Source organism: Coregonus lavaretus, assembly GCF_964263955.1.
Source record: "Coregonus lavaretus genome assembly, contig: HAP1_SCAFFOLD_2103, whole genome shotgun sequence".
Lineage (NCBI taxonomy): Eukaryota > Metazoa > Chordata > Actinopteri > Salmoniformes > Salmonidae > Coregonus > Coregonus lavaretus.
Genome location: NW_028161181.1, coordinates 1 through 72,089, shown reverse-complemented (window position 1 = coordinate 72,089; position 72,089 = coordinate 1). Strand labels below are relative to the sequence as shown.

General features: G+C 43.0%; 1 protein-coding gene across 1 annotated transcript; it reads right to left on the bottom strand.

The window, feature by feature from the left end:
* Positions 1-37,020: 37,020 nt before the first annotated feature.
* Positions 37,021-70,488, bottom strand: LOC311121044 (endoribonuclease Dicer-like; the record flags this gene model as incomplete). The annotated part of the gene is made up of 25 exons (XM_084195583.1): positions 37,021-37,910; positions 40,719-40,794; positions 40,999-41,161; positions 42,663-42,931; positions 43,139-43,391; positions 47,628-47,883; positions 48,152-48,420; positions 48,926-49,075; positions 50,212-50,364; positions 50,821-50,973; positions 51,325-52,429; positions 61,452-61,627; positions 61,836-61,941; positions 62,225-62,407; positions 62,742-62,895; positions 64,153-64,366; positions 64,599-64,778; positions 65,016-65,155; positions 65,413-65,488; positions 68,215-68,347; positions 68,550-68,704; positions 69,027-69,147; positions 69,345-69,466; positions 69,830-69,962; positions 70,175-70,488. Coding segments are annotated over 25 exons (5,220 nt in total), but the record flags the coding sequence as incomplete, so codon positions are not given.
* Positions 70,489-72,089: the final 1,601 nt, after the last annotated feature.

The following is a 72,089-nucleotide window of genomic DNA, read 5'->3' as shown; positions in this document are numbered from 1 at the left end:
CCTTCCGTCTTCAAGAGAGCGAGAGTTGCACCCCTTCTCAAAAAACCAACACTCGATCCCTCTGATGTCAACAACTACAGACCAGTATCCCTTCTTTCTTTTCTCTCCAAAACTCTTGAGCGTGCCGTCTTTAGCCAACTCTCTTGCTATCTCTCTCAGAATGACCTTCTTGATCCAAACCAGTCAGGTTTCAAGACTGGTCATTCAACTAAGACTGCTCTTCTCTGTGTCACGGAGGCTCTCCGCACTGCTAAAGCTAACTCTCTCTCCTCTGCTCTTGTCCTTCTAGACTTGTCTGCTGCCTTTGATACTGTGAACCATCAGATCCTCCTCTCCACCCTCTCCGAGTTGGGCATCTCCGGCACGGCTCACTCTTGGATTGCGTCCTATCTGACCGGTCGCTCTTACCAAGTGGCGTGGCGAGAATCTGTCTCCGCACCACGTGCTCTCACCACTGGTGTCCCCCAGGGCTCAGTTCTAGGCCCTCTCCTATTCTCGCTATACACCAAGTCACTTGGCTCTGTCATATCCTCACATGGCCTCTCCTATCATTGCTACGCAGGTGACACACAACTCATTTTCTCCTTTCCCCCTTCTGATAACCAGGTGGTGAATCGCATCTCTGCATGTCTGGCAGACATATCAGTGTGGATGACGGATCACCACCTCAAGCTGAACCTCGGCAAGATGGAGCTGCTCTTCCTCCCGGGGAAGGACTGCCCGTTCCATGATCTTGCCATCACGGTTGACAACTCCGTTGTATCCTCCTCCCAGAGTGCGAAGAGCCTTGGCGTGACCCTGGACAACACCCTGTCGTTCTCCGCTAACATCAAGGCGGTGACCCGATCCTGTAGGTTCATGCTCTACAACCTTCGGAGAGTACGACCCTGCCTTACACAGGAAGCGGCACAGGTCCTAATCCAGGCACTTGTCATCTCCTGTCTGGATTACTGCAACTCACTGTTGGCTGGGCTCCCTGCCTGTGCCATTAAACCCCTACAACTCATCCAGAATGCCGCAGCCCGTCTGGTGTTCAACCTTCCCAAGTTCTCTCACGTCACCCCGCTCCTCCGCACACTCCACTGGCTTCCAGTTGAAGCTCGCATCTGCTACAAGACCATGGTGCTTGCCTACGGAGCTGTGAGGGGAACGGCACCTCCGTACCTTCAGGCTCTGATCAGTCCCTACACCCAAACGAGGGCATTGCGTTCATCCACCTCTGGCCTGCTGGCCCCCCTACCTCTGCGGAAGGACAGTTCCCGCTCAGCCCAGTCAAAACTGTTCGCTGCTCTGGCACCCCAATGGTGGAACAAGCTCCCTCACAACGCCAGGACAGCAGAGTCACTCACCACCTTCCGGAGACACTTGAAACACCACCTCTTTAAGGAATACCTGGGATAGGATAAAGTAATCCTTCTACCCCCCCTTACCCCACCCCAAAGGAAAAAGAAAAGAAAAAAAAAAACATATTGTAAAGTGGTTATCCCACTGGCTATAAGGTGAATGCACCAATTTGTAAGTCACTCTGGATAAGAGCGTCTGCTAAATTACGTAAATATAAATGTAAATGTGTTTTCCATGAATTGCAATATGGAAGGAACATTCGCACGTAGCTTACTGCCTTGTGTGCATTGATGCGCTTTGTGAGGGAAAATTATGTGTTTACCTGCTTTATTAAATATATCTGTATGAATATTGATAGTTAGCTACTATGTGCTTGGCAGTAGTAAGAGATCTCTGCTCGGGGGGAATTAATAACAATAATAATGGTACTTGTTCTAAACTCAGTGGATTCCTGGGCCATGTGTTCCCAAACTAAAATTTTACTAGCACTTCCTCTTTCTCATATAGTAACTATAAGCACTAAAATGCAGCACTAAAATGTAATGTAACTATTCGGCGAGTAGGCTTGCCTGGATGAATATTCTGTGTTCATAGAACATACACTACAGGGAGTTTTGACGTAGGAAACAGTACCTGTGATCATACAGGTACTGCAGGGATATGTAACCTAACAGCAGCTAAACTTGCCAATCACTCACTGACGGGTACATTTCTAAATGATCATCACCCCATAGGGACACACTGGGTGTGTGGTAAAAGGGCGTAACCTTGATTGCCACGGGAAATGTTATCTGGGAATAGTAAACACCCAGCATCTCTGTCCACTCGACCGTGGGGAGTGTAGGAAGGCCGATCCCAGGCACCCACATTCGCAGAAGGCGAGATACGGCGAATAAGATAGTGGTATCACCATTTGACAAATATGCGAGAGGTCTTTTCCCTTGGTATGGAGCAGTAGCAAATGCACATGATGCTGATGAATTATTTGCACTTATGGGTAATTTATCAGCATTGACCTTTGAAGGCTTCGCCGCACTCACCAAAGTACAGCAAGAGTTATAGAATTTGGCCCTGCAGAACAGAGCAGCACTAGACTACTTGCTAGATTCACAAGGAGGTACAGTACATGTGTGGTGTTGGGAACGGAAAGTTGCACATTTGTGCCTTCCGATTTTGGTAATATGACAGAGGTCCTGGAGGGACTGTCTACCCTAACTGCACACATTGAGGTCAAATTCATGCCTGAGGCCTCCACATGGGACCCCTTCTCTGGACTCAAAGCTTTGTTTGGTGAGTGGGGAGCTACTGTTTTCCACTGGATGATTTACGGCATAGCGATTCTCCTTGCTGTCCTCGTTGTAACCTGTGTTAATTTTGCAAAGCTGTTGACACTGTTTTGACCATGCCCCTACTTCCCGCTGAGGGTGAACCCTCCAAACCCTACTCCCCTGATTTGTTTCCCATGTCTGAGTATATGCTAGATGACAAGGATGCTGATGATTGTCATAAGGACATCTGTCTCATGGCACATAGAGTACATAAGAGATGCCCACAGATAGGATTCTACAAGTGGTGTTCTAAAAATGGTAATGGAAGGAATGGGCATTATCACCATGCTGATCCTTTCAATTGTGCCCAAATGCCAAAGGGATGATTGTCCTCTGTGCGGAGATGAAGTGTGTACTCCCGTGTGAAACCATATACATTTTTCCTTTGTATGTTGATAAGAATATTATCAAAAGGGTGGAATGTGAGGGGAAATTATGTGTTTACCTGCTTTATTGAATATATCTTTATGAATATTGATAGTTAGCTACTATGTGCTTGGCAGTAGTAAGAGATCTTTGCTCGGGGGGATTATCCATGGTAACAGGATTTCATAACTACCAATGCTGCGCTGCTGCAAAAGGATGATTACCTTTTAGCTCCCCGTAGCTGGTCTGGGCATATAGCCAAATAATAATAATAATATGCCATTTAGCAGACGCTTTTATCCAAAGCGACTTACAGTCATGCGTGCATACATTTTTTTGTGTATGGGTGGTCCCGGGGATCGAACCCACTACCTTGGCGTTACAAGCGCCGTGCTCTACCAGCTGAGCTACAGAGGACCACAAAGACATGGTGCGACCCGAGATAGAGATAGATCAAGGAACAGAACAAACTTCTTATTGTTACAAATCACCTTTACTTCTGAAGAACTAAGCCAGGGGGGATAAACAACACCCTGTACACATAACCATAAGATGAACACAAAGTATCTTATGAAGCCCTGATCTGCCAGGGAGGGGGTAGAACCAGCAATGACTAAGTATTTTTAGGTCTGCTACATAAGACCTCTGTATTTTCTGTATTGTTGAGCTCTCAGCCTTCCACTTTAGAGTGTATGTTTGGCCAGCTTCATTATTGCAAATCTTAAATAAAATATTTTGATATTTTGAAGAAATAACCATGTCTCTCCCAATTGGTTAGAATTTCCATGACAGCTTATAATGTGAAGAAATTTACATTTACATTTTCGTCATTTAGCAGACGCTCTTATCCAGAGCGACTTACAAATTGGTGCATTCACCTTATGATAGCCAGTGGGACAACCACTTTACTTTTTTTTTTGTGGGGGGTGGGGTAAGGGGGGGTAGAAGGATTACTTTATCCTATCCCAGGTATTCCTTAAAGAGCTGGAAATAATAGTTTATCAACAATTAAACTAAACGTTCTGATCTGTTGCATCAGACTCATTGCTTTTTAACCTTTTACTGCAGTGAACTAAATTAGGGTCACAGTGTTTCTTGGTAGTCTTTAACAAATCTACTTTGAAACCAAAGTATACACCTCACACACATGGTTATGGGCTTAAATTGTTTTAACACCTGTACCATGTCAGATATAGAGTTGAAATGTATTACATTTTGAGTTTTCATCCCAATATTACACTTCATATACAGAAGACTGAAATATAACAAAACCGTTTGACATAGAAACACCAGATTCTCGGCAGTAAAAAAAATTAAATTGTTTATGAAATTATGAAAAATATTAACATTCCACCCATGAGGCCACTAGTCATTTGACTGCAGGAAAGGGCTACAGTTTTTTATGTAGCCTAGGCCTACTGGTTGTATGAATTCGGGATCTATCGTCCCACAACTGTCCCAGAGTCAGTTTGGAAAAGGCTATTTCTTTTTCGACAAGTTGACCGATAAAATAGGTCAACATTTCAACAATGGGGTATATTGACATACTGTAGGCTAGTGGTTTTGCTGTTCGTTACTCGTCTTGTTGGCTGAGGAAAAGTAAATGTGGACAGTTATTCTAACATCTTCAAAGTGCGCATTGGGATTTGATAAGAAGGACCACACATCGTTGCATCATCGACTTGCATGTTCTGTTAAAAAAAAAAATATTTCACATTTATTTAACCAGGTAAACCAGTTGAGAACAAGTTCTCATTTACAACTGCGACCTGGCCAAGATAAAGCAAAGCAGTGCGATAAAAAACAACAACACAGAGTTACATATGGGGTAAACAAAACATAAAGTCAAAACTACAACAGAAAATATATGTATGTAGCAAGTTATGGAGGTAAGGCAATAAATAGGCCATAGTGCAAAATAATTACAATTTAGTATTAACACTGGAATGATAGATGTGCAAGAGATTATGTGCAAATAGAGATACTGGGGTGCAAATGAGCAAAATAAATAACTATGGGGATGAGGTAGTTGGGTGGGCTAATTTCAGATGGGCTGTGTACAGGTGCAGTGATCGATAAGGTGCTCTGACAACTGATGCTTAAAGTTAGTGAGGGAGATAAGTGTCTCCAGCTTCAGAGATTTTTGCAGTTCGTTCCAGTCATTGGCAGCAGAGACCTGGAAGGAATGGCGGCCAAAGGAGGTGTTGGCTTTGGGGATGACCAGTGAGATATACCTGCTGGTGCGCATACTACGGGTGGGTGTTGCTATGGTGACCAATGAGCTAAGATAAGGCAGGGATTTATAGATGACCTGGAGCCAGTGGGTTTGGCGACGAATATGTAGTGAGGACCAGCCAACAAGAGCGTACAGGTCACAGTGGTGGGTAGTATATGGGGCTTTGGTGACAAAACGGATGGCACTGTGATAGACTACATCCAATTTGCTGAGTAGAGTGTTGGAGGCTATTTTGTAAATGACATCACCGAAGTCAAGGATCGGTAGGATAGTCAGTTTTACGAGGGCATGTTTGGCAGCATGAGTGAAGGAGGCTTTGTTGCGAAATAAGAAGCCAATTCTAGATTTAACTTTGGATTGGAGATGCTTAATGTGAGTCTGGAAGAAGAATTTACAGTCTAACCAGACACCTAGGTATTTGTAGTTGTCCACATACTCTAGGTCAGACCCGCCGAGAGTAGTGATTCTAGTCGGGTGGGCGGGTGCCAGCAGCGTTTGATTGAAGAGCATGCATTTAGTTTTACTAGTGTTTAAGATCAGTTGGAGGCTACGGAAGGTGTGTTGTATGGCATTGAAGCTCGTTTGGAGGTTTGTTAACACAGTGTCCAATGAAGGGCCAGATGTATACAAAATGGTGTCATCTGCGTAGAGGTGGATCTGAGAGTCACCAGCAGCAAGAGCAACATCATTGATATACACAGAGAAAAGAGTCGGCCCGAGAATTGAACCCTGTGGCACCCCCATAGAGACTGCTATCGTATATGAAGATTATGTCTTTGTTAAATGTTTTTCATGAAGAAATGGAATGTTGTTTATGTTAGTATATGTTTTAGTGTAACGTCACATACCACAGACCGGAAGTGTGTTGTAGACAGGGGAAAAGGGCCAGAAGAGGGAGCATTATTGTTATAAATAGGGGGGGAAACGAAGAAGAAAGTCAGAACGAGCAGCCATTCTGAGGCGTCACTCTCCGGGTGTCATGTCACCTGTAACTTATGCTGTAACCTCGTGATTTTAATAAAAGCCTCTAACACGATGCAGCATAAACGGACTCTTTGTTGACAGCAATAACTGGCCACCACTCATCCGATACGACACTGCCATAGGTCCAGACAACAGGCCCTCCGATTTGACACATTTAACTCTATCTGAGAAGTAGTTGGTGAACCAGGCAAGGCATTCATTTGAGAAACCAAGGCTATTTAGTCTGCCAATAAGAATGCGGTGGTTGACAGAGTCGAAAGCCTTGGCCAGGTTGATGAAGACGGCTGCACAGTACTGTCTATTATCGATCGCGGTTATAATATCGTTAATATGAATTACCATAATCGAAATGGGATTTCTGTCATTCTGAGCACCGTTGGTGGACGCCCTAATCAGGTTACGCACCCAATGCATATGGGTAAATTTCTCAAATGTCAGGTAAATTAAAATGCTGCCAGTCAAATGTCCAGCTTCACATTTTCCTAACGGAAACCCTGCTAGCTAGCTATGTTGTGCTAGCTAGTGAATATGCTAACATTAGCTAGCTAGCTAAACATTTGGCTATGGGCTGGCACTGGCAATATGGAATTATGGAGAGTGAATTAAATTGTTTCTTTATCATCTTGCTAGGTAGTCATCTGGCTAGTATCAACAAGGGCTTTCAAAAAAATAGCAACATTAGCGCAGCTAGCTAACATTGGAATCTAGACCCCAAGCAACACACAAGGACATGCATTGTCAAACAACACTAGTGCCACCTTCTGGTTTGGAGAATTTTAACAAGGCTGAGTAGCTGACGACTTTAAGGTCTTTGCCGACTGTTCAGAGGTTCTAAGTAGTGTCGACAGGCAAAGGTTTGGCAATCCTACCGGTGTGTAGGAGCATACAATATAGCTCAGTTTTTTTATTATCTATTTTTGCTCATCTTTATCAAGGGTGTCAATAATTTCAGCCAACTGTTTGCCTTCCAAGTTGTGACCTCAGACAGGGAGTTTTAGTGACTACATCAAAAGGACCCACATTTGTTATGAAATTGATATGACTGAAGAAAAATAAGAACTCACATTTGTTATGAAATTGATACGACTGAAGAAAAGTAGGCTACTTTTGAGGCGTTGTGAGGTGAGATTCCTCTCTTCTGAATTTTAAAGCCAGAATCATCAGTTTCGCCATGTATTGATTATGGGCGGCAGGTAGCTTAGTGGTTAAGAGCGTAGTGCCAGTAACCGAAAGGTCGCTGGTTCTAATCCCCGAGCCGACTAGGTGAAAAATCTGTCGATGTGCCCTTGAGCAAGGCACTTAACCCTAATTGCTCCTGTAAGTCGCTCTGGATAAGAGCGTCTGCTAAATGACTAAAATGTAAAATGTAAATGTAATTCCATTACCCATTTCTAAACACACAAATAAATAGACTGAACATATTCAGAAGGAAAGTACATCTCTGGGAAAAGACGTGAGGTAAACGGTTCAAGGGATTATGAGAAACGTAGCTGTTCAAGGTTTTAACTCTGCTGTCATCCATGACCAATACAAGGGCAAATGGTGGTCCCATTTTCTGCATCCAAAATTATTTACATTGACATTTTTTGCCATTTAGCAGACGCTCTTATCCAGAGCGACTTACAGGAGCAATTAGGGTTAAGCTAGCTAGCCGTTCTTCAAACAGAGTTGACACAGTGGCCATTGCTAGCTACCCAACATGACCATTTGGCTGTACTGAAGTAGCTAACCACAATTTACTTGTCCTAGCTAGCCAACGTCTAATCATTGCTGCGTCATGTAAGGAACTTGACACAGACACGAATGATCTGTTTAGTGTGTTATCACAATATTGGTGGTTTGTTGTGACCAAGTGTTGGCGCTAAACGGTGTGTTATTGTTATTGGATGCTAGTCTGCTAGTTGGCTATGGAGTCATAGTTGGCTAGCTGAACAAAGTGGGTTGAGTCTACTCCTTTAAACATTGAACCGCTGTGGTTCACAACAATTCTGATTTCCAAAGGCGGAAGTTGGGAGAGTTTTTTCTTCGGGTGGTTCAGTGAAACAATTTTAGTTTCCGAGGTAGAAGTTTTGGTGAGGGAGGCCCTGCTCTCTCCACTCCCAGATGCTTAGCCCATTTCATTCCGATCTCCTCTGCATTTTCGTAGCCATTTGCTACAGCCTGTCAACTATGCCTCTGCCTATCCCTGTTCTCTCCTCTCTGCACAGGCTACACAAACGCACCACACCGCGTGGCTGCTGCCTCTCCAATCTGGTGGTCCCTGCACGCACCACCCACGTGGAGTTCCAGGTCGCAGGCAGCCTCTGGAACTGCCGTTCTGCTGCCAACAAAGCTGACTTCATCCCAGCCTATGCCAACCTCCAGTCCCTCGACTTCCTGGCGCTGACGGAAACATGGATCACCACTGAAAACACCGCTACTCCTACTGCTCTCTCCTCGTCTGACCATGTGTTCTCGCATACCCCGAGAGCATCTGGTCAGAGGGGTGGTGGTACAGGAATCCTCATCTCTCCCAAGTGGACATTCTCAATTTTTCCCCTAACCCATCTGTCTATCTCCTCATTTGAATTCCATGCTGTCACAGTCACTAGCCCATTTAAGCTTAATATCCTTGTCATCTATCGCCCTCCAGGTTCCCTTGGAGAGTTCATCAATGAGCTTGACGCCTTGATAAGTTCCTTCCCTGAGGATGGCTCACCCCTCACAGTTTTGGGGGATTTCAACCTCCCTATGTCCACATTTGACTCATTTCTCTCTGCCTCCTTCTTTCCACTCCTCTCCTCTTTTGACCTCACCCTCTCACCGTCCCCCCCTACTCACAAGGCAGGCAATACGCTTGACCTCATCTTCACTAGATGCTGCTCCTCTACTAATCTCACTGCAACTCCCCTCCAAGTCTCCGACCACTACTTTGTTTCCTTTTCTCTCTCACTCTCCTCCCACACTACTCACTCTGCCCCTACACAGATGGTAATGCGCCGCCGCAACCTTCGCTCTCTCTCTCCCACTACTCTCTCCTCTTCCATCCTATCATCTCTTCCCTCTGCTCAATCCTTCTCCCTCCAATCTCCTGATTCTGCCTCCTCAACCCTCCTCTCCTCCCTTTCTGCATCCTTTGACTCTCTGTGTCCCCTATCCTCCCGGCCGGCTCGGTCCTCCCCTCCAGCTCCGTGGCTTGATGACTCATTGCGAGCTCACAGAACAGAGCTCCGGGCAGCGGAGCGGAAATGGAAGAAAACTAAATTCCCTGCCGACCTGGCATCTTTTCACTCCCTCCTCTCTACATTTTCTTCATCTGTTTCTGCTGCTAAGGCCACCTTCTACCACTCTAAATTCCAAGCATCTGCCTCTAACCCTAGGAAGCTCTTTGCCACATTTTCCTCCCTCCTGAATCCTCCCTCCCCCCCCCCCCCCCTCCTCTCTCTCTGTGGATGACTTCGTCAACCACTTTGAAAAGAAGGTTGACGACATCCGATCCTTGTTTGTTAAGTCTAATGACACTGCTGGTCCTGCTCACACTGCCCTACCCTATGCTTTGACTTCTTTCTCCCCTCTCTCTCCAGATAAGATCCTGCGACTTGTGACTGCAGGCCGCCCAACAACCTGCCCGCTTGACCCCATCCCCTCCTCCCTTCTCCAGACCATCTCCGGTGACCTTCTCCCCTACCTCACCTCGCTGATCAACTCATCCTTGACCGCTGGCCATGTCCCTTCCGTCTTCAAGAGAGCGAGAGTTACTCCCCTTCTCAAAAAACCAACACTCGACCCCACTGATGTCAACAACTACAGACCAGTATCCCTTCTTTCTTTTCTTTCCAAAACTATTGAGCGTGCCGTCTTTAGCCAACTCTCTTGCTATCTCTCTCAGAATGACCTTCTTGATCCAAACCAATCAGGTTTCAGGACTGGTCATTCAACTGAGACTGCTCTTCTCTGTGTCACAGAGACTCTCCGCACTGCTAAAGCTAACTCTCTCTCCTCTGCTCTTGTCCTTCTAGACCTGTCTGCTGCCTTTGATACTGTGAACCATCAGATCCTCCTCTCCACCCTCTCCGAAATGGGCATCTCCGGCGCGGCTCACTCCTGGATTGCGTCCTACCTGACCGGTCGCTCCTACCAAGTGGCGTGGCGGGAAGCTGTCTCCGCACCACGTGCTCTCACCACTGGTGTCCCCCAGGGATCGGTTTTGGGCCCTCTCCTTTTCTCCCTATACACCAAGTCACTTGGCTCTGTCATATCCTCACATGGCCTTTCCTATCATTGCTACGCTGACGATACACAACTAATCTTCTCCTTTCCCCCTTCTGATAACCAGGTGGCGAATCGCATCTCTGCATGTCTGGCAGACATATCAGTATGGATGACGGATCACCACCTCAAGCTGAACCCTGGCAAGACGGAGCTGCTCTTCCTCCCGGGGAAGGACTGCCCGTTCCATGATCTCGCCATCACGGTAGACAATTCCGCTGTGTCCTCCTCCCAGAGTGCGAAGAGCCTAGGCGTGACCCTGGACAACACCCTGTCGTTCTCCGCCAACATCAAGGCGGTGACCCGCTCCTGCAGGTTCATGCTCTACAACATTCGGAGAGTGCGACCCTGCCTTACACAGGAAGCGGCGCAGGTCCTGGTCCAGGCACTTGTCATCTCCCGTCTGGACTACTGCAACTCGCTGTTGGCTGGGCTCCCTGCCTGTGCCATTAAACCCCTACAACTCATCCAGAATGCCGCAGCCCGTCTGGTGTTCAACCTTCCCAAGTTCTCTCACGTCACCCCCCTCCTCCGCACACTCCACTGGCTTCCAATTGAAGCTCGCATCCGCTACAATACCATGGTGCTTGCCTTTGGAGCAGTGAGGGGAACGGCACCCCTGTACCTTCAGGCTCTGATCAGTCCCTACACCCAAACGAGGACATTGCGTTCATCCACCTCTGGCCTGCTGGCTCCCCTTCCTCTGCGGAAGCACAGCTCCCGCTCAGCCCAGTCAAAACTGTTCGCTGCTCTGGCACCCCAATGGTGGAACAAGCTCCCTCACGACGCCAGGACAGCGGAGTCACTCACCACCTTCCGGAGACATTTGAAACCCCACCTCTTTAAGGAATACCTGGGATAGGCTAAAGTATTCCTTCTAACCCCCCCCCCCCCCCCCAAATTGTAAAGTGGTTGTCCCACTGGCTATAGGGTGAACGCACCAATTTGTGACTCGCTCTGGCTAAGAGCGTCTGCTAAATGACGTTAATGTGCCCTTGAGCAAGGCACTTAACCCTAATTGCTCCTGTAAGTCGCTCTGGTTAAGAGCGTCTGCTAAATGACTAAAATGTAAAATGTAAATGTAAGTGCCTCAACAGATTTTTCATCTAGTCGGCTCGGGGATTCGAGCCAGCGACCTTTCAGTTACTGGGCCCAGGAATAGGGTACCTTTGGCTCTTTGTTGAACTGTTCTCTGTGTGTTTTCTTTCACCTCACCAGTCATACCCACAATTCTAGGTGATGTTATTTCTATTGGAAAGCAGTTCAAAAGGTGGCTCAGTCAAGTACAAAGCTATGAGGGGATCCTACATAACGGTAACCATGGTGGCAAGGGCCAAATGTGTAGCAGATTTCCACTTATTTATGTTACGTTACTTTGTGACTTTAAACAGTGTCAGCCCAATTACAAGCCCAGTGCACGTTCTCCCGTATGGAACGGCTCGGTGCTGCGCCTGAACGCCGCCCGCTCGGATCTCTCTCTATCTCCTGGACTGACGGTGTACTGTAAATTAGTTTTCTCTGGTTGAGGTAGAGCTGTTTTTGTAACCACGCTTGTTGACACATCAGCGTGCTGCTATGCGGAGGACCTGATTGGGACCATGAGTGTTCCATCGACGGCGGTCGTTTCAGAGGCCTGGGAGACTTCAGGGAAGATGTTCTGAATTAGATTCGAATTACAACCACTAAATGCCCCTGTCACAGCTCGTTATGGTTGACACTGCCCATGTGCATTTAGCTGACTCAGGTCTTATAGGAAGGCCCACAGCTTAAACAAATTCATACTCCAAAGGCATAGCCCCTGAAATTGTCACTGTGTAAAAGGGTAATAGAGAGGTATTCCTCCGCTCACAATCCTAATCTTCACACAGCCTTAGCTGGGCAAATATGAGCTACAATCCTGGGTGGAACATTTTCAGAGACTTTAAAAAAAAGATAAAAGCAAATGGAATTAGTTTGATTTTGACAAAAAAATATATGTTTTGATTTTGAGGCCTAAGTGTAAAAGAAGAACAGCATTTTGGAATGTATTTTTTAGTTTTTACATATGAATGTTATTTGCCATTGAATACGAGACGGGTACTTTTCTTTTGATCTTAGTACACAGAAGAGGGGAATAACATGTCTTTAGTATAATCAAAAACATGCTAGTCGATTGAATGAAAACTGCACACACGAAAACAACACAAATGGCCTTCATTTGACCGATATCAACAAAGTTGGACAATTATTTTAAAAAGCATAGATTAAATAATAAATCATAACAAAACTCTGAACCCTCATGTGGCCAGACTGCGACAACTTGTCCCCTTTATCGTGCTGTCCTGACATGACGAGAGACTACCTCGCTCCGTGACACAGAGCAATACACACACCACACACACACACACACAGAGCGACACACACACACACACACACACACACACACACAGAGCGACACACACACACCACACACACACACAGAGCGACACACACACCACAAACACACACACACACCACACACACACACACACACACAGAGCGACACACACACCACACACACACACACACACACACACACACACACACACACAGAGCGACATACACACCACACACACACAGAGCGACACACACACACAACTCTCTCAAAGCGAAGATATTTCAAGATGGAGCTAAATCACTCTGCCTGGGCTCTACTCAGCGTCTAGCTACAGATGTTTAAACTCCAGCTCTCTGACAACGTAATTGGCCCAGGGGTATACACTAGGGGGGAAGAAGCAGGTATCCTTAAACAGTCAAAGTCTCCCAGAAAAATGAAAGGACAAAGAAATACATTTAAATTCTAGCGTGAAATGGTGGAAATAAACAGTGTGCCTGAGCAGGCATCAACAATCCACAGAGCGGACTCTGCAGAGTATCAGGCCCCTGGACTCGCAACAGAGACACAGTATAGACCCAGTTCTCTCACCCTCACCCTCACCCTCCTCTCTCTCTCTCCTCCCTCTCATACTCTCTCCCTCTCATGTTCCCTCCATCGCTAGTGACAGCCCAGGTGTTAAAGGTTCACCTTTGGCAAGAAGTCTTCTGCTCTCTCCCCCACCTCCTCCCCACATCTCCCCCCACTCCCTCTTAAAGTAACTGTCCAGTGTTTCCAGATTTCTATGAAATATGACCTATATTAATTACAATGTATTATGTTAAAAAGCAGCTTTTCTGTGTTGGAATGATGTGGGCGTACCCCACCAACAGAATGGTGTGGGGGTATACCAGTCATTAAAAATATAAACCGCTGATTGGCCAGCTCATCCTCTTCAGGAGGATGACATCATGAGGAAAAGGAAGCATTTTGTCAACGTCTGTTTGAGAGTTTGAGGTGGGGTTTTTGAAGTGTTTTTTTTCCCCTCCAATTTATGCTTTGGCCACAAATAAGATTATAGGATGAGTCAACAACATTATTTGGGTATGAGTTAACAGAATGCACAAGATGCTTGTGAATGGGTTTTGGAATATTGTTGCAGTTGGGATACAAGTGCGCTCTGACTGTCTCAATTCCAATTTTGTTTAAAAAAAGTGGCAGACTCTAGTGATTGACACCATCAAGCACACCAGTATGTTGTCACTCCATAAAGAGCTTAGGGCCAAGGCATAGCCGTGGGAAGTAGGGGTGCTGTAGCACCCCCTAATAAAATTGAATAAATAGTAATAAATAATGACATAAAGAAAAAATTATGGAAAAGTAGTGCACTGGGCCTTAACTACTCCTGTATTGGCGGGCCGATACAGCAATTTGCAAAATATTCGCAACACCCTCAAACATCTTCCCGCAGCAATGGGCCAAGGGTTATTCAACATAACACTGGCGACGTGTTGTCATATGTAAACTAGTCTGAGGCGCTGTGTAATGGGCAGGTCTGTCTCACTGTCTGAAGGTTCTGGATGCTATGATTGGATAGAGCACGCACAGCTGATAGAGCGCTGCTGCTTCTCTCGTGTTAGTGGGCACTGGGCAAGATCGTAATCCATACCCAACCCTCCAGTAAGTCGTGACGGACTCACTTACAAAACTCTGTTTTGGAGGAGACTGACTTTATGACCAAAATTATCCTATTTACACTTTGTAGTACATTTTCACCGAATGTTTCTATCGATGCCACGTAGGCCGTTTATAACCGGAGAAGTTGGTTCTAAGGAGCAGTTGACCTTTAAAGCATCTGGCCACCAGCTCAGAAACAGAGGAGTTCTATACACACTAAAGGAGAGCAGAGGTTACTGTAGCCGAAATACCAGTTGAGAATCAGAAGAAAAACTGCAATAACAACTTTATTATGTGCTTTGCTTGTTTAATTGGCATTGCATGGCAAGAATACAACTAAAATGTCACTTATCATTGCCAATGGGACATTAAAAGGGGGTATGAAACTACAGTAAATATGAAGTTTCATAAGGCTTTATAGGAGTTATTGTGTTCCCCTAATACATCGGTTTGGAGACCAATTTGGTTTATTTGTGTTTATAATAGCTCTCAAGAGCTCTGATGTAATTCAACTATAAAAAACGGTTCCAGCAACACCTCATTACTACCTCAGGTAACCCTCCCTTTATCCCTAACACTACTCCTGCCTCCTATCCCTCTGCCCCCCCACTACCCTATCCCTCTGCCCCCCCACCCTAACCCCCTGCCCCCTAACCTTAACCTCCTCTAACCCTAACCTCCCCTAACCCTGCCCGCTAACCCTAACCTCCACTAACCCTAAACTCCTCTAACCCTAACCTCATCTAACCAAACACTAACCTCCCCCTGCCCCCAAACCCTAACCTCCTCTAACCATAACCATAACCTCATCTAACCCTAACCCTATCCCCCTGCCCCCTTACCCTAACCTCCTCTAACCCTAACCTCATCTAACCAAACACTAACCTCCCCCTGCCCCCAAACCCTAACCTCCTCTAACCATAACCATAACCTCATCTAACCCTAACCCTATCCCCCTGCCCCCTTACCCTAACCTCCTCTAACCCTAACCTTCCCTAACCCAGCCACCTAACACTAACCTCCTCTAACCCTAACCTCCTCTAACCCAAACCTCATCTAACACTAACCCTAACCCCCTGCCCCCTAACCCTAACCTCCTCTAACCCTAACCTCCTCCAACCCTAACCTCATCTAACACTAACCCTAACCCCCTGCCCCCTAACCCTAACCTCCTCTAACCCTAACCTCCTCCAACCCTAACCTCATCTAACCATAACCCTAACCCCCCCTGCCACCTAACCCTATCCCCCTGCCCCCTAACCTCTTCTAACCCTAACCTCCTCTAATCCTAACCTCCTCTATCACTAACCCTAACCTCCTGTAACCCTAACTTCCTGCCCCCAACCCTAACCTCTTACCCTAACCTCATCTAACCGTAACCTCCTCTAACCCTAACCTCCAACCCTATCCCCCTGCCCCCTAACCCTAACCTCCTCTAAACCTAACCTCCTTTAACCCTGCCCCTAACCTCCTCTAACCCTAACCCTAACCCTAACCTCCTCTAAACCTAACCTCATCTAACCCTAACCTCATCTAACCCTAACCTCCCCCTCCCCACTAACCCTAACCTCCTCTAACCCTAACCACATCTAACCCTAACAATAACCCTATCCCTCTGCCCAATAACCCTAACCTCCTCTAACCCTATCCCTAACCTCCTCTAACCCTATCCCCCTGGCCCCTAACCCTATCCCCCTGCCCCTAACCTCCTATAACCCTAACCTCCTCTAACCCTAACCTCATCTAACTCTAACCCTAACCCTAACCTCCTCTAACCCTAACCTCCCCTAACCCCAACCCTTCCCCTAACCTCCTCTAACCCTAACATAATCTAACCCTAACTTCCCCCTGCCTCCTAACCCTATCCCCCTAACCTCTTCTAATCCTAACCTCTAACCCTAACTCTAAACCCTAACCCTAACATCCTCTAACCCTAACCTCCTCTAACCCTAACCTAACCCTATCCCACTGCCCCCTAACCCCATGCCCCCTAACCTCCTCTAACCCTAATCTCCTCTAACCCTAAACTCCAACCCTATCCCCCTGCCCACTAACCCTCCCCTAACCTCCTCTAAAGCTAACCTCTTCTAACCCTAAATCTAACCCCCTAACCCTAACCTCCTCTAACCCTAACCTCCTCTAACTCTAACTTCCTGCCCCCCTAACCCTAACCTCATTTAACCCTAACCTCCTTTAACCCTAACCCTAACCTCCTCTAACCCTAACCTCATCCAATCCTAACCTTAACCCTATCCCCTGCCCCTAACCGTAACCTCCTCTAACCCTAACTTCCTGCCCCCCTAATCCTAACCTCATTTAACCCTAACCTCCTTTAACCCTAACCCTAACCTCCTCTAACCCTAACCTCATCCAATCCTAACCCTAACCCTATCCCCCGCCCCTAACCCTAACCTCTTCTAACCCTAAAGGGCCTGAATGGAAAATATTAAACTTACCTTGGTTTATTTACCTGATGGGAGGTGTCCTCTCCGGTGCAGTGACATGGGGGAAGGAGGGGTGGTGGGGGGCCGTGGGAGAGCCGCTCATGATAAGTGTTCGTTTATTTAATTATTTATTTATTTATGGATTTATTCTGATATATATGTTTTTTAAGCACTTACCATGAATATGATGGCACTTATTTTTTTCTTCCTTAGTATGGCGTGGTTTAACCTTATTTATTTTTTGTATGCTTTTATAGCACTTATCTTGAGTTGAAAGCACTTACTTTTACACTTAGTGTGGTATGTTGATTCGTCCATTGTGGATTTGTCCTTGTTTGATAGCATTTATGATTGTCCTTATTACGTACTTTTTATTTGTTTATTTATTGGGCGGTTCTCCTTTTTGGCCCTCACCTTTTCCCTTATTTTTATTTCCTTTGATCCTTAACCTAAACCCCTAGTTCCTAATTCCTAATCCTAGTCCCTATACCTAAACTTAACCCCTAGACCCTAATACCTAACCCTAACCCCTAGTTCCTAAATCCTAATCCTAATCCCCCATCCCATCCCAACCCTAACCCCTAGACCCCCATACCTAACCCTAAACCCTAGTTCCTAAATCCTAACCCCCCACCATAACACCTAGACCCCATATCTAACCCTAACCCCTGGACCACCTATACCTAACTCTAACCCCTAAACCCTCATACCTAACCCTAACCTCTAGACCCCCATACCTAATCCTAATTTAACCCTAATTCCTCACCCTAACCCCTAGACCCCTAGACCCCCATACCTAACCCTTACCCCTAAACCCTCATACCTGACCCTAACCTCTAGACGATCATTCTGACCTTGGCCCCTGGTCTCTAATTCTCAGTATTGAATCCCTGGTTCTTACCCCAAGCTTTATTTTAAATTCTGATTCTGGTCCTCTTTTATTTTATTTTTTAGTCATTAAAGTATTTTTATACACAAGTCTTACCATTTATTTTAAAGGTTTTGCCAGTGCCAGTGCACATCAGATTTGTCTGTTATTTATTAAACCTCCCCCTGCCCCATAACCCTAACCCTATCCCCTTGCCCCCTAACCCTATCCCCCTGCCACCTAACCTCTTCTAACCCTAACCTCCTCTAATCCTAACCTCCTCTAACCCTAACTCTACCCCCTAACCCTAACCTCCTCTAACCCTAACCTCCTCTAACCCTAACCTCCTCTATCCCTAACCGCCTCTAACCCTAACTTCCTGCCCCCATCCCAAACTCTTACCCTAACCTCCTCTAACCCTAACCTCCAACCCTATCCCCCTGCCCATAACCCTAACCTCCTCTAACCCTAACCTCATTTAACCCTAACCCTATCCCCCTGCCCCCTAACCCTAACCTCCTCTAACCCTAACCTCCAACCCTATCCCCCTGCCCCCTAACCTCCTCTAACCCTAACCTCCCCTAACCCTAACCCAGCCCCCTAACCCTAACTTCCTCTAACCCTAACCTCCTCTAACACTAACTTAATGTAACCCAAAACCCTAACCCTATCCCCCTACCCCCTAACCTCCTCTAACCCTAACTTAACCTCCCCTAGCCCTAACCCTGCCCCATAACCCTATCCTCCTCTAACCCTAACCTCCTCTAACACTAACCTCATCCAACCCTATCCCTAACCCTAACCTAACCCTAACCCTATCCCCCTGACCCCTAACTTCCTCTAACCCTCACCCTAACCCCCTAACCCTAACCTCCTCTAATCCATAACCCAAACATCCTCTAACCCTAACCTCCTCTATCCCTAACCCCAACCTCCTCTATCCCTAACCCCAACCTCCTCTATCCCTAACCCCAACCTCCTCTATCCCTAACCCTAACCTCCTCTATCCCTAACCCCAACCTCCTCTATCCCTAACCCTAACCTCCTCTATCCCTAACCTCCTCTAACCCCAACCTCCTCTATCCCTAACCCTAACCCTAACCTCCTCTATCCCTAACCCCAACCTCCTCTATCCCTAACCCCAACCTCCTCTATCCCTAACCCCAACCTCCTCTATCCCTAACCCTAACCTCCTCTATCCCTAACCCCAACCTCCTCTATCCCTAACCCTAACCTCCTCTATCCCTAACCCCAACCTCCTCTATCCCTAACCCCAACCTCCTCTATCCCTAACCCTAACCTCCTCTATCCCTAACCCTAACCTCCTCTATCCCTAACCCTAACCTCCTCTATCCCTAACCCCAACCTCCTCTATCCCTAACCCTAACTTCCTCTAACCCTAACCTCCTCTAACACTAACTTAATGTAACCCAAAACCCTAACCCTATCCCCCTACCCTCCTCTATCCCTAACCCTAACCTCCTCTATCCCTAACCCTAACCTCCTCTATCCCTAACCCCAACCTCCTCTATCCCTAACCCCAACCTCCTCTATCCCTAACCCCAACCTCCTCTATCCCTAACCCTAACCTCCTCTATCCCTAACCCTAACCTCCTCTATCCCTAACCCCAACCTCCTCTATCCCTAACCCTAACCTCCTCTATCCCTAACCCCAACCTCTATCCCTAACCCTAACCTCCTCTATCCCTAACCCTAACCCTAACCTCCTCTATCCCTAACCTCCTCTTTCCCTAACCCTAACCTCCTCTTTCCCTAACCCTAACCTCCTCTAACCCTAACCCTGAGACAGCTACCTCCCTCCTCTCCCTCCATTTATAAGTGTACATTACATACAGCATGTGCAAATGAGATTACTCAGTAATATACACAGTGCGATGGCTTTGTGGGTTCCTCGCCAGCTCTGGTGAAACATGTTTAACAAAACAGTTACTGAGTTTAACGCACAGCAGAATTATCAGGGGTAGCATTAGCCTGGGGTTGGGCCAGCCATAAATATAGCACAGCTTCATTAAACACCACAGAGGACAACACACAGCAAAATGGATAAGACGGTCCAAGTCACAGAGCTTAGTTAATGCTCTTATTCTGTACTTGGTGAGCAGTATGGTGTAGCGAGCCATGAGCTTGTCCCAAAAAGCAGCCTATTTCCTATGTATTAATCTACGGGCCCTGGTCAAAAGTAGTGCACTATAAAAAAAATAATAGGGTGCCATTTGGAGTGCAGGGGGGGTAGTAGGGGTGTTCAGTATGGGTGTTGTAGGGGAATCATGGAGTTTCAGGGCTGCAAAGCCATTCCATCTGAAAACACTTCATTAAGGCCTCCCTGAGCCATGTCAGCCCTGCATCCCCCATTCACCCCTTGGCCGCTCCAAACAGGCATTAAACGGTTGAATTCATGAGACGAGCCGAGAGGCCCCAGAGCCTAGAGCGGAGTGAGGTGAGTGAATTTGCTGAAAGTGGGTCTGATTTGGCTTGTTTGTGTCTGATCATCAACTAGTGCAGTCTCAGCTTACATTGTTGTTGGTGAGCTGCGGTCGGCTAAATGAGCTTTGATACAGTTTAGGAGTATTGTATCAACAACCAATTAGGAGTTTAGAGGGATTAAATGAAAAGGCCAAACGAGGCCTGCTGTTTTGAAAGCTCAAACTTGGTTTGAGCTCTGAGGATTGAAGCACCATATTATATTTGGCAAAATTTTAGTTTCATGCATTACATTTGTATTATGTTTTTGTTGATGGTACAGTGTACAATATCCTTTTTAAATTAATGTTTGTAAAAATGTATTTGTAACTCTGAATAGTATCTTCTTTCATATTCAAATCCCTGCCACTCCAGGCACTTTTCAATCCCCAAAAAGCTCTATAATTATGATTATTGTGCTAAACATTTCTCTGTACTCATTCTAAGTTCTAGTAATTCTGAACTCCACCTTGATTAATCAAATTAGCAGAAATAATGGAACAAATTCCTACTCTGAGTGATGATCTAACCTGTACAGCAACAGTCAGAGACCTCACGCAACTGCTGCACCCACCCACAGCAAATCAATCCAATATTTCAGTGTGTACGGGCCAACATGGAACACTCTACAGTAGGGAAAATGTAACTCTAATAATACTGTAATTTTATACATGGAATGATTTTTCTTTCAAATAATGCATGTGTGGTGTTACTTGAATGTGTATCTGTGTCTGGCTGGCAAACAGACACTCCTAAATCTATCCCAGGTTGGGTCTCTACTCTCTCCCACGAAAATGCATGGTTGTTAAAGAGAAAAATACATAGACGAGCGGCTTGGATATCAGATTAACATCAAGTAGCACCAGAGCCCCCGGTATTTTGTTATTATTGAGATTTTGGTATTAAATCACCGCTTCAAAGTAGCTAATTACGCTAAGTCCTGATTTCATGGTCACAGCTGTGTTGCATTACCAATCACAACAACTATACATAGACAACTGTGGTTTTCTCCCTCTGCTTGCCAGGGAGGAGATGTTGTGGCTTATCACTGTGGTATCCATGTCACTGAAGCCCCACCTCCATCCCAAATGGCACCCTATTCCATACATAGTGTACTACTTTTTCAAAAGTAGTGCCATATGTAGAGAATAGGGTGTCATTTGGGATACAGTCCAGAAACCCTGGGCAGAACCATCCAGACTGACTGATCACCCTCCCAAATGATGGACTGCCAGCTCCAGTCAAAGTCAAATAACACAGACAAGGCAGGGCCACGTTGTTTCGTTCCATCCCTGCATGGATTGGCTTCAGAACAGGAGGATGAAATTTGAAAACTGCCTTCTGGTAATTGCTTTCTATACCTCTCGAGATATCCTTTATATTGTAGAGTTCCCAGGAGCTGGTGGTTGAGAATACCACCCCTGACCTTCCCTTCACACCCAAGTACCCCCTCCCCGCCTCCCAGATCCAACCACAATGACATGGGCTGTATACCAAACTGCACCCTATGCACTGCTTTTGACCAGAGCGCTATGTAAGGAACAGGATGCCATTTGGGATGCATCCAAGATGTGTTGTGAACCACTCTTAACCACCGAGACATGATGTTAGGCATTAGATGCTGATCCATTCCAGTGACAGTCAAGGACATAGGGAGAGGTTGGTAGTTCTGTGTGTATGTGTGTGTGTGAGTGTATTCTCTCAGCACTGGACACTATGAGAGAGAAGGGATGTAAGTTCACATGGAGGACATGGAAGGAGACACTAGGAAAGATCTTCAAGGAAAACCTCGCTTTCCATTCATTTTTCATCTCAATGGGACTTCCTGGTTTAAACGGGCTCCCGAGTGGTGCAGCGGTCTAAGGCACTGCATCTCAGTGCAAGAGGCGTCACTACAGTCCCTGGTTCGATTCCAGGCTGTATCACATCCGGCCGTGATTGGGAGTCCCACAGGGCGGCGCGCAATTGGCCCAGCATCGTCCGGGGTAGGCTGTCATTGTAAATAAGAATTTGTTTTTAACTGACTTGCCTAGTTGAATAAAAATAAAGGTTATATTATTCAGCTCTGTTCATTCTGTTGCATCTCTCTATAGACAATCTAAGCCTTCTGTGCAGTCAGTTAGATTTTCTGGCATTGGATTCAAACTGTTCATATCTCCTACACACACAAACACCTTACAAACTATTCATGTACCCAAGCATTAGGTGTAGCCTTGTCCTTAGATTTTCACAACTGAGCATACATAGTTAAGATATTAGGTCTGAAGGGAATGCACGGTTCAACACACACACACACCAGTGAATATGCATGCAAATCTCCATCTCCATCAGCCAAACCAATTTCATAATTTTACACCACTGTGTTATTCACTAGCCAGCTCTATATCAGCTTGGCTCATATCGTATTGAAACCCTACATGATTGAGTTCCCCAGTCCGGTGACACATTCTTTATTATATTCAAATGAGAGAGACATGTCTGCGTACCTAAACACCCGTCATTACAGACCAGTCATCGGGGGGACGAACGGTCGGGGCAATTTATGATCCACTCGACTCAGGCCGACTAAAAACACTCATTGCAAATTGAAATAAGGCAACCAGGGGCAAAATGTGTTTTATTTATTATTTTGTACCTCGTTCTCCTTCTCCACTTGATCCTCCTGTCTTTCTGTTCAAAAAGCCCCTTGTGTCAAAACCTAATTACAATATTTCTCAGATTGCATTTGTGCTTCATCAGAGATGGAACGAGAGAGATGATGTCGAAGGGGGGGAGGAAGAGGGGAGCGAGGAGGGGGGAAGGAAGAGGGGAGCGAGGAGGAGGGGAAGGAAAGAGGGGAGCGAGGGGGGGAGGAAGAGGGGAGCGAGTAGGGAGGGAGAAAGAGGGGAGCGAGTAGGGGGGAGGAAGAGGGGAGCAAGGAGGAGGGAAGGAAAGAGGAGAGCGAGGAGGGGGGAAGGAAAGAGGGGAGCGAGGAGGAAGGGGAGAGATATGTAAGGGGTATTGTTTGTCTTCAAACAAACCAACTGTGATACTAAACAAATCATCAGCAGCCGAGACCTCACTAACAGACGGTCTACATGATATTGATGATCTCCTAAACACAGTCAGCAACCTCATTCTCTCATTTACTAGCTAGTCAGCAACCTCATCTCATTTACTAGCAACAGTAACAACCTAATTTTCTCATTTACTGGCCATAGTAACAACCTCATTGTCATTTACTAGTTACAGTAACAATCTCATTCTCTCATTTACTAGTTACATTAACAATCTCATTCTCTCATTTACTGGCCATAGTAACAACCTCATTCTGTTATTTACTAGCTAGTCAGCAACCTCATTCTCTCATTTACTAGTTACAGTAACAGTAACCTCATTCTCTCATTGAATAGCCAGTAACAACCTCATTCTGTCATTTACTAGCTAGTCAGCAATCTCATTCTGTAATTTACTAGCCACAGTAACAACCTCATTGTTATTTACTAGTTACAGTAACAACCTAATTTTCTCATTTACTAGCTAGTCAGCAACCTCATTCTCTCATTTACTAATTACAGTAATGTCACGAGTGTCAGTGTAATGTGGTGGGTCGAAGTCAGGCGCAGGACACAGACTCGAAGAAATGTACTTTACTGAGAAATGAGTAAAGAATACAATACAGAAATCTCTCCACACAGGGAGGAACTAACCCGCTCACAAACGACACACGAAACGAAAAAAACCATGCACAAAACACATTGGGAGCCACCGGGTTAAATAGGGAAGGCGTGATTACAATAATGGGCAACAGGTGTGTGACAATAGACAACAGGTGCAACATAGAACATAGAACATAGATCGGCAGCAGCTAGTATTACGGTGACGACGAACGCTGAAGCCTGCCCGAGCAAGGAGGAGGGGCAGCCTCGGCAGAATCCGTGACAAGTAACAACCTCATTCTCTCATTTACTGGCCATAGTAACAACCTCATTCTGTTATTTACTAGTTACAGTAACAACCTCATTCTCTCATTTACTAGTTACAGTAACAGTAACCTCATTCTCTCATTTAATAGCCAGTAACAACCTCATTCTAATAATAATAATAATATAATATAATATGCCATTTAGCAGACGCTTTTATCCAAAAAGACTTAGTCATGCGTGCATACATAATTTTTTTTGTGTATGGGTGGTCCCGGGGATCGAACCCACTACCTTGGCGTTATAAGCGCCGTGCTCTACCAGCTGAGCTACAGAGGAACACCATTCTCTCATTTACTAGCCACAGTAACAACCTTATTCTCTCATTTACTAACTACATAAACAACCTCATTCTCATTTACTAGCTACAGTAACACTAATTAAGGCTTCTTTTATATTGTATATTCTCATACATAAAAAAAAAAAAACTTTATATCAGAGTTGTGCCTGTTGTCATAGAGTCAACTGGGTGGGGATTTGAATGAGTTTGGAGCAAACAGCCAATGAAGAAGACAATTAATTACTTTAAAATGGCACTGCCCATGCTGTCACAGATACAAAGATGAGTCCTTTATCTACAGTGGCTTGCAAAAGTATTCACCCCCCTTGGCATTTTTCCGATTTTGTTGCCTTACAACCTGGAATTAAAATGGATTTTTGGTGGGTTTGTATCATTTGATTTACACAACATGCCTACCACTTTGAAATTGCAAAATATTTGTTAATTGTTATACAAGAAATAAGACAAAAAAAAACAGAAAACTTGAGCGTGCATAACTATTCAGCCCCCCAAAATCAATACTTTGTAGAGCCACCTTTTGCAGCAATTACAGCTGCAAGTCTCTTGGGGTATCTCTCTAAAAGCTTGGCATATCTAGCCACTGGGATTTTTGCCCATTCTTCAAGGCAAAACTGCTCCAGCTCCTTCAAGTTGGATGGGTTCCGCTGGTGTATAGTTTCCCAGTCCCTGCCGATGAAAAACATCCCCACAGCATAATGCTGCTACCACCATGCTTCACTGTGGGGATGGTGTTCTTGGGGTGATGAGAGGTGTTGGGTTTGCGCCAGACAGCGTTTTCCTTGATGGCCAGAAAGCTCAATTTTTGTCTCATCTGACCAGAGTACCTTCTTCCATATGTTTGGGGAGTCTCCCACATGCCTTTTGGCAAACACCAAACGTGTTTGCTTATTTTTTTCTTTAGCAATGGCTTTTTTCTGGCCACTCTTCCGTAAAGCCCAGCTCTATGGATTGTTGGCTTAAAGTGGTCCTATGGACAGATACTCCAATCTCCGCTGTGGAGCTTAGCAGCTCCTTCAGGGTTATCTTTGGTCTCTTTGTTGCCTCTCTGATTAATCCCCTCCTTGCCTGGTCCGTGAGTTTTGGTGGGTGGCCCTCTCTTGGCAGGTTTGTTGTGGTGCCATATTCTTTCAATGTTTTAATAATGGATTGAATGGTGCTCTGTGGGATGTTCAAAGTTTCAGATATTTTTTTATAACCCAACCCTGATCTGTACTTCTCCACAACTTTGTTCCTGACCTGTTTGGAGAGTTCCTTGGTCTTCATGGTGCTGCTTGCTTAGTGGTGTTGCAGACTCTGGGCCTTTCAGAACAGGTGTATATATACAGAGATCATGTGACAGATCATGTGACACTTAGATTGCACACAGATGGAATTTATTTAACTTCTGAAGGTAATTGGTTGCACCAGATCTTATTTAGGGGCTTCATAGCAAAGGGGGTGTATACATATGCACGCACCACTTTTCCGTTATTTATTTTTTAGAATTTTTTTAAACAAGTTATTTTTTTCATTTCACTTCACCAATTTGGACTATTTGGTGTATGTCCATTACATGAAATCTAAATAAAAATCCATTTAAATGACAGGTTGTAATGCAACAAAACAGGAAAAACGCCAAGGGGGATGAATACTTTTGCAAGGCACTGAGGCTGTTCTGAGGGCAAAAGGAGAACCCTTTTTTTCTAAGAGTGTAGACGTCCCTCCCTTTCCAGTCACATTCATCTAAAGCCACAATGACACCCAATCTTCAAACACATTGGCTATGTCCCAAATGGCACGCTAGTGCACTATAAAATAGGGTGCCATTTGGAACACAGTAATTGAAATGAAGACGATTCTATTTGCTGGCTTCAAGATTTGTAACTCTCCCCCCAAACACAGTACACACAGCTGCCCCTGCCCCCTGAACTGAATGGCCCACTAATGACATCTCATGGGTATCTTTTTCATTTAGGTTATAACCAGTTATAAGGTCACAGTATGAAGCTGCTAAACATTCTCAGTCCTCCAATCCCATGTATATCTTTATGTGTAACTCAACATGAGGTTGTCTAATGATAGATCATGCTGTTATTATAGGACAACAAACAGTGTATGTGTTGTTGATTGATAGGCTGATTGGTTTAGTTTATTACTGATCCAATCACAGAGCAGATGGTGGGATGACAGTACTGTTGAGAGGCTGATCTCTGCCTGCCCCTGGACTGTGTACACAGCGTGCATGCCCACCCACGCAAACACACACCCACGCAAACACACACCAACCCACGCAACCACACACACACACACACCCACGCACACAAACACATACACACCCACAGAGAGAGAGAGAAACACACAGGTCTGGATGTGGTTAGCAGTGAGGAAGGCCAGACTCACTATAACTGAAGGGCCATCAGTAAGCCTAAGCATTAATAACCCATTGCTCGGCTGTGCATTGTATTTGTCAGACTGCGATTTACTGTATTCCTCCAAAGAGAGAGACACAAAGACAGATTAAATGAGCAAGGCTGTCCTGTCTGTGTTTATTTCTATATATTTAATGTATATGTGTACAGTGTGTGTGTGTGTCGGAGGGGTTCTTGCATGCAGAATGCCTGCTACGCTCAACTTGGGTTGTCGCAGCACAACCCCAGCCTTTGACGAGGAGAGAAAAACAAGATGCCGGGGTCGGGAGGGCAAGTTGTGCAAGCGCGTGTTTGCTGAGTGACAGACAGTTTAGCACTAGCAAGGGACCCGCATTGCAGAGGTCAGAGCAAGGTTTTGGCAAAGGAGCGAGGGGAGAAACAATGCAGCCCTCCTCCCCCTCTGCATATTTATTAGTAATCTCTATGTTTTTACAGCGTGCAGTATAAATGGCTCAGATGACACGGCGCGAGCCTGCACATTGTCAACACAGGTAATAAGTCACTATAACCCTCTCATTCCCACACTCTACCCCTTCAACAAATCACATTGCCCTCGGATAAGACTACAGAGTAGACTGCAGCATAGAGCCGTAGCATTTGCATTGTGCTCGAGTCCTGAATGGCACCCATAGGGCTCTGGTCAAAAGTAGGGAACTATATAGGGAATAGAGTGCAATTTGGGACGCAGCCTGACACAAAAAACAAACTACATAAACACTCCAAAAGGACAAGTATGGACGTTTTATCCACGGCAGTATTTCATAGTCGTTTAAAAAGCTGTGCTCCGATTCCCCTTCCAACGAACCAGGACTCCCAAAAGTATCTGATGAGTCTCCTCACGCACTCCATCAACAGAGGAATATTATTCATTCTTCCCTCTGCCTGATACCTCGTTCTGCAGTACACACCCTTCAGACTTACGCAGAAATCAGTGAGTGTCCCAAATGGCACCCTATTCCCTATATAGTGCACTACTTTTGACCAAAGCCCTATGGGCCCTGGTTAAAAGTAGTTGACTATATAGGGAATAGGGTGCCTTTTGAGACTCATTCAGTACCTTGTTGCCTCTGCCTTCCCCCTCTGCTCCAAGGTTTAAGTCTGTAGTAAATAGTGTCAGCAGGCACCTCAGGTAGGCCTCACGGTCCAGGGAGGGTAGACGGTACAATATACAGGGTGCTAGTGACGAGCCTCAGGCTGGGTGAGAGAGTGACATCAGCACATCAAGCAGGCCGTCTGTCATCGAGTCAGACGGAGGTATGGAGAGGGAAAGGCAGAGGAAGGCGGACAGGATAAAGAGGGCCCTTTAAAAAGAGGCAATCTGGGATTGGTACATTAATTTTTAGCGGTTAGAATGCTTTGTTTGAATCCCAGATTGTCCCTTTAATCTGCTGTAAACGCAGAGCATCAAGGTTATGTGAATGAGGTCTGGATTCTGTCCTACATTATTGCATCATGCCTCAAACAGAAAACCCTCAATGGGGATAGACACAGGAAACGGTGGGCTTAGAAACGTATCTAAAGTGCCTTCAGCAAGTATTCATACCCCTTTACTTATTCCACATTGTGTTACAGCCTGAATTCAAAATAAGTTAAATAAAACAAAATCTCACCCATCTACACACAATACCCCATAATGACAAAGTGAAAAAAATGTTTTAGACATTTTTGCAAATGTATTGAAAATGAAATACAGAAATATCTCATTTACATAAGTATTCACACCCGAGTCAATACTTTGTGGCTGCGATTAAAGTGTGAGTTGATTTAGGTAAGTTGATTAGGGTAAGTCTCTCGAAGTGCTTTCCACACTTGGATTGTACACAATATTTGCACATTATTATTTTTTAAATTCTTCAAGCTCTATCAAGTTGATTGTTGATCATTGCTAGACTTGCCATAGATTTTAAAGCCGATTTAAGTCAAAACTGTAGGCCACTCAGGAACATTCAATGTCGTCTTGGTAAGCAACTCGTGTAGATTTGGCCTTGTGTTTTAGGATATTGTCCTGCTGAAAGCTGAATTTGTCTCCCAGTGTCTGTTGGAGAGCAGACAACCAGATTTTTCTATAGCATTCTGCCTGTGCTTATAGCTGTATTCCGTTTCTTTTTAAAACACCCTAGTCATTGCCGATGACTAGCATACCCATAACATGATGCAGCCACCAACATTTTTACTCCTGAACTTATTTAGGCTTGCCATAACAAAAGGGTTTAATACTTATTGACTCCAAGACATTTCAGCTTTTAATTTATTTTTAATTTCTGATATGTTGTACAAACAAAATTCCACTTTGACATTATGGAGTATTGTGTGTAGATTAGTGACATCAAAACCTCAATTGAAACCATTTTAAATTCAGGCTGTAACACAACATAATGTGGAAAAAGTTTAAGGGTGTGAATATTTTCTGAATGCACTGTACTGCCTTAGAAATGGGAGATCTGGCTCTTCACGAGCCGTTCTTAAGACAACCCTTAAACTTTTGATCTGATGTGAAGTTAAGCAAAAAGTGCATAGTTGTGGAGCGAGAGAAAGGAAATCCAAAGCTATAACCGCTCAGTTAAAAATAATAGAAAGACAATTCTGAGAGTAAATGTAAGATGTGTATCTTGGACTAATACTGTACTGTGGTGGTGCAATAAAATGTTTTTATCAAAATGCCTGGTGAGCTGTATGTACAGCTGAGTGTAGATGAGGTCCTTTCCCTCCTTAACAAGCAGGAAATCCACTATTTCTTCCCGAGCTTGGCTAGCAGGACCACGTTGTAAGCACAAAAACTGAACACACAACCCCATAAAGAGGCCAGAGAGAGTGTAAAAGTACACAGACAAAACAGACTCACCAGTCAGTTTATTAGGTACACCACCCCATTCACACGAAAAAAGGATCGCTCCTATAGACAGTGAGTCATGTGGCGGTGGCTTGCTATAAAAAGCAGGCAGAGGCGTTCGATTGAACGTTAGAATGGGCAAAACAGGGCCTCTCGAGTGGCGCAGCGGTCTAATGCACTGCATCGCAGTGCTTGAGGAGTCACTACAGACCCGGGATCGATCCCAGGCTGTGTCACAGCCGGCCGTGACACCCATGAGGCGGCGCACAATTGGCCCAGCGTCGTCCGGGTTAGGGGAGTTGACTTCGGTCGCCAGTTGTACGCCGTTTCCTCCAACACATTGGTGCGGATGCACATTAAGCTAGCAGTGTGTCAAGAAGCAGTGCAGCTTGGCAGGGTCGTGTTTCGGAGGAAGCATGGCTCTTCGGCTCTCCCGAGTCCATACTGGAGTTGCAGCGATGGGACAAGACTGTAACTACCAATTGGATATCACGAAATGGGGGGTAAAAGTACCACAAAAAATTAATAAATATTATATATACAGTGGGGAGAACAAGTATTTGATACACTGCCGATTTTGAAGGTTTTCCTACTTACAAAGCATGTAGAGGTCTGTAATTTTTTATCATAGGTACACTTCAACTGTGAGAGACAGAATCTAAAACAAAAATCCAGAAATTCACATTGTATGATTTTTAAGTAATTAATTGGCATTTTATTGCAAGTATTTGATCACCTACCAACCAGTAAGAATTCCGGCTCTCACAGACCTGTTAGTTTTTCTTTAAGAAGCCCTCCTGTTCTCCACTCATTACCTGTATTAACTGCACCTGTTTGAACTCGTTACCTGTATAAAAGACACCTGTCCACACACTCAATCAAACAGACTCCAACCTCTCCACAATGGCCAAGACCAGAGAGCTGTGTAAGGACATCAGGGATAAAATTGTAGACCTGCACAAGACTGGGATGGGCTACAGGACAATAGGCAAGCAGCTTGGTGAGAAGGCAACAACTGTTGGCGCAATTATTAGAAAATGGAAGAAGTTCAAGATGACGGTCAATCACCCTCGGTCTGGGGCTCCATGCAAGATCTCACCTCGTGGGGCATCAATGATCATGAGGAAGGTGAGGGATCAGCCCAGAACTACACGGCAGGACCTGGTCAATGACCTGAAGAGAGCTGGGACCAAAGTCTCAAAGAAAACCGTTAGTAACACACTACGCCGTCATGGATTAAAATCCTGCAGCGCACGCAAGGTGAAGTTTGCCAATGACCATCTGGATGATCCAGAGGAGGAATGGGAGAAGGTCATGAGGTCTGATGAGACAAAAATATACCTTTTTGGTCTAAACTCCACTTGCCGTGTTTGGAGGAAGAAGAAGGATGAGTACAACCCCAAGAACACCATCCCAACCATGAAGCATGGAGGTGGAAACATCATTGTTTGGGGATGCTTTTCTGCAAAGGGGACTGGAAGACTGCACCGTATTGAGGGGAGGATGGATGGGGCCATGTATCGCAAGATCTTGGCCAACAACCTCCTTCCCTCAGTAAGAGCATTGAAGATGGGTCGTGGCTGGGCCTTCCAGCATGACAACGACCCGAAACACACAGCCAGGGCAACTAAGGAGTGGCTCCCTAAGAAGCATCTCAAGGTCCTGGAGTGGCCTAGCCAGTCTCCAGACCTGAACCCAATAGAAAATCTTTGGAGGGCGCTGAAAGTCCGTATTGCCCAGCGACAGCCCCGAAACCTGAAGGATCTGGAGAAGGTCTGTATGGAGGAGTGGGCCAAAATCCCTGCTGCAGTGTGTGCAAACCTGGTCAAGACCTACAGGAAACGTATGATCTCTGTAATTGCAAACAAAGGTTTCTGTACCAAATATTAAGTTCTGCTTTTCTGATGTATCAAATACTTATGTCATGCAATAAAATGCAAATTAATTACTTAAAAATCATACAATGTGATTTTCTGGATTTTTGTTTCAGATTCCGTCTCTCACAGTTGAAAAATTACAGACCTCTACATGCTTTATAAGTAGGAAAACCTGCAAAATCGGCAGTGTATCAAATACTTGTTCTCCCCACTGTATATATAGGCAAAACGAGTGACCTAAGCGACTTTGAGCGTGGTATGATCGTCGGTGCCAGGCGTGCCGGATCCAGTATCTCAGAAACTGCCGCCATCCTGGGCTTTTTACACACAACAGTGTCTAGGGTTTACAGAGAATGGTGCGACAAACCAAAAACATCCAGTCAGCAGCAGTCCTGTGGGCGAAAACAGCTCCTTGAAGGAGAATGACAAGAATCAGGTTTGGTTATTTTTCATTTATTTACTTTTGGATTATGTGTGTATTGTTATTGTATTGCTAGATATTGCTGCATTGTTGGAGCTAGAAACATAAGCATTTCGCTGCACCTGTGATAACATCTGCGAAACTATGTACGCGACCAATGAACTTATTTTGATTTGATCTGAATCATGTAACTGACTTGACTTAAAGGGAAACGCCACAACTGTTTCATTAGTCCAGTGTTGATACAATCCCAAAATGTTTTGCATGTCAGCAGTCAAGTTTTCAAGATATTGGACTTTCAAGAAGCAAAGTGTCACCGGCCACATCATCATGATGATGCAAAATGCATCATGCGAAATACACCGGACATTGAAAGCATCACAGAGAGAGAGGAAAACTCACCAATAACATACTCTGAAAGAAAACCCCAGAATGAACGACCATACCATTACTTTATTGTAGATAAACTCGGCTACAATTATTACAAAAGAGAACCAAAACAAATATTAAAGGTAATTGTGATCCATAAGGTGCAGACCTCAAACCACTGCAGCATGGTATTACAGCATGAGTGAGAAGTTTTTATTCTTTTCGATGTCCCTTAAACTTCCGCTGCAGGTTGTGATGGCCCATATTTCCCCATACTGAAATCAGTACATCATCAAGTGTTCCACTCCATTCCGTTCTATTCTGCTGGTGTTCCGCTGTTTGGTGACAATGACATTCTCACAAGTTAATTCCAAAAAGTCCCTTTCTGTCCAGACTACCCACCGGCTTCGCTAAAGCAACTTGCTGCTATAAAGAGTGCATTTGATTTTTTTTCATTTAATTTAATGTACATTTTGTCATCCAAGAAGTTATACATTTTTATTTTCAAAAAAAATTAAATAATAATTTTACACTTTACTCCTTGTCCAATATACCAGCCCTTGTTTAAAAATGTATGGGGGTTGGGAAAAATGTTAGTTTCTTTATTTTTTTGTTGATTGAAATCATAATAAAAAAAGTGGGGTAGGGGCACCTGTTTCTACTGAACATGCACTACTCCATATGGAACTAGTTAAATGTAATCTAACTAAAGGGGGGAATAGTTGACTAAACATAATTCAGAGGACATGGTAGTTTGTGGGTTACATTACAATTCAATATTCAAAGAATTACATTTAAGGTATACACAACACATACATTTTAGCCCCCGATCTATTGCAGATATCTTTTACTACAGTGCTTTCATGAGATGGTATCCTGCTGTAGGGCACACTTGTATCTTCCTCATCCATTGCCTCTTAAATACAATTGTAAAATACCAGCAATTGAAACAGCAGCAAAACCACAAGTTATTCCTCCTCTTCACGTAACGGCACCATGATATATAACTTACACTTTTCATTTTTTTTCAACTCTTTCTCTGACATGAGGTAAAGTATGGCGCCCAAGTGCAATGCTCTATTGTGCTACATGTACAAAAAGAAAACAAAATAAAAACGATTATCCGTTGCCAGTTCGCAATTGATTGAGGACTACCTTATAACTATACTTCCATAAAACACCTTTACTAAGACAACACTCGGGTTGGAGGCAATGCATCATGCCGCAACATCTAGCTTGAATGATCATTTCTTAATTGGGTATTTTCATCAGTGACCAAATAAAAGTGGTGTGGGTGTGGCACCATATGAGTGATTTCACATTCTTGTTAAGTAATCCCCCCACATAAAACATTGTGTGTGTGTGTGTGTGTGTGTGTGTGTGTGCGCGCGCTTTGAAAATCCACATTTCGGAAACAAAACCAACCCCCAAAAATATATAGATGAATGTTACATTTGCTGTTGTAGTTCGGGGTCACACAACTGTTGCTTGAGAGCTTAAATCCAGATTGCACTCTATACGATGTCAAACTATATGATATAAAACAAAAATGGTCAGAATCTCTACCACTGTAGTTTACTAAAGCCTCCCCCTTCTAGTCACACACACACACACACACACACACACACGAGTGGAATGATGGAACAATGATAATGTATAAATTTAGCAGGTATAATATATTTTCACATATTTACATGGTTATACCAAAGTTCAGAAACCAAATGATGTATGGCACCAGGTTAATAGTAATGTAATAAGTACACATACGCACTATGAACAAACAGTACTTGGCTCGTTGCAGCTACTGTAGGCAAGGTTGCTGAACCTTGAGACACAAGAGTTGCAGTATTCGCTTGATTTAGGATACGATAAGTTGGAAGGCACTGTTTTAGTTTGCGTTATTCGTCTGTCAAAAATATACGTCATCAAATAGATACAAGTAACTCTGAGGGAATGTTGTATATCAGTGCAAATAATTATGAGTTTATATATATATATATATATATATATGTTTATATATATAGATATATTAGATTGTTCAAAGTATGGATGTCACAGTAAAAAGACTTCAGCATATATGTCACTGCCATAGATATGTCAAATTGCAGTCTTGTCCAGAAAAAAACAGTTTATTTGTACTGATATATATTTAAATAAGACATAGGGACTGGCAATGAGCAGAGTGCAGTGTCTTCTGAGGTAGTTTACCTATGGTAGGATTTTATGACTTAGCCATACACTTGCTTAAGTTGCCATACTGACGGAAAGCCTCAGAGCCATACATGATATATATCTATTAAATATACCACCATACAATCCTCCTCAAAACTCCTAATTCATTCATCAACTTTGGACATCATTAAGTACGTTTATAATTTGAAAGAGCTTAATTACGTTTCTTGCACACCCACTGTTTTAGGACAACACAGGTGTCTGTGAGGAATGCCATTTTCAAGTGAGTTGAGAGTAGAGTGAGAAAGAATCTTAGAATATAGAATATGGAATCTAAGAATCTAGAATGTTAAGCCCCCCACAGACTGTACAAATTCAGCCGTCTTATGCCACGATTTTGCCATACCAGACAACATTTTCACATCACGGGCAAATTCGTAGGTCGCAAACGATTGTCAGACGTCTTCGCTCGTTCAGTGTGACAGGGTGTAGTTCTGTCGATTACGTGCGGTCGGTCGTAGGCTCTGTGTAGTGTGGCTGGTGTTACGAGCTGATCCCGGTGACTGACCAATAGGAACACGGGCCGGCACTGAGTATGCACACAATAATACGATTATTGTGAATAGTCAGATTAATATAATAGTTCGATTTAAACGTTTACATGCTGTGCAAGAAGAACGATTTCCATAATATTCTTGTTTACATGACACATCTGAAAATCGGGCTAACTGATGGGATTTTGATAAATGCACAAAATCGCAAATCAAAATAAATGTTCTACCACAGCGACCATGTTATTTCGGGGGAAGCCTATTTGATTCTGAGTACGGACATATAAAGTTTGCATGTGAAAACTATGCATACTTTCAGTTTTTCTGAACTCGCGCATGAGCATAGATCAAATACACTGCTGTAGTTGACATAGCCTACGTCTGCTGACCTAGCCTCTCAAGCCAGTCACAGAATGTGACGACAGAACTGAAGCAAATCGTCCAATCTGACAAGGTTGATATCAATATTTTAATTTGGTAACGTCGCACAGTGTGACATGTGACAATCGTAAAAGACTGAACCCGACGTACAGTCTGCAGAGGCCTTCGACCTACATTACGACTGGGCTGGCAACACACAGTGAGCGATATAGAGTGCAATCGGTTTACTTCAACAAGCTACAGTACAGGAGGCCCCCTCTATCTTATAATTGCTAATTCATGTATTCTTCATTTGAAGAGGACTGATGCTCAACATTACTTTAGGCTTATGTTTGTGCAGAATGAGAATACCTTCAGGTTTTACCAAATCTTCCAAGCATTAAACCAAGAGGGGAGGAAGAAGAACTAGACCCGTACAGCTTGACGGCTGCTAGAACAGGACAACCAACCCAACTGACAGATTTAAAAAGGTCAAAGAAAGAGGTATTATAGTTACAGTGCAAAAAGGATGAGAAATTCAAGGTTAATACAACAAAAAACATAGCACCCAAAAAAAAGAGAGAATGCATGCAATCAACTGAGGTATTCAAGTGAAGAGGGCTTATTGATACTACTGAGAGGAAATAAAGACATTTAGTCTAAGAGGCTATGTAGTCACAATGTGGAAGCTGTGTCACATCATGTGTTTGAAGTAAATCATTAAACATCCGCAGGAACTGACTTCACATGTGCAACCCTGTAGCATGACATCTGCATTAGCTTTGGTAAGTGAAGGGATGTGTGAACCACGATTCTGTTGAACAACAACAACGTTGCCTGTGTCCTAAAAACTGTACTGAAAAGGTGCTCTGTGTCTTACAAAATGACTATCAAAATAAAGATGCTCAATCTTGGTATCCAAAAGACATTACTTGAGACCAAAGTTGTCGACTTATGTCATAATAATAAACATTTAATATCTCTTTCTGTTTGCTCTAGATATATTGATATATTTATAATGTTTATATAAGCCATCCAGTTGCCATGGTTATTAATACATAAGCTACACAAACATGCATCCTCGAGTGCTGTTTAAAAACTCTTTTTAATTTACAGTAACCGGGAATGTTGAATTCCTATTCTTTTTTTCAGGATACGAGGGAGGGCCTTAGTATGTAAGGCAAATAATATTTATATTTAATCATAAATGTATATATATTGTTACGTATGGGATTTTGTTGTCCATCCGACCACACAATTCTTAACATAACAGACCCTAATGGAATAAGTGCAATAATGACTGAGGGTACATCCCAAATGGCACCCTATTCCCTATATAGTCCACTACTTTTGACCAGGGCCTATAGGGTCCTATATTGGGGATAGGGTGCCATTTTAGACGCATCCTAAGAATACCATCTCAAGACAGAGTTCAGACAGAGGTAGGCCACACTGGTTGTCTTCACCAGTGGTCTGGCCTCTGTTTGCCATGTCCTTAGCAATAGCATTTAAAAAACCGCTTTAAAAAAACTGGCACTAGTGCACACACTGAGGAGTATAGCGTTTTTCGTATTTTTTGATTTACACCTTTGATTTGAACTATGTACAAATCTAATACTACTCATAATACGCATACGCCTAATATCTCACTGACACAAAGCAAAAGTTAAACAAAACAAAACAAGTCAAAAATAATTATAATTAAGAAAAAGTGAGAAATAAACAAAGCGACACCTGACTTTTTTTTCTTTTTAACACTTTGCTATATGTTAATAAAGCACTCTCGTGATTACACAAAGCAGAGAACAGAAGGAAAGTAAAGATTGTGTTTGCAACAACAACAAAAAAAATGTAATGTGAAATCCGTTACAACTAGATCAGCTCTCGTTGTCACTTCCCCATGTCTCCACAGAACGTTCCCTGGCTGCCCTGGTTGTGCCATTGTGGGCTGAAGATACAGGACTAATGCTGCACTGTGTTGGTAGCTAGCATCAGTTGCTAGCACTGGTAGCTACTGGTTAGCATCAGTAGTTAGCATCAGTGGCGACTAGCTAACATCAGTAGCTAGCTAGTATCAGTGGCTACTGGCTAGCGACAGTTGTAGATAGCATCAGTTGCTAGCACTGGTAGCTACTGGTTAGTATCAGTAGCTAGCACCAGTAGCTAGCTAGTTAGCGTGTGAAGCTCAGTTGTTTGGGACCTGAGGTTGGTTGGCTTTGAGGCTGCGCAGGGCCCGGCGTGCGGCGGCAGACTTGGCGATCCGGTAGCTGCGGCCCACGCCTTTGAACTTGCCTTTGCCCACAACCTCCACTGTTACACGGACCTTCCCGTCATACGTCCGTTCCGCAGGGCTGAAGAGGGGGGCATTGAATTACACATAGGACACTAGAAGGACATTGGCATCCTGGCAACATAATACCTTTTTTTGCCATCTTGGTCAGGAAAGCTTTCATTCTAGAAACTGATGAAATATTGTACAAAACAATGCATATGTGATTAATAGACTATATGGGGTAGGGGGTGAATTAATAGAAAAAAGGGGAGAGAACACAATAATTGCAATCAAGTAAGTAAGCTAAAACTGTTCACAAAAAAAAAAATATATATATATATATTTATATTACACACACAACCGGTCAAAAGTTTTAGAACACCACCTACTCATTCAAGGGTTTCTTAATTTTTTACTATTTTCTATATTGTAGAATATAGCTCAAATAAGCAAAGAGAAACAACAGTCCATCATTACTTTAAGACATGAAGGTCAGTCAATACGGAACATTTCAAGAACTTTGAAAGTTTCTTCAAGTGCAGTCGCAAACACCATCAAGCGCTATGATGAAACTGGCTCTCATGAGGACCACTACAGGAATGGAAGACCCAGAGTTACCTCTGCTGCAGAGGATACGTTCATTAGAGTTACCAGCCTCAGAAATTGAAACCAAAATAAATGCTTCATAGTTCCAAGTAACAGACACATCTCAACATCAACTGTTCAGAGGAGACTGTGTGAATCAAGCCTTCATGGTCAAATTGCTGCAAATAAACCACTACTAAAGGACACCAATAAGAAGAAGAGATTTGCTTAGGCCAAGAAACACGAGCAATGGACATTAGACCGGTGGAAATGTGTCCTTTGGTCTGGAGTCCAAATTGGAGATTTTTGTGTGTAAGGGCTATTTTACCAAGAAGGAGAGTAAGGGAGTGCTGCATCAGATGACCTGGCCTCCACAATCCCCTGACCTCAACCCAATTGAGATGGTTTGGGATGAGTCGGACGGCAGAGTGAAGGAAAAGCAGCCAACAAGTGCTCAGCATAGGTGGGAACTCCTTCAAGACTGTTGGAAAAGCATTCCAGGTGAAGCTGGTTGAGAGTATGCAAAGCTGTCATCAAGGCAAAGGGTGGCTATTTGAAGAATTTCAAATATAAAATATATTTTGATTTGTTTAACACTTTTTTGGTTACTACATGATTCCATATGTGTTATTTCATAGTTTTGAGGTCTTCACTATTATTCTACAACTTATAAAATAGTAAAAATAAAGAAAAACCCTTGAATGAGTAGGTGTTCTAAAACGTTTGACCGGTAGTGCGCGCGCACACAGCATTTTTCCACATTTTGTTACTTTACAGCCGTATTCTAAAATTGATTAAATTAATTTTGTTTCTCATCAATCTAAACAATATACCCCATAATGACAAAGTGAAAATAGTTTTGTTTGACATTTTTGCAAATAAAAAAAACAGAAATACCTTATTTACATAAGTATTCAGACCCTTTGCTATGAGACTCGAAATTGAGCTCAGGTGCATCCTGTTTCCATTGATCATCCTTCAGATGTTTCTACAACTTGATTGGAGTCCACCTGTGGTAAATTCAATTGATTGGACATGATTTGGAAAGGCACACACCTGTCTATATAAGGTTCCACAGTTTACAGTGCATGTCAGAGCGAAAAGCAAGCCATGAGGTCAAAGGAATTGTACGTAGAGCTCCGAGACAGGATTGTGTCGAGTCACATATCTGGGGAAGGGTACCAAAACATTTCGGCAGCATTTAAGGTCCCCAAGAACACAGTGGCCTCCATCATTCTTAAATGGAAGAAGTTTGGAACAACCAAGACTTTTCCTAGAGCTGACCGCCCGGCCAAACTGAGAAATCAGGGGAGAAGGGCCTTCGTCAGGGAGGTGACCAAGAACCCGATGGCCACTCTGACAGAGCTCCAAAGTTCCTCTGTGGAGATGCAGCACTCCACCAAATCAGACATTTATGGTAGAGTGGCCAGATGGAAGCCACTCCTCAGTAAAAGGCACATGACAGCCCGCTTGGAGTTTGCCAAAAGGCACCTAAAAGACTCTCAGACCATGAGAAACAAGATTCTCTGGTCTGATTAAATCAAGATTGAACTCTTTGGCCTGAATGCCAAGCGTCACGTCTGGAAGAAACCTGGCACCATCCCTACGGTGAAGTATGGTGGTGGCAGCATCATGCTGTGGGGATGTTTTTCAGTGGTAGGGACTGGGAGACTAGTCAGGATCGAGGGAAAGATGAACGGAGCAATGTACAGAGAGATCCTTGATGAAAACCTGCTCTAGAGCGCTCAGGACCTCAGACTGGGGCGAAGGTTCACGTTCCAACAGGACAACAACCCTAAGCACATTGCCAAGACAACGCAGGAGTCGCTTCAGGATAAGTCTCTGAATGTCCTTGAGTGGCCCAGCCAGAACCCGGACTTGAACCAGATCGAACATCTCTGGAGAGACCTGAAAATAGCTGTGACGCTCCCCATCCAACCTGACAGAGCTTGAGAGGATCTGCAGAGAAACTCCCCAAATACAGGTGTGCCAAGCTTGTAGCGTCACACCCAAGAAGACTCAAGGCTGTATTCTCTGCCAAAGGTGCTTCAACAAAGTACTGAGTAAAGGGTCTGAATACTCATGTAAATGTGATATCAGGTTGTTTGTTTTATGATAAATGTACAAAAAATTCTAAAACCTGTTTTTGCATTGTCATTATGGGGTATTGTGTGTAGATTGATGAGGAAAATAAACAATTTAATCAATTTTAGAATAAGGCTGTAACGTAACAAAATGTGGACAAAGTTAAGGGGTCTGAATTCCGAATGCACTGTATACACACACACAGAAATCTTCCTACCTGAATTTGGCTGTCTCAGGCTCCATCTCCAACAGCTCCCGCACTGGAGAGCGAGGGACATTAGCCGAGAATTTCTCTGCGAGGGAAAATAAAAACGTTATAACACAAACCCTCATCTTTTTAACTCCTCAATATGATGCATCACTTGGAGAGACAAATATGAGAACATTAATATTTAGTAAATCATTCGAACTAAAAGCCTCCTGCATGAACTGCCAAACAATCAGAAAATAGGAAATTAAAACGTGGGAGAAGTTTCTCTCCGTTTCTCTCCTCTTACCTATAAGTGGCCTCATCATTGGATAATACACTTGCCACACTGTCTCCAGTGACATCCTGCTATCCATGTAAATTGCTCCGGCTAGTGACTCAAATATGTCTCCCATTGCCTTGGGGACCTCAATGTCCTCCTCTTTCGCCTCGTCTTCCTCTGAGCGCCGCAGCTGAAAGAAAGGGGGAATAACAGATGACGCAAAAAAATATGTTGTTAAGGTGGGGGAAAATGTTATCTCGAGTGGATTTAATGTTTTGCTCTAGTATGGCAGCTTTCTAATAACTCGGACTGAACATTGTCACCCATTTGATATGATATTCAAATCTACTAACAAATGTGCTAAGAAAAAAGTAAATGTTAGCTTTAGAGTGAATTTAGCATTTTCCTTTGGAAAGTGAATATCTGAGGAAAGAAATATCCATTACACTCCTCATTTTCTGTATAGTCCTACATCGACATATTACCGTACACATTTAGTCTGCAAGCTTTAATAGCTCAAGACAAGTGTTGAATTCAAGTAATACAAGTATTAAACTGTATTAAAAAGGTCCAATGAAACAGTTTTTACCTCAATATTAAATCATTTCAGGGTAACAATGAAGTACCTTACTGTGATTGTTTTAAAACTTCAAAACTTAGCTTCTTAGCGAAGAGCAATTTCTCAAGAAATAATTTTGCTAGGGCTGTCTGGGAGTGGTCTGAGTAAAGTGGGAAACTGAAAATTAGCTGTTGTTGGCAGAGAGGTTTGGAAGTCTTTCTTATTGGTCTATTAACTAATTTACCACCTGATGTCACCAGGCAGACCAAAACTCCATCTCACCAAAACAGGCTGAAATTTCAGATGGTATTTTCAAACAGCTCTTACACTAAAAGGGCATTATCATAATTTTCCATTTCACAGTATTATTCCAAACTCTGTGTGGAAATGTATATAAAACACAGGAAAATCACATTTTTGATTAAAGTTATTACTGTATTAAGTTTAATACCAAATACAAAGTCAGCTGTACCCTCACACACTCTGGAGACCCAGAGACCCCGCCGTCCAGTTGTGCTATTAAGGGAAATATTTCCTCTTTACTGTATCCAAAGTTGTCCCTTGGGCATAAAACCAGCTCTGCTCAAACGAGATCTGATTCACTGCCAAGATAGGCATTTCATTCTTTTTTTAAATCCAACTGTCTTTCTTTTCTTTCTTTTTTATACTGAAAACTCACAAATCTAAATCTAAAACAGATTCATATGAACTGACAGCCTGTGTTTTGGGACTTTTTTGTTAAGGGCAGAAAAAACATGATTATGTCCCACAAAACATATTTAAAATGTTAGTAATTATCAACAAGGCCAAAAGCTATCATTATGTCTCTGCAAAGATTTCTTGGTGGACATATACACTGGGGTATGCTGGGAAAATTGGGAACAGCAGAACAAGAGAAGTACAACAGATGTACACCCACTACGACAAACAAACACCCGAAAACACACGTAACTTTTGTTCCACATCCATAAAGCACCAGTAAATACACTACTACAACAAACACACTTCTTCACCAAGGATGCGTCCCAAATGGCACCCTGTTCCTTATATAGTGCACCTTCTACAGGGAGCCATTTGAGATGCAATCAAACTTCACAATCCCGGGGATGGGACCACCTAACCCTAAACCCACCTCAGAGTCCATGCCTTGCATCTCGTTCTTCTCCAGCTGGAATTGCACAAAGTCGTCGATGACGTGAAACAGCTCGGGCGACACAGCCTTGAAGTACTTGTGGAAGTCGTACTGGACGGCCAGGGAGGCGAAGATGGTGTTGTTGACCAACGCCGAGCGCAGGTCTGTGAGCACGCCGGGAGAGTGTTGGCGCGGGTCTTCATAAAGGTGCTTCGTTATGAGGTAGTCTAAAATTGCATCGCCAAGAAACTCAAGTCTCTGGTAACAATCTGGGAAAGAGAGAAAATGAGGGAGGGAGGGGGGATGGAGAGGAAGTATGAGGGAGAGGAAGTGTCAATCATTTTACAATGTAACAAAATTATATTAGAGGCTGGAATCAAGTTTTTACTCAGTTTTTAGAAACAATGCAATCTTATGTGTTCCTTCATTAGGATGAATCTATTTTGAATTAGATTCCGTAGGAAACTCATGCTTACCTGTAATGGTGTTGTAATGGTAGGAGGCGTGAGTGAAGGCCTGCAGCAGGTAGGCCTTGTTCTGGAAGGTGTAGCAGATCTTCCTCTCAAAGTTCTCAAAGCCGGAGATGAGGTGGTTGAGGGTGCGCTCGGCGTCCGGGTGGTCGAAGATACAGCGGGGTGGGATCTTCAGCCAGCCATACTGGAGGTCAAGGTTGGCGACCTCTGTGACCCCGCCCTTCTCCTTCAGCCTCCTCCTCTCCACCGGTAACACCTGTTTCATGGTAGATTGTATTACTTAGTTATGCTTCATAGGTCACATAGTTGCTTTGGATAAAAGCGTCTGCTAATAATCATCATCAGCGTGATGACACACAACATGACCAGTCAAAACAGTATCACAGGCATCAATCACCTTGAGGAACATTATGACTAGTCTAATAGATTAGAGTCTACATTAACACAAAAGCAGAGTTAGTTTAATAGATTAGAGTCTACATTAACACAACAGTAGAGTTAGTTTAATAGATCAGCCTACATTAACACAACAGTAGAGTTAGTTTAATAGATTAGAGTCTACATTAACACAACAGTAGAGTTAGTTTAATAGATCAGTCTACATTAACACAACAGTAGAGTTAGTTTATTAGATTAGAGTCTACATTAACACAACAGTAGAGTTAGTTTAATAGATCAGTCTACATTAACACAACAGTAGAGTTAGTTTAATAGATTAGAGTCTACATTAACACAACAGTAGAGTTAGTTTAATAGATCAGTCTACATTAACACAACAGTAGAGTTAGTTTAATAGATCAGTCTACATTAACACAACAGCAGAGTTAGTTTAATAGATTAGAGTCTACATTAACACAACAGTAGAGTTAGTTTAATAGATCAGTCTACATTAACACAACAGCTAAGTTAGTTTAATAGATTAGAGTCTACATTAACACAACAGTAGAGTTAGTTTAATAGATCAGTCTACATTAACACAACAGTAGAGTTAGTTTAATAGATTAGAGTCTACATTAACACAACAGTAGAGTTAGTTTAATAGATCAGTCTACATTAACACAACAGTAGAGTTAGTTTAATAGATCAGTCTACATTAACACAACAGTAGAGTTAGTTTAATAGATTAGAGTCTACATTAACACAACAGTAGAGTTAGTTTAATAGATCAGTCTACATTAACACAACAGCAGAGTTAGTTTAATAGATTAGAGTCTACATTAACACAACAGTAGAGTTAGTTTATTAGATTAGAGTCTACATTAACACAACAGTAGAGTTAGTTTAATAGATTAGAGTCTACATTAACACAACAGTAGAGTTAGTTTAATAGATTAGAGTCTACATTAACACAACAGCAGAGTTAGTTTAATAGATTAGAGTCTACATTAACACAACAGTAGAGTTAGTTTAATAGATCAGTCTACATTAACACAACAGTAGAGTTAGTTTAATAGATTAGAGTCTACATTAACACAACAGTAGAGTTAGTTTAATAGATCAGTCTACATTAACACAACAGCAGAGTTAGTTTAATAGATTAGAGTCTACATTAACACAACAGTAGAGTTAGTTTAATAGATTAGAGTCTACATTAACACAACAGTAGAGTTAGTTTAATAGATTAGAGTCTACATTAACACAACAGTAGAGTTAGTTTAATAGATTAGAGTCTACATTAACACAACAGTAGAGTTAGTTTAATAGATTAGAGTCTACATTAACACAACAGTAGAGTTAGTTTAATAGATTAGAGTCTACATTAACACAACAGTAGAGTTAGTTTAATAGATTAGAGTCTACATTAACACAACAGTAGAGTTAGTTTAATAGATTAGAGTCTACATTAACACAACAGTAGAGTTAGTTTAATAGATTAGAGTCTACATTAACACAACAGTAGAGTTAGTTTAATAGATTAGAGTCTACATTAACACAACAGTAGAGTTAGTTTAATAGATTAGAGTCTACATTAACACAACAGCAGAGTTAGTTTTAAAGATCAGTCTACATTAACACAACAGCAGAGTTAGTTTAATAGATTAGAGTCTACATTAACACAACAGTAGAGTTAGTTTAATAGATCAGTCTACATTAACACAACAGTAGAGTTAGTTTAATAGATTAGAGTCTACATTAACACAACAGCAGAGTTAGTTTAATAGATCAGCCTACATTAACACAACAGTAGAGTTAGTTTAATAGATCAGAGTCTACATTAACACAACAGTAGAGTTAGTTTAATAGATTAGAGTCTACATTAACACAACAGTAGAGTTAGTTTAATAGATTAGAGTCTACATTAACACAACAGTAGAGTTAGTTTAATAGATTAGAGTCTACATTAACACAACAGTAGAGTTAGTTTAATAGATCAGTCTACATTAACACAACAGTAGAGTTAGTTTAATAGATTAGTCTACATTAACACAACAGTAGAGTTAGTTTAATAGATTAGAGTCTACATTAACACAACAGTAGAGTTAGTTTAATAGATTAGATTCTACATTAACACAACAGCAGAGTTAGTTTTAAAGATCAGTCTACATTAACACAACAGTAGAGTTAGTTTAATAGATCAGTCTACATTAACACAACAGTAGAGTTAGTTTAATAGATTAGAGTCTACATTAACACAACAGTAGAGTTAGTTTAATAGATTAGAGTCTACATTAACACAACAGTAGAGTTAGTTTAATAGATTAGAGTCTACATTAACACAACAGTAGAGTTAGTTTAATAGATTAGAGTCTACATTAACACAACAGTAGAGTTAGTTTAATAGATTAGAGTCTACATTAACACAACAGTAGAGTTAGTTTAATAGATCAGTCTACATTAACACAACAGCAGAGTTAGTTTAATAGATTAGAGTCTACATTAACACAACAGTAGAGTTAGTTTAATAGATCAGTCTACATTAACACAACAGTAGAGTTAGTTTAATAGATTAGAGTCTACATTAACACAACAGCAGAGTTAGTTTAATAGATCAGCCTACATTAACACAACAGTAGAGTTAGTTTAATAGATCAGAGTCTACATTAACACAACAGTAGAGTTAGTTTAATAGATTAGAGTCTACATTAACACAACAGTAGAGTTAGTTTAATAGATTAGAGTCTACATTAACACAACAGTAGAGTTAGTTTAATAGATTAGAGTCTACACTAACACAACAGTAGAGTTAGTTTAATAGATTAGAGTCTACACTAACACAACAGTAGAGTTAGTTTAATAGATTAGAGTCTACATTAACACAACAGTAGAGTTAGTTTATTAGATTAGAGTCTACATTAACACAACAGTAGAGTTAGTTTAATAGATCAGTCTACATTAACACAACAGTAGAGTTAGTTTAATAGATCAGTCTACATTAACACAACAGTAGAGTTAGTTTAATAGATCAGTCTACATTAACACAACAGCAGAGTTAGTTTAATAGATCAGTCTACATTAACACAACAGTAGAGTTAGTTTAATAGATTAGAGTCTACATTAACACAACAGCAGAGTTAGTTTAATAGATTAGAGTCTACATTAACACAACAGCAGAGTTAGTTTAATAGATCAGTCTACATTAACACAACAGTAGAGTTAGTTTAATAGATCAGTCTACATTAACACAACAGTAGAGTTAGTTTAATAGATCAGTCTACATTAACACAACAGTAGAGTTAGTTTAATAGATCAGTCTACATTAACACAACAGTAGAGTTAGTTTAATAGATCAGTCTACATTAACACAACAGTAGAGTTAGTTTAATAGATCCGTCTACATTAACACAACAGTAGAGTTAGTTTAATAGATTAGAGTCTACATTAACACAACAGTAGAGTTAGTTTAATAGATTAGAGTCTACATTAACACAACAGTAGAGTTAGTTTAATAGATCAGTCTACATTAACACAACAGTAGAGTTAGTTTTAAAGATCAGTCTACATTAACACAACAGCAGAGTTAGTTTAATAGATTAGAGTCTACATTAACACAACAGTAGAGTTAGTTTAATAGATCAGTCTACATTAACACAACAGTAGAGTTAGTTTAATAGATTAGAGTCTACATTAACACAACAGTAGTGTTAGTTTATTAGATTAGAGTCTACATTAACACAACAGTAGAGTTAGTTTAATAGATCAGTCTACATTAACACAACAGTAGAGTTAGTTTAATAGATTAGAGTCTACATTAACACAACAGTAGAGTTAGTTTAATAGATCAGTCTACATTAACACAACAGTAGAGTTAGTTTAATAGATTAGAGTCTACATTAACACAACAGTAGAGTTAGTTTAATAGATCAGTCTACATTAACACAACAGTAGAGTTAGTTTAATAGATCAGTCTACATTAACACAACAGTAGAGTTAGTTTAATAGATCAGTCTACATTAACACAACAGTAGAGTTAGTTTAATAGATCAGTCTACATTAACACAACAGTAACAGCAGAGGTAGACGATAGAGAGATGTGGTGTATCTGAGGCCATACCTTGAGTCCCAGTGAGCAGAGGAACATCTGAGCAGCCCTCTCCCCACAGCTGGTGAGATAGCAGCCCAGCAGGGCCTCCACACAGTCAGCGATGCTCTTGTCAGCGATGCACTGCTCCGTGTGCAGGTCATAGGAGATGGACTGTTTCCCCAGCTCTGCCCCGCAGTTCTCCTCCGACGGGTTCCAGAAACCCACCACGAAATCATCCTCCTCCCCCGCCTTACTAGGGTCCAGGTAACACATGGCGTCCCACGAGCTGAAATCATTCACAATCATTTGACATGTCTACTTATTGATTAAGTGGTATGCCAATCGGTTGTGTACAAGTCATTAATGCACTGTCCATAAATTTAGGTACAATATATATTTTTACCTGTGTGTTATATATTGCAAGACATCGCATTTTATGTATGATTCTGCATATGTACCAAGATGTTCAAATAAACATCATCGATTGTATTAATATAGCGCTTTTCCCCCTAGGTGCTCAGGTACGACTTTACATGGGATTGGGGGCAACTCACCTGTAGTCAAACTCATCTGCTGAGCCACCACCGCTAGGCTCTGAGGGGTAGTGGGGGGTGGGGACCGGGACAGGTTTCTTGGGGGGTTTCCACTCCCCGTAGCTGGGCTCAGCTGCAGGGGAGGAGGAGCGGGCAGAGGGGCTGGGGCTTCGGCCAGGGGTGGCGGGGGCGGGGGCGGGGGCAGGGGCAGGGGGGAAGGTACCAAGGGAAATCTTCTTGCCAAAGGCACCGGAGCCAATGAGCATGTTGTCGATGAACTTGATGTGCTCCTGGTAGTAGGAATGAGTTAATCAATTAGTCGATCGAGGACATCTTCATCGATTAGAAAATAACACATTTAAATGACATTTTCCATAGCTGAAAAGACAAATTAGTTTAAATAAACTACATTGTCTTTTGATACAGCTTTTCTCCATGCAATAAATAAGTAATGTGTCTGGTATGCAGGCATTCATACCTCTTACTATATATAGTATTTGTTTTAAAAAACTAACTCAAAACAATTCTTATTTAGTCACATATAGTTTACAGCAGGTATAAAAAGGTGCAGCCAAATGCTTATGTGCTAGCTCCCTCAATGCAGAACATCAATCAATATCAACATTAACAATACAAGAGTCAACTTCAATTAATCACCATCAACCAATCCCAAATGGCACCCTATTCCCTATGTAGTGCACTACTTTTGACCAGAGCTCTATGCGCCCGGGACAGAAGTAGTGCACTATATAGGGAATAGGGTGCCATTTGTGATTGTCTTGAACTCCTCCCTACATGGTAGTACTCCAGGTCGTCCTCCACGTTGACCTCGTCTTTAGGCTCCTTCCACATCAGATCTTCATCCTCCTCCAGAACCTCCTCCCCTAGCTCCTCCACAAACAACTCCTCTCCAGCACTACCGTTGGCCAAGAGGTCCTGTTTGGCCTGAGAGAGAGCGACAGAGCGAGAGGATGACAAGAGAAAGAGAGAGAAAGAGAGAGAGAAGATAAAATGGATGGGTTACTATGTGAACTGTGTTAATGTCTTATTATCCACCATCTTTAAACGCACCGCAGCATTAGATCTTTGGATGTGAGATGGGAGGCAGCCCTTTCCAACTCAATGACTCATAGACCTAATGTAATTCAATATCTGACAAGCTTCGTCCTGAATGGTACATTTATAATAATTAATAACCCATAAAGTTGACCGTGTGGGAAGTTCTCTGATGCATATTCATTAAATGCTAATGGATCTGACATGTAACATTGTAATAATAGTCAGACCCTGAAGCTGCACACACCACTCACTCTCTGTTACACACCACTCACTCTCTGTTACACACCACTCACTCTCTGTTACACACCATTCACTCTCTGTTACACACCACTCACTCTCTGTTACACACCATTCACTCTCTGTTACACACCACTCACTCTCTGTTACACACCACACACACACAGCAAATGTAGACTTGAAAACACAACAACGGTTGACCTCAGTTTCCTCAGACACACACCTCCCTGACTCTAGTCTCTGGCTAACTGGCCAGTCTCCAACTATACCCACAACAACCCACATCACCCTGAACCGTTTCCTACCCTGTTGTTGTTGTCATACTTAGCCTAACCCATGCTGCATTTGAGGTATTTGATTCATGAAAACAATCATCTTTAGCTACAGTCATCTTTAGCTACAGTCATCTTTAGCTACAGTCATCTTTAGCTGTCATGTGGAGAATGTATAAGAATGTGCAAGCTGCAACAACAAGAGATTAAATAGTAATTCATGTACTGTTTATCTAGCATACCCACATACCATTTATTGACAATCTCCTTCAGTATCATATGGAGGAAATGCTGCCTACCAGTTGATGCATACCAGTAAGTTGAAAGCCTACCAGTTGATGTATACCAGTAAGGTATAGGCCTGCCCTCTAGTGGCCAAGTCAGGAGAAGACCAGTGAGTGATGAATGGGGTAGGAAGGCTCATGCAAGACAAACTTCACAAGGCAAATGAACACACACACACACACACACACAAACGCGCACGCCCACAAACACACACACAGCATCACGTACCTCATCCTCGTCCCATTTGTCTTCGCTGCTCTTGTCCTGGTTTACCACGTAGCCAGGAGGCAGCCAGTTGACCGGCGGGTCAAAGATGGACACCACCATCCTGCTAGGAAGACCTTTCTTCTTCCCCAGACGATACAGGTTACAGTTGCTCACCTGTTAAACACAAATTAACTATTCAATTCACACCATTCCTCACATACATCATCTGTATACTTTCTAAGAATACATTAGGTGAAACATGTAGGCCTTTGTGACAAAACGTACAGTAAAACAAAGAATAACAAACAAACGCTCATACAAAAAAATAGGCAAACACAACGCATTCCATTGACAAACATTCAAGCCAAACCCTATGTAGGCCCTGATCAAAAGTAGTGCACTATAAAGGGAATTGGCCCTCCTGTAGCTCAGTTGGTAGAGCATGGCGCTTGCAACGCCAGGGTTGTGGGTTCGTTTCCCACGGGGGGGGCCATTATGAAAAATGTATGCATTCACTAACTAAGCCGCTCTGGATAAGAGCATCTGCTAAATGACTAAAATGTAAATAGGGTGCCGTTTGGGACGTAAGTGAAGACTCAGTCGTCCCCCTCACCCCTTCCTTAGGCTCACCTTCTTGCTCCTCATGTAGGAGAGTCGTCCCTCATGTGCGTCGGGGTAGGTACAGAACAGGTAGGTGGTGATGGCGTGCTTCAGGAACGAGTCTCCCAGCATCTCCAGACGCTCCAGGTTGAAGCCGTCACTGGCGTTGGACAGGGTCAGGGCCTGCAGAACAATTAAAAGAAAGATTCAATTAAAACTTAAGGTGAGTGCTGCTCTTTTTTTCCATGTTTGACTTTAATCTATTTTTTGTTGAGGGCTTGAAGGTAGGAATCAAACATTGAAAACACATTTAAGGGATATTTTGAATTGCTGGACAGAGATTTAAGTTTAAATAAACATGATTCTGTGTTGATTCTAAATATGTGGCTTTTCTCCCCCACAACAGACATGTAAGCATATGTCTAGTATGCAGCATCCATGTGCACATCTAAGTATATTTTGATAGGAAATCTGATATTTATTAGTTCAATTAAATCGACCCAACTCTGAAAAACTTATTGAACCCATCCCTACCTGAAGGATGAGACCAGGGTTGGGCCCCAGGGTCTTGGGGCAGGGGCCAATGGTATCACCCCCGACAGAGCTACTGGTGGTGATCTCCTGGGTCTCTAGGGCCTCTGAGGGGTCAGGTAAAGGTGCTGTGGTGATGGGAGTGGTGCCGGCGGGCACCGTCACTGTTGCTGGGCTGCAGCAGTCTGAGGTAGCTTGATTCACGTGGTGTCCGTCGCCCTCACGGAGCTCTGAGGTCCTCCCTGGTCTACATTCATCGCTAGGCTGGAGCTGAGGGGGTTGAAGCTGGGTCCCTGGTTGGGTCTGAGGGGGTTGAGGCTGGGTCCCTGGCTGGGGCTGAGGGGGTTGAAGCGGGGGCTGAGAGGGTTGAGGCTGGGTCCCTGGCTGGAGCTGAGGGGGTTGAGGCTGGGTCCCTGGCTGGGGCTGAGGGGGTTGAGGCTGGGTCCCTGGCTGGGGCTGAGGGGGTTTAGGCGGGGGCTGAGGCTGGGCCTGTGGCTGGGGCTGAGGGGGTTGAGGCTGGGGCTGAGGGGACTGAGGCTGGGCCTGTGGCTGGGGCTGAGGGGGTTGAGGCTGGGGCTGGGTCCGTGGCTGGGGCTGAGACTGGGTCCGGGGTGGTGTTGGGGTTAGATTCTGGTTCTTGATGCTAAGAGAGGGCTGAACAGGAAGAACTGAGGTAGTGGTTTGTGTTGTTGTTGACACTTCTTTTTCAGTCTCCAGTGGCAAGCCAGAACCAGCCGGGAGGCATTGGCAGTTGTCACGTCCGTTGTGAAGGTGTGCGTGGTCACTGTTGTCATTGGCAAATGGGGCAGTGCCGTTAGTGAGGATGCTGGTGCAGGAGGCGGAGTCTGGCTGCTCCTCCTCTGGTCTGTCATCTTCGGGGTGTTGGCCGACGTCGTCCCCCTCAGGCCGCGAGGAGACATGACAGTCACTACAGGGTTGCTGGGAAACAGCAGCAGCAAGGCCAGGGTCAGTGGCTACAGTCTGGCCCTGTTGTTTACAGTTATCGTCACCGCTGTCCTCTTCCTCCTCCTCCTCTTCCTCATCACGCAGACAGATGAATGACTTACTGTCGATGGACTTCTTCCATCCAAAGTCCAGGTTTGGATATCTATAAAGACCAATACCGTGTAAGATTTAGGGGCAGTGTGTAATGTTGGAGTGTTATTATCCAACATCCAAACATCAAGTAGCAATTAGATTTAAAGGGATAGTTCTAGGGCTGTCCCCGTCTAAAATAAAATTGAATTGTCCTGTTCTTTCGACCAATCAATTATAAAATCAGACGCACCCTATGTGTTTGAATAAAAACCAACTACATATGCACTGAGCTTGTCTGATGCTTTAAGCATACTGTTTGATTAAATCAATAAGAAACACAAATGACTCAAGAAAGTGCCCGATGGTCACACTGTTTAAAAAATTATAATTACAGCGAGTGCCTGTGTGACTGGCGCACGTTGTCTCGCTCTCCTCCCTACTGCAGCGAAAAGGCACCACAGCACAGGAAGTGTTTATTGCGTTGTCCGTGCTGAAGCTGCAACATCATTTCAGCTATTTCGTTTACTTGTTTCTGATTGAAAATCCCTAATTTGTTTAGGAAAAACATTCCCTATTCCCTCAACCCTTACTCTCTTTACGTGAAACATGTAAGCATCGCATGCGACCAAGAGGACCTATAGCCTATCATAATCGCATCAATAAATTGGTTATAACAAACTCCGAACACAGTAATGACGACAGCAAAATGGATGCGGAGGACGTGAAAAAAGAACTAGAAACGGGCGAATGTTTACTGGTTGCTCAGGAGGGAAAGGGGAAGTCAAATGTGTGGAAGACATTTGACTTAGTTGTGGAAACTACTTGAGATCAAGAAAAAGGAGGGTATAGGAGCAAGCACTGCGTGAGTAGTGTGTGCCAAACAGTTGCTGTTAGATTACAATATTATTATTTTCTGACCATTTGGAATAGTGTAAACAACACTAAATAAATAAGTGTACCAGGGAGTCTGTTCTAACGAAAATAATAATAATAATATATAAAGCCTTTATTACAGCAGACTAAAAATAGTTGCACGCATTCCTGAATTGCGGTTTATTTATTGTTTAGGCTAATTATTCAAAGCTCCCTTTGTTATATAATATCAAAACTAAAATGCTTGATTGCATTCCAAAGCATGAATGTTTCGTATGCTGTGTGAGGGCATGAATGAATGATTGATTGATTGATTGATTGATTGATACAGTAGCCTATATATTGAATTATAGGCCTAAGTAAGTTACGGTATTAAGACTAAACAGGATGTGCTCTTAGGCCTACAGCTCGATGGTGGTTATACAAGACTACTCTACAAAGTCTACTAATGATAACGACATTACTTATTATTATTATAATGATGATCATAATAATAACTGTAATAATAACAATAAGAAGGAGATCTAGAGAAAGTAGGGTATAGGAGCGAGAGCTGTGTGCATACTATGTGTGACAAACAGGTGCTGTTAGATTACAAGATCGTTTTTCTGCCTGTTTGGAACAGTGTAAACAACACTAAATACATTATAAGTAATACCAGTCTGTTCTAACAAAAACAAATTGTAAAACCTTTATTACAGCATAGAAAAGATTAAAAACAGCAGAATCTGTGAAATTGCTTTATCCGACATTGCTGTTGCATGAGGCTTCATGGTCACTGAATCAGTAGGCTATTAAACAAACACTCGAACAGGCAACAGAAGCAAGACCTGTCTTATTTATGTTGATATATATGGATGATTTATAAAGCCAGGCACATTTAACAGTTAGGCTATTGATTATAGAACTAATTAAGTTGGGGTTTGCTCTCTCCTCAATTTTCTTAGACAATTAGGCTAAGCCCTATTCCCACGGGACTAGTATTACTAGAGAACATTGGTTATGTAATTATTACCTCAGAATGTCTGTTATTTCAGCGGACGATTCAAACAGGAGTAGTTTATTTTTTCAAACTGCCCCGTAATTTTCTTTTTTTTCCAATAAATTGACAGTTATGACGGAAGCCTGGATATTTTTTTCTAGGCGTGAAGATATTTCAACAAGTCCAGGTGATAACATGGCTACACTGATAACTCGAGCTTGGTTCCTGAGTTTCTAAACCATCTTTGGTAAAGTGTCACCATAATATTTGAATTGAGGAAGTGTGATCATAATCATTAGGATATTTTAGCGATCCCCAGTAGACCTCCTAAATGCCCCCCGGCCTTCAGATGTGAGCTGTGAGAGCCGGAATTCTTACTGGTTGGTAGGTGATCAAATACTTATGTCATGAAATAAAATGCAAATTCATTACTTAAAAATCATACAATGTGATTTTCTGGACTTTTGTTTTAGATTCCGTGTCTCACAGTTGAAGTGTACCTATGATAAAAATTACAGACCTCTACATGCTTTGTAAGTAGGAAAACCTGCAAAATCGGCAGTGTATCAAATACTTGTTCTCCCCACTGTACATACATACATACACATCCTTTAAAAAAAAAATTTATATATATATATATATATATATATATATATATATATATATATATATATATTCCCCTTTATTACTTTCCAACCCCACCACCCTTTCCCTACTTGGAGTAAACTAGAGGCTTAGGCCTCTACTTCCAGCTTATACCTACTATCTACATTTTATGGACACAGTCAATTTAACAATAATTATATTTTGTTTGTTTTTTCTCCTGAACTTCCTCTACTCTCAACCTCTCCGATCATTTTCATGATGTCCATCCGGTTTGCTTCTATCTGCCATATCTTTCTAACTGTGCTCTTTCACAAAAGCTCCCAACCTACAACCTATATACTTATTATGGACACAGTATGCTTACATTATTAGTTATCTTGTTATTATGTGTTGTTAGTTGTTATTAGTCCCATCCTTCAATTCCATTCAACACCTCCCATCTATCTTTTAACACCATCCATATAGGATTTCTATTTGCCATATATATTTCAACTGTACTGTGATATCTTACAAAAGTTCTGAACCTTTCTATTCTCATTGTTTCTACAGATTGTGAATTGAAAATAAACATTTTTGCTAAAAGTATTATAATATTATTGATTGATTGACTATGACTTTTCAGATCACCCAGTAATGCTATCTGCAAGGTTAGCTCCAGGTAAATATTGCAATCCTTTATCCATTCCTGGACCTGTGTTCAAAAACAAGCTACAAATGGACAGTACCAAAACAAATGATCTAATGATTCTGTCTCTTCGCAGCAAAATCTGCAGAGCTGGGAAGATTGTATACCCCATATAAATAACATTCTATTGGTAGCAAGAATTGTATATAATAATTTAAATTGAAAGATTCTAAGTTTTGAATCCAGTGTCGTTTTGCGTATCAGTTCATAAACACTTATGCCATGGGATCGGTACGTCAAAAATCTCTTCCCAACTATTTTGCAATCTATATGGGAGGGCTGTCAATCCTTTGGTCCTTAAATGAAACTGATATACTTTTTTATTTATCACAGTTTTCTTTAACCAATTATGTTCTTTAATGCAAGGCCGACAGACAAGTTCCTTACTTTTTCCTCCTTCCACTTTCCTCTTCCATTTTTGCGGTAAGGCTGCAATTATTTGGTTGTAATTTTGGGTAGAGCAGACATTTCCATATGTTTTTGTTAGCTGCATGTGCGACATAACTCCACCAGTCCTACCGATGATATCATTTACGAAGATTATACCTTTTTTAAATATTTTGTCATTTGAGTTTAACCACAATATTTGTTGCATTATTTGTTCTGTCGTTTCTGGTGGATTAAATTGAAATTGCAACCAACTTTCTATGGCTTGTTTTAGAAATAGTGACATTTGGGAGATGATTTCCTTTTCAAATAACTGAAAGTGAGCGGTTGTAATCTAAATAAAGGGAAAAATGCCATTCTTGAACATTGGGTGAGACAATCTTACTAATTTGCTAGAGAACCAGTTCGGAAAAAACTTTTGTATGACTGAAGCTTTTAGTGATAGGTCTAATGCTTTAACATTTAATAATTTCTGTCCTCCGAATTCATATTCATTATATAAATAGGCCCGTTTAATTTTGTCTGGCTTGCCATTCCAAATAAAATTGAATATTTTTTTCTCATATAATTTTAAAAACTGTTCGCTAGGTGTAGGCAAGACCATAAGCAAATAGGTAAACTGGGATAATACTAAAGAGTTAATCAGGGTGATTTTTCCACAAATTGACAGGCACCCACGTAGCAAGATCTTATCTATTTTTGCTAACTTTCTATTAAAATTTATTGAAGTGAGATCATTTATTTCCTTTGGGATATTTATTCCGAGTATATCCACATAACCATCAGACCATTTTATTGGTAAACTACATGGTAATGTAAAATTTGTGTAGGGATTCTAGCTGTGGATTTAAAAGAAAACATGAATCATCAGCGTACAATGACACCTTTGTTTTTAAGCCCTGGATTTCTAATCCCCTGATATTATTGTTGGATCTCATTTTAATAGCTAACATCTCGATGGCCACAATAAATAGATATGCCGATAGTGGACAATCTTGTTTCACTCCTCTTGACAGTTTAAAACTTTCTGAGAAATAGCCATTATTTACTATTTTACACCTAGGGTTACTATACATGATTTTGACCCATTTTATAAGAGATTCTCCAAAATTGAAATGCTCCAGGCATTTATATATAAACCCCAGACGAACTTTATCAAATGCCTTTTCGAAGTCTGCTATGAATAGCAGACCTGGTTTCCCAGATTTTCCATAGTGTTCTATTGTTTCCAACACTTGCCTTATATTATCTCCAATGTATCTTCCATGTAAAAAACCTGTCTGATTTGAATGAATAATATCCGACAATACCTTTTTAATTCTATGCGCTATACATTTTGCTAGAATTTTTGCATCACAACACTGAAGTGTAAGGGGCCTCCAATTTTATAAATGGACTGGATCTTTATATTTTCCACTTGTATCCTGTTTCAGTAATAATGAGATCAGACCTTCTTGAGTGTCAGATAATCTACTATTTACATAGGAGTGGTTAAAACATGCTAATAACGGTCCTCTTAGTATATCAAAAAAGGTTTGGTATACCTCGACTGTCTTGATATGTTGCTTCAATATATCCACATCATTTTCCTTCCTCATGATGCCATCTATTTTGTGAAGTGCACCAGTCCCTCCTGCAGCAAAGCACCCCCACAGCATGATGCTGCCACCTCTGTGCTTCACGGTTGGGATGGTGTTCTTCGGCTTGCAAGAAACCCTTTTTCCTCCAAACATAACGATGGTCATTAAGGCCAAACAGTTATATTTTTGTTTCATCAGACCAGAGGACATTTCTCCAAAAAGTATGACCTTTGTCCCCATGTGCAGTTGCAAACCGTAGTCTGGCTTTTTTATGGCGGTTTTGGAGCAGTGGCTTCTTCCTTGCTGAGTGGCCTTTCAGGTTATGTCGATATAGGACTCGTTTTACTGTGGATAGATACTTTTGTACCTGTTTCCTCTAGCATCTTCACAAGGTCCTTGGCTGTTGTTCTGGGATTGATTTGAACTTTTCGCACCAAAGTACGTTCATCTCTAGGAGACAGAACGCGTCTCCTTCCTGAGCGGTATGACGGCTGCGTGGTCCCGTGGTGTTTATACTTGCGTACTATTGTTTGTACAATGAATGTGGTACCTTCAGGCGTTTGGAAATTGCTCCCAAGGATGAACCAGACCTGTGGATGTCTACAATTTATTTTCTGAGGTCTTGGCTGATTTCTTTTGATTTTCCCATGAGGTCAAGCAAACAGGCACTAAGTTTGAAAGTAGGCCTTGAAATACATCCACAGGTACACCTCCAATTGACTCAAATGATGTCAATAATTTTTTCTTTAACTAGGCAAGTCAGTTAAGAACAAATTCTTATTTACAATGACGGCCTACCCTGTCCAAACCTGGACGACGCTGGGCCAATTGTGCGCCGCTCTATGGGACTCCCAATCACGGCCGGATTGTGATACAGCCTGGAATTGAACCAGGGTCTGTAGTGACGCCTCTAGCACTGAGATGCAGTGTCTTAGACCGCTGCGCCACTCGGGGGGCACAATTAGCCTATCAGAAGCTTCTAAAGCCATGACATCATTTTCTAGAATTTTCTAAGCTGTTTAAAGGCACAGTCAACTTAGTGTATGTAAACTTCTGACCCACTGGAATTGTGATACAGTGAATTATAAGTGAAATTATCTGTTTGTAAACAATTGTTGGAAAAATTACTTGTGTCATGCACAAAGTAGATGTCCTAACCGACTTCCAAAAAACTATCGTTTGTTAACAAGACATTTGTGGAGTGGTTGAAAAACGAGTTTTAATGACTCCAACCTAAGTGTATGTAAACTTCTGACTTCAACTTTGTGTGTGTGTGTGTGTGTGTGTGTGTGTGTGTGTGTGTGTGTGTGTGTGTGTGTGTGTATATATATATATATATATATATATATATATATATATATATATATATATATATATATATATATATATATATATATATATATATATATATACACACATACACATACATACAGTGGGGAGAACAAGTATTTGATACACTGCCGATTTTGCAGGTTTTCCTACTTACAAAGCATGTAGAGGTCGGTAATTTTTATCATATGTACACTTCAACTGTGAGAGACGGAATCTAAAACAAAAATCCAGAAAATCACATTGTATGATTTTAAAGTAATTCATTTGCATTTTATTGCATAACATAAGTATTTGATACATCAGAAAAACAGAACTTAATATTTGGTACAGAAACCTTTGTTTGCAATTACAGAGATCATACGTTTCCTGTAGGTCTTGACCAGGTTTGCACACACTGCAGCAGGGATTTTGGCCCACTCCTCCATACAGACCTTCTCCAGATCCTTCAGGTTTCGGGGCTGTCGCTGGGCAATACGGACTTTCAGCGCCCTCCAAAGATTTTCTATCGGGTTCAGGTCTGGAGACTGGCTAGGCCACTCCAGGACCTTGAGATGCTTCTTACGGAGCCACTCCTTAGTTGCCCTGGCTGTGAGTTTCGGGTCGTTGTCATGCTGGAAGACCCAGCCACGACCCATCTTCAATGCTCTTACTGAGGGAAGGAGGTTGTTGGCCAAGATCTCGCGATACATGGCCCCATCCATCCTCCCCTCAATATGGTGCAGTCGTCCTGTCCCCTTTGCAGAAAAGCATCCCCAAAGAATGATGTTTCCACCTCCATGCTTCACGGTTGGGATGGTGTTCTTGGGGTTGTACACATCCTTCTTCTTCCTCCAAACATGGCGAGTGGAGTTTAGACCAATAAACTATATTTTTGTCTCATCAGACCACATGACCTTCTCCCATTCCTCCTCTGGATCATCCAGATGGTCATTGGCAAACTTCAGACGGGCCTGGATATGCTCTGGCTTGAGCAGGGGGACCTTGCGTGCGCTGCAGGATTTTAATCCATGACGGCGTAGTGTGTTACTAATGGTTTTCTTTGAGACTGTGGTCCCAGCTCTCTTCAGGTCATTGACCAGGTCCTGCCGTGTAGTTCTGGGCTGATCCCTCACCTTTCTCATGATCATTGATGCCCCACGAGGTGAGATCTTGCATGGAGCCCCAGACCGAGGGTGATTGACCGTCATCTTGAACTTCTTCCATTTTCTAATAATTGTGCCAACAGTTGTTGCCTTCTCACCAAGCTGCTAGCCTATTGTCCTGTAGCCCATCCCAGCCTTGTGCAGGTCTACAATTTTATCCCTGATGTCCTTACACAGCTCTCTGGTCTTGGCCATTGTGGAGAGGTTGGAGTTTGTTTGATTGAGTGTGTGGACAGGTGTCTTTTATACAGGTAACTTGTTCAAACAGGTGCAGTTAATACAGGTAATGAGTGGAGAACAGGAGGGCTTCTTAAAGAAAAACTAACAGGTCTGTGAGAGCCGGAATTCTTACTGGTTGGTAGGTGATCAAATATTTATGTCATGCAATAAAATGCAAATTAATTACTTAAAAATCATACAATGTGATTTTCTGGATTTTTGTTTTAGATTCCGTCTCTCACAGTTGAAGTGTACCTATGATAAAAATTACAGACCTCTACATGCTTTGTAAGTAGGAAAACCTGCAAAATCGGCAGTGTATCAAATACTTGTTCTCCCCACTGTGTGTGTGTGTGTGTATATATATATATATATATATATATATATATATATATATATATATATATATATAGGCTATGCGCAGCACTTCATTCAATTTATCGAATCAGTTATTGTTTTCTTGCTCAAACTGTGAGCAACACCGGTCAAACTCAGACATTTCTCTCAAAACACAGGGATGTTGATTCGCACAGTACTAGTATTATCAGAGGACCTTGGAGCTCACCAAAAAACAGTAAGTTACTCTGGCTGGAATTGTTACTCTCCTGTCATGTATAAATTACTGACACGGCAGATTCGGACCGGACTAAAATGACAGAAGTGGTGTTTTGTGTTCGTGCACATAATTACATTACCCGACCACCCCCAGTAAAACAAATCACATCCGAATAGGGTTTAAGGCAAGGGATGTTTCCTCGTCTCTGCTGCTGCTGCCTCCGCCACATTGTTCTCAATCCCAATATAGTGGTTAATTTAGCTATTATGCACATAGCAACATAGGGAAAGGTGCCAATTCTACGGCGCACTGAAGATTATGTTTCAGAACGGCAGACAGTGACCATATCCAACGCGGGCGAAAGCGCATTTGTTATAAAATATTAGATTTATTGGTGTTGCACCATTATTTTTTACATAATATAACCATATACAATTTCAGTATCACATCTTAAGAGTGATGGACTGTGCCACAATGAATTAGTCCACTGAGACAGGCACGAATCAGACAGGTGTCTTGTACACCATGGTCCCAAAGAATTTGGGGTGACTGATCGACAAAAGAAATCTCGGTCGACCAACAGCCTATCGACCAAACAACCAACCAGTCGACTAAATGGGGTCACCCCTTGATAGTTAATCCAAGTCCAGTCAGGTTTATTTAAAGTGCATTTCACATGGGGGGCCGCCACACACTTTACATCATTAAAGAAAATGGGGATGAGACGTACCTGAAGTCAGAGGGCAGGGTCTGAGCTCCTACTCCAGCGTCGCTGGCCGTCTGGGCCCGCAGCTCCTCGGCTGTGAGCAGGCAGTGAAGGCGATACAGAATGCTGGGAAGACACACAGCCTTCCTCCACAGAGAGGCTGGGATGGGGTGGATGGCACACAGCTCTGGGACCAGGATCTGGAGGAGAGGAGAGGAGGGAGGAAAGAAAAGAGAAATACAAAAATGAGACATTGGTTGAGTCCCAAATGACACCCTGTTCCCTATACAGTGCACTACTTTTGACCAGGGCCCTATGAGTACAGCTGTCCTCCAACATATTCTAATCTAGTTCATTTTCAGCCATAAACCGGTATAGATCCATGGCTCTGTGTGTACACTAGATTACCTGTTTGTTCTGTAGACTCTCCCACTTGGCCTTCCTCTTCTCTGCACTGCTGAGGGGCAGGGCTTTCCCCTTCTGGTTCAGGTGGCGAGGGGTTAACAGGTTCAGGCTACAGGGAGAGGTCAGAGGTCAAACACTGGATGAGTTAAACAGTAGCTCTCAGATACAGTAACCTGTATGGGTGTCAAGGTACAGACAAAGGGTTCATCCCATATCTTTATTCATTTTGATGGCAGTCATGCTCCCCCCACCACCCATGGAGGTTCGAGAGACCGAGATCATCCTTATGATGATAGAGTTGATTAAGATACATTTTCCTCTCTTTCTCTCTCCCTCCATCTCCCTCGCTCTCCATTTCCCTCCCTCGCCCTCTCTCGTCCTCTCTCTCTCACCGTGACGAGGTATGGTCTACGTCTAGTAGTGGCTGGTTTACGTTGGACAGGTCCAGGTTGTACTTGGTTTTGTAGTACTCAGCAAACGTCTGGTACTCCGGCGATGGAAACCTGCTGAGAGGTGTGAGGTCTGTGTAAACGTCAGCCACGTAGAAGCGGTGAGGCTGGTCAAAGTTACGATACCTGAGAGAGAGAGAGACAGGGGTCAAGGTTTGACATAAATGGAACAGTGAAGATATACTTTCAATTCTTTGCTCAAAAATTGTGAGGTGGTTACATCCAAATATGCACCATGATATCTTCAGTTTTTTAAAATAATCTTATTATCATATGGATCATATTAAATCTATTGGATGTTGCTTAAACTAAAGATGTGTCCCAAATGGCAGCCTATTCCCTATGGACACTGGTCAAAAGAAGTGCACTATATAGGGAATAGGGTGTTATTTTGAACTTAACCTAAAACTCTATTGGCTCCTCTGTCAGTGAGGGGTATGTAGTGAAGTGAGCAGCGTACCGTGGAATGATGACAGCGTCCTGGTAGTCTTCCAGTTTGAAGGTGAAGGGGTTCTGCTTGGTGTACTGGGTGGTAGGAATGCCAATACGAGCCTCTGACTTCTCTATGTCCTCCATGAATTTAAAGTCCAAATCTAGAGTGTTGGAATCCTCAACTGAAAGAAGAGACAGTGTGTTAGTGAGCTTACATGGCGAGGGAATCATTAGTTATGGCATGAAGAACTAAAAGGACAAAACACACCGGGCCGACTAAAAGTTAAGAGCAGCGGGTAGCAGTCCTATCGACTTTGACAACAACATCGGCCAACATCTTTTGTTAATTTCCCAACAATTCTACATGTTGAATCACTATCGTTGCAGTGTGTTTGGTCCTTAAAAAACAGGGCCTATAGTTTTATGTGTAATGTTGGGCTGTCACTCACCAACATTGACAGGTAGAATGCAGTTGGCTAACTAACTCACCAACCCAGAGGTAGAGCGCAGTAGGCTAACTAACTCACCAACATTGAGAGATAGAACGCAGTAGGCTAACTAACTCACCAACATTGAGAGGTAAAATGCAGTAGACTACCTCACCAACATTGAGAGGTAGAACGCAGTAGGCTATTTAACTCACCAACATTGAGAGGTAGAACACAGTAGGCTATTTAACTCACCAACATTGAGAGGTAGAACACAGTAGACTACCTCACCAACATTGAGAGGTAGAACGCAGTAGGCTATTTAACTCACCAACATTGAGAGGTAGAGCGCAGTAGGCTAACTAACTCACCAACATTGAGAGGTAAAATGCAGTAGACTACCTCACCAACATTGAGCGGTAGAACACAGTAGACTACCTCACCAACATTGAGAGGTAGAACACAGTAGACTACCTCACCAACATTGAGAGGTAGAACGCAGTAGGCTATTTAACTCACCAACATTGAGAGGTAGAGCGCAGTAGGCTAACTAACTCACCAACATTGAGAGGTAAAATGCAGTAGACTACCTCACCAACATTGAGAGGTAGAACACAGTAGACTACCTAACTCACCAACATTGAGAGGTAGAACACAGTAGACTACCTCACCAACATTGAGAGGTAGAACACAGTAGACTACCTAACTCACCAACATTGAGAGGTAGAACGCAGTAGATTAACTAAGTAACTCACCAACATTGAGAGTTAGAACACAGTAGACTAACTAACTCACCAACATTGAGAGGTAGAACGCAGTAGATTAACTAAGTAACTCACCAACATTGAGAGGTAGAATGCAGTAGACTAACTAACTCACCAACATTGAGAGGTAGAACGCAGTAGATTAACTAAGTAACTCACCAACATTGAGAGGTAGAACGCAGTAGGCTAACTAAGTAACTCACCAACATTGAGAGGTAGAACGCAGTAGGCTAACTAAGTAACTCACCAACATTGAGAGGTAGAACGCAGTAGGCCGAGTCGGCCTGCGTGGGATTGAACTCCAGAGCAGGTTTCTCCAGGCGGAGGATGTGAGAGAATATGTACTGGTGTAGTCTGGTGATCAGGTCCAGTTGGACAGCACTTAGAGTGAACCCAGCCTTCTGGAGCTCCATCGAGATGGTCACCTCGCCAGACCGCGTGTACACAGGAAAGTGGGGGATCTGGGGAAAGGGGGAGGATGGGGTTAGGTAAGTCTCACTGTACCCTTAATAAAAGTGCATACTAACTGTGGAAAAGCAAGGTGGGCCCTGCTGTCTAGCTGTTGCCTCCTAGAATAAATAAGTTCTCTATCCGTTTCAATAGAAACGGAAATGCTTGTTTGCATCCATAAATATTACTTTGAGGACCTGTCAGGAAACAAATCAATGAGAAACTGATAGGTGTGTTCCTTACCCGAGGTATAGGTTTGGCGGTCAGGATGCCAAAGCACCTGGTAGTGTCCTCTGGAGGGTAGAGCTTCCTGCGCCGGAAGTTGAGCTCATCAGGCAGAGGGGTGGTGAGGACCATGCCGATCACATACAGGTAGTAAGACCGCTCCGGTACAGGGTAACTGTCCCGAAGACACTCTGGTATCTGGAAAGGAGAGAGAGATCATCTAGCTGTTAGATGCTCCAGACTGCTCCGGTACAGGGTAACTGTCCCGAAGACACTCTGGTATCTGGAAAGGAGAGAGAGATCATCTAGCTGTTAGATGCTCCAGAAGGAACAGTCAGAGCTGATGGCCCATACGGCACCGGTCAAAAGTAGTGCACTATTGTATATAAGTAATAGGGTGCCATTTGGGATGCATCTAGTGTGGTGACTACTCACAGCTTTAGGGTAGCACTGCCTTCTCTTGGTGGATCCTGGTCTGCCTGGAACACTGGTCTCCTCCTCGTCATGGAGATCCAGTTCCTCCTCATACTTCACTGTCTCTTTCCCCACAGGCATCAAGTGGTCATCCAACTCACCTGTAAAAATACATTTATTGGCACCATTTAACTACTGTACAAACATATGGTCACTGCACAGCAGTTATTACCAGGTCCCCCTCCTCTCCCACCACACACTGAACCCCTTCTCACACCCCAGCAAATTCAGTTACATTCCCACAAGCTTGAAGAGAGCGAGAGGGAGGGAGATTTGAGGGACAGAAAGAGAAATGGGGAGGGAGAGATACAATCAGGGACTAGCTGCAGAGAGCGCTGCATAGCTGAATTTTATTTACCTTTTTTGTGAAGATTTTCACAACAAAGTAGTGCCACTGCCTTCTCTGCCAGTCGTGCACAGTTCATTATTGGCCCCTTCAATGACAAAACAAAGTGTACATTGGTCTCAAAGACATCCATGAAACACATGGTTAGGTGAATCTTGACGTCTCAAAATGGAAGAAGTGGATGCTATACATTGGTGGTGGATGAGGTGAGTTTCCCCCCTATGTAGCCTACAACAGCTCTTTGTGCACCTGGAAGCACTGTATAATTGTGTCCCAAAAGGCACCCTTTTCCCTATATAGTGCACTACTTTTGACCAGAGCTGGAATATACAGTGCATTCGGAAAGTATTCAGACCCTTCCCTTTTCCACATTTTGTTACGTTACAACCTTATTCTAAAATGGATTAAATTACACTGCTCAAAAAAATAAAGGGAACACTTAAACAACACAATGTAACTCCAAGTCAATCACACTTCTGTGAAATCAAACTGTCCACTTAGGAAGCAACACTGATTGACAATACATTTCACATGCTGTTGTGCAAATGGAATAGACAACAGGTGGAAATTATAGGCAATTAGTAAGACACCCCCCAATAAAGGACTGGTTTTGCAGGTGGTGACCACAGACCACTTCTCAGTTCCTATGCTTCCTGGCTGATGTTTTGGTCACTTTTGAATGCTGGCGGTGCTTTCACTCTAGTGGTAGCATGAGACGGAGTCTACAACCCACACAAGGTAGTGCAGCTCATCCAGGATGGCACATCAATGCGAGCTGTGGCAAGAAGGTTTGCTGTGTCTGTAAGCGTAGTGTCCAGAGCATGGAGGCGCTACCAGGAGACAGGCCAGTAAATCAGGAGACGTGGAGGAGGCCGTAGGAGGGCAACAACCCAGCAGCAAGACTGCTACCTCCGCCTTTGTGCAAGGAGGAGCAGGAGGAGCACTGCCAGAGCCCTGCAAAATGACTTCCAGCAGGCCACAAATGTGCATGTGTCTGCTCAAACGGTCAGAAACAGACTCCATGAGGGTGGTATGAGGGCCCGACGTCCACAGGTGGGGGTTGTGCTTACAGCCCAACACCGTGCAGGACGTTTGGCATTTGCCAGAGAACACCAAGATTGGCAAATTCGCCACTGGCGCCCTGTGCTCTTCACAGATGAAAGCAGGTTCACACTGAGCACATGTGACAGACGTGACAGAGTCTGGAGACGCCGTGGAGAACGTTCTGCTGCCTGCAACATCCTCCAGCATGACCGGTTTGGCGGTGGGTCAGTCATGGTGGGGGGTGGCATTTCTTTGGGGGGCCGCACAGCCCTCCATGTGCTCGCCAGAGGTAGCCTGACTGCCATTAGGTACCGAGATGAGATGTGGTTGGCCCTGGGTTCCTCCTAATGCAAGACAATGCTAGACCTCATGTGGCTGGAGTGTGTCAGCAGTTCCTGCAAGAGGAAGGCATTGATGCTATGGACTGGCCCGCCCGTTCCCCAGACCTGAATCCAATTGAGCACATCTGGGACATCATGTCTCGCTCCATCCACCAACGCCACGTTGCACCACAGACTGTCCAGGAGTTGGCAGATGCTTTAGTCCAGGTCTGGGAGGAGATTACATTTACATTTACGTCATTTAGCAGACGCTCTTATCCAGAGCGACTTACAAATAGGTGCATTCACCCTAAAGCCAGTGGGATAACCACTTTACAATATCTATTTTTATTTTGTGTGTGGTTTTTTTTGTTAGTTTTTTTGCCCAGGTGTTGTAGGGAGGTCATACAGGCACGTGGAGGCCACACACACACTACTGAGCCTCATTTTGACTTGTTTTAAGGACATTACATCAACGTTGGATCAGCCTGTAGTGTGGTTTTCCACTTTAATTTTGAGGGTGACTCCAAATCCAGACCTCCATGGGTTGCTAAATTTGATTTCCATTGATAATTTTTGTGTGATTTTGTTGTCAGCACATTCAACTATGTAAAGAAAAAAGTATTTAAGATTATTTCATTCATTCAGATCTAGGATGTTATTTTAGTGTTCCCTTTATTTTTTTGAGCAGTGTATTGAAGCATGGTGGTGGCAGCATCATGCTGTGGAGATGTTTTTCAGCGGCAGGGACTGGGAGACTAGTCAGGATCGAGGGAAAGATGAATGGAGCAAAGTACAGAGAGATCCTTGATGAAAACCTGCTCTAGAGCGCTCAGGACCTCAGACTGGGGTGAAGGTTCACCTTCCAACAGGACAACGACCCTAAGCACACAGCCAAGACAACGCAGGACTGGCTTCAGGAAAAGTCTCTGAATGTCCTTGAGTGGCCCAGCCAGAGCCCGGACTTGAACCCGATCTAACATCTCTGGAGAGACCTGAAAATAGCTGTGCAGCGACGCTCCCCATCCAACCTGACTGCAGGATCTGCAGAGAAGAATGGGAGAAACTCCCCAAATACAGGTGTGCCAAGCTTGTAGCGTCATACCCAAGAAGACTCGAGGCTGTCATCGCTGCCAAAGGTGCTTCAAAAAAGTACTGAGTAAAGGGTCTGAATACTTATGTAAATGTAATATTTCAGTTTTTATTTATTTTATAAATTTGTAAACATTTCTAAAAGCCTGTTTTTGCTTTGTCATTATGGGGTATTGTGTGTAGATTGATGTGAAAAAACAACAACTTGTAATCCATTTTAGAATAAGGCTGTAATGTAACAAAATGTGCAAAAGGTCAAGGGGTCTGAATACTTTCCGAAGGCACTGTATAGGGAATACGGTGCCTTTTGGTAATCAGACCTACAAATCCAATCAATTATGAAAGCCTGCAGACTCACAGCAACGGGCACCCGTAGAGGGGAATTGATGGGCAGGTAGAGGGTTGACTGGTAGCGCCCATCCTTCAGCTCCTTCGTCTTACACTTGGGTGCCAAGTGGGTAAACGGGTCACTGGGCAGACGGGCACAGTATCTGTGGGGGAGAAAGGGGGAGAGGGTCATTAGCACACCAGACCACCCACAACCAAATGAAAACAAGATCCAACATATTTTCTTCTCAGTCTATTTAGAGCCTTGTTTCTAATGAGAACCCTTTAAAAAAATTAATATATATATAAATATATATATATATCTCTTTCACAGAAGCAAAGCAGCGCCCCCTGTTTTCTCTTGACCTGTTGATGTGTCCGATAGCCGTGTTGATGGTGACGCGGGGCCCTCCTTCCTCAGAGCGGAGCACGTAAGGTGGCAGGATGTTGTCATCATCCAGCACCGGTTCCACCTCAAAGTCACTGACCCCCGCTGCCTTGGAACACTTGTTTCTCAGGATCTGAAGAGGTCAAGAGAAGACCTACAGTCAACAGTATTAGGGTTGTCACAATACTAGTAGAGAAACACCAATGACCTCTCATATCATCCAAGGATGGGGCCTTGTGGACAGGCTCTGAAAACCACTGTCTTCCTCAGACAGACACACTAATCAATTAAACAGGAAGATAGTGGCACCCAATTCCCTATACAGTATAGTGCACTACATTTGACCAGAGCCATAGGGTGCCATTTGGGATGCATACTTAGACAAATCTCTGAGAATCCCTGTGTTCCTCAGACAGACACAATGGGGCCTTGAGGACAGGCTCTGAAAACCACACCTTCTCTATGGCCTTGTAGGTCTTCAGGTCTTCCTCGAAGGTCTTGGTCCTCTCACTTTCAGCCAGCATGATGTAGTTGGAGACAGGAGCTCTGGCTCTGCCTTTAGACTGAACGTAGGACCTGCAGTCAAGTCGAGGTTTATTGAAAGTGCATTTAACAGGGGTCACGACACACTTTACATGATTAAAAAAGAGGAACAAAACAATGTAGAAAGGGAAGGTGAACAATATCAACAATATAAAACTGAACAAAAAGAGAAGCCAATAGTCCATTGGGTAGGAAGCAACAAGGTAGTGAATGGACAAGCAGTGCTGTACCTGTACTCAGTGGGCAAGTCAAACCTCACCACCAGGTTACACTTGGGAATATCTACCCCTTCCTCCACGATGCTGGTCGCTATGAGCAGGTTGGTCTCGTGGGCACGAAACTTACGCAGAACCTGAGAGATGATGAGGAAATGTAGTTAGGTGTGGATGGCAGGAGGGGAGAGAGAGAGAGAGAGAGGTAGAAAGAGAGAGAGATATTGGGGCGGCAGGTAGCTTAGTGGTGAAGAGCGTTGTGCCAGTAACCGAAAGGTCGCTGGTTCTAATCCCCGAGCCGACTAGGTGAAAAATCTGTCGCTGTGCCCTTGAGCAAGGCACTTAACCCTAATTGCTCATGTAAGTCGCTCTGGATAAGAGCGTCTGCTAAATGACTAAAATGTAAAATGTAAATGTAATATTCTAATATAGGGGTAGGTCAATTTCAATGTAAATAGATGGGATAATGTCATAATCCAAAATGGCATCTGTTGCGTTCCCACCTCTTCCTGTTTCCTGAACTCCACCTCCATCTGCTTGTTACGTGGCTGGTTCTTGCCGATGCTGTGTCCTGTGATGAAGTTACTGCTGATGTAGGCCAGCTCTGGGTCCTGCTTCCCCGCTTCCTTTATCAGCCTGACACACAGAGGGACAGTAATCATGGAAATGGTATTAAGACAACCTAAATCCTCCCTCCAAAATATACTGCTAAATCACAAAGTCAACTCTATATCATTAATTCCATTCTTCTAGTCTTTTGAGCAGTGTACAACAAAAAATCCAAGGAGACAGGGTAGCAGAGGCATCACACATTTGAGCCAAAATGGCATTGAACGTCAGACTCGTACCGGTTGAGGACGACGGCCGTGTAGCGCCTCTCAACGAAGATGATCCCACACAGGATGTTGGTGAAAGGCGAGGGGAAGTTAGCCTCGGGTTTCTCCTTCACCTCCACCTCCTCATCCTCGTCTTCGTCCTCCGAGTCACTCCACGACACGTAGTTGTCCTCGTTGCGGTTGTTGTACCACTCCACACTCTCAAACTGCTGCCTCTCGAAGGGCTTGTACTCATGGAGGATCTCCAGGAGACGGATGACCTTCGGGGTCACAAACTTCAGGTCCAGAGAGGCCGGGGAGAAGTGTTCCTCACACAGGGCGTGGACCTAGGATACCAGAAATAAATGACTTTATAATAAGCCCTGTGGACCTATCCTGTGGACCTATCCTGTGGACCTATCCTATACCCAGAGGGGAAATTCACTTGCCCCTGTACACACACACTAGATTGCACAGCAACACAAAATACTAAAAGCAATCAATACCATGTATTTATGCAGCCCTTATCAGAGCAATGGATGTCATGTAGCCCTTATTACAGCAATGGATGTTATGTAGCCCTTATTACAGCAATGGATGTCATGTAGCCCTTATTACAGTAATGGATGTCATGTAGCCCTTATTACAGTAATGGATGTCATGTAGCCCTTATTACAGCAATGGATGTTATGTAGCCCTTATTACAGCAATGGATGTCATGTAGCCCTTATTACAGTATTGGATGTCATGTAGCCCTTATTACAGCAATGGATGTCATGTAGCCCTTATTACAGCAATGGATGTCATGTAGCCCTTATTAGAGTAATGAATGTCATGTAGCCCTTATTACAGTAATGGATGTCATGTAGCCCTTATTACAGCAATGGATGTCATGTAGCCCTTATTACAGCAATGGATGTCATGTAGCCCTTATTAGAGCAATGGATGTCATGTAGCCCTTATTAGAGCAATGGATGTCATGTAGCCCTTATTACAGTAATGGATGTCATGTAGCCCTTATTACAGTAATGGATGTCATGTAGCCCTTATTACAGTAATGGATGTCATGTAGCCCTTATTACAGTAATGGATGTCATGTAGCCCTTATTACAGTAATGGATGTCATGTAGCCCTTATTACAGTAATGGATGTCATGTAGCCCTTATTACAGTAATGGATGTCATGTAGCCCTTATTACAGTAATGGATGTCATGTAGCCCTTATTAGAGCAATGGATGTCATGTAGCCCTTATTACAGTAATGGATGTCATGTAGCCCTTATTACAGTAATGGATGTCATGTAGCCCTTATTACAGCAATGGATGTCATGTAGCCCTTATTACAGCAATGGATGTCATGTAGCCCTTATTACAGCAATGGATGTCATGTAGCCCTTATTACAGTAATGGATGTCATGTAGCCCTTATTAGAGCAATGGATGTCATGTAGCCCTTATTACAGTAATGGATGTCATGTAGCCCTTATTACAGTAATGGATGTCATGTAGCCCTTATTACAGTAATGGATGTCATGTAGCCCTTATTACAGCAATGGATGTCATGCAGCCCTTATTACAGTAATGGATGTCATGTAGCCCTTATTACAGCAATGTACACTACCGTTCAAAAGTTTGGGGTACTTAGAAATGTCCTTGTTTTCCATGACAACATACATGAAATGAGTTTGAATAGGAACTTTTACAAACTGAATAGGAAATGTAGTCATTGACAAGGTTAGAAATAATAATTGTGTCCTTCAAACTTTGCTTTCGTCAAAGAATCCTCCATTTGCAGCAATTACAGCCTTGCAGACCTTTGGCATTCTAGTTGTCAATTTGTTGAGGTAATCTGAAGAGATTTCACCCCATGCTTCCCGAAGCGCCTCCCACAAGTTGGATTGGCTTGATGGGCACTTCTTACGTACCATACGGTCAAGCTGCTCCCACAAC